Consider the following 72,089-nt stretch of genomic DNA (forward strand, 5'->3'; position numbering starts at 1 on the left):
AGCTATCATGTGGTGGGGGGAGGAGGTGCCACCAAGATGGGAGATTGGTTTCATTCTGGGGAACTGATCAAATAAGACATATTAAGGATAATAAGAGTCATATTTCTCAATGTCATAAGAGGAACAAATAATAGAAAGGGATAAATCTAGAATGAACTTTGTTGTGTTGCATTAGAATTAAAGGCATAGGTGTGAACTCATGAATTTCAAAACGGCAGATGTGGGTACAGAAATAAACACAATTGTAAATGTGTATATGTGTGCATATAATGTATATATATATATATATACACATATTTATATCCATACCTAGGTATACATATTATATATACATGTATATTTGCATCCAGGCTTCCTAGGTGGTGCTAGCTGTAAAGAATGTGCCTGCCTATGCGAGAGACATAAGAGATATGGGTTCGATCCCTGGGTCAGGATGATCCCCTGGAGGAGGGCATGGCAACCCACTCCAGTATCCTTCCCTGGAGAATCCCAAGGTCAGAGGAGCCTGGTGGGCTACAGTCCATAGGGTTGCAAAGAGTCAGACATGACTGAAGTGACTTAGCATGTACAATTTGTATCTACGCACACACACATGTATATATACACACACATATTTACATCTACATTTGTGTATATGTGGGTATGTATGTCCCACTCTGTCCCGTAAGGATCCTGGAGCAAAGAAATCCCAATAGGAATGAACACTTACTAATGCTTAAATCTTGGCTTCTAAAAACCATTGTTCACTTAAAGAAATCAGGGATCCATGGGGAAACAACTGATTCCAGCACTGGGACAGGGGAAAACACAAGCTGAGCTGGGGGATCTTGTTCTGCCGGGAAGCAAGGAAGTGCTGACGGATGATGAAGACCTGGCTGAAAGACACCAGAGCCAGATTGAGTAGGTGCCCACTGGCCAAGGATGGGACAATTCAAGCATCAAAACAGAGTAAAGAGAGTAATAGATGTTTGCCACTGAATAAAACAGGAAATCATACATATATATTAAATAGATGGACAAATGACTAGATTGACACTTCAGTGAGGAACAGATGATTCACAGAACTTGAAAGTACCTCCCTATAAACTGTCACTATAAGCAGGAAAAGAGTTAACTTTACAGAGGAGAAGCTTGACAGATAACAGCTTAGTCAAGGGATCAAAATGCTTGTTGTCAGTAACATAACAAGTTGAGATTTTGAACCACCTGACAAGATGCAATTAAAAGAAAGTAGCATCGCTTCCCGGAGAAGGCAATGGCAACCCACTCCAGTGTTCTTGCCTGGAGAATCTCAGGGACAGGGGAGCCTGGTGGGCTGCCATCTATGGGGTCGCACAGAGTCAGACACGACTGAAGTGACTTAGCAGCAGCAGCAGCATCGCTTCTGTTATTTTGGCTAACAGTCAATAAGAGCTGGTTTTAATTATGAAGAAACACCAGACTGAGCCACGTCTAAAGGACCTTCTACAGAATAACTGCTTATAGTCTTCAAAAGAGCCAAAGCCATAGAAATCAAGGCTGAGGAACTGTCCAGACCAAAGTTCGCAACAAAGGTGTGCCGACTAAATGCAAAGGGAGATTCTGGATAGAATCTTTTGCATAGAATACATTATAAGGACATCTGGAAAAACTTGAATGTGGTCTGAGAATTAGGGGCAACAATGGAACCAGGCAATTTTCTGATGTTGATGATAGTATTGTGTTTATGGAGAAAAGGGGCTTGTTTATAGGAAATACATACCAGTTGGAGGTGATAGGCTATTAGGTCAAAAACTTAGAACTAATGCCCTATTAGGGCATTTTGGTGGCCTTCCAACTATATGTTTGTGATGGCCTCAATTAAAAAAAAAAATGAAAACCAAAAGAGCAACTGTTCCAAGCTGTGTGACAATCTTTAAGAACGAGGTCAGATTTGCACATGCTGGCTACAGTAATCATTTCCCTCCTCCAAGAAAACAGATATTTTCAGTTGCTGAGTATCAAATGTTTATTCTTCAGCTTCCTACTACTAGTAAAATCTATTTCATAATTAGCTCCTCTTAAAACCAGCTTTTATTTCACAGAAATTGTATCCTTTAATAATTCCCTTTAAAACATACAGGGCTAAGGATGCAGGTGTTTCATAGTACAACTCGGACAACCAGGAGAAGTGGACCACCTGAGGGCTGTCCTCCCCACTTGACACCCCATGCAGAAAGCCACAAACAATTCTGGGAACACCTCTGCAAAGCCAGCCAGGTTGTCCAACTCAGTAGAACATCGTACTTGATTCAAATTACACATTCAGTACTGTACTGTACATATCCAGCATCACACATGCTTAAAATAATATAAGTATGCATAATGACATATCAAGTCTCACTTTTAAAGTAATGATAAGCAGGCAACTACACATTCTAAAACTACTAAGTAATCCCTTTTTACCTAAATTGAAAATGTCACATACACATTAGCTGCTTCAGAAGCCTTGGGCATGCAGACAGAAGTGAAGAAAATATTTCAGCTAAGAATAATCACATGTTACATGTACTTAAGAATCTCTACAGCCAAATGAATGCAGAGGAAGACTGTCTTGAAGAGCCAGGGCCAGTTTCCAGGCTGAATGGTTACTAGGAGAGGGGATCATACAGATGTTTTCCTGACACATCTGTGTTTCATCACAGATCCCAGAAGAAAAGTCAGGCAGACCCACTCTGGTTCCCAGGGTGGCCTCAGCCCCCAGGAGCAAGAGCACCTGGTTGTCCTGGTTCAGTAGAGTCTCTCAATTCTGGAAATTCCATCCAGGTCTGGGGAGCTGCTCCAGGCTGATGGGGGCCACTTAAACCTGTAAAGAACAGCGGCATCATGGCTGAAGCTTGGCAGTGACCTCTAAGAACTTCAGCCTTCTGCTGAATGGATCATGGGCTTTACCTTCCAGGACAATGTTTGACAAAGAAAGATGGTTTTCTTAGTTTGTTCAAAATTTTAGCATGATCTCCAAAAATAGGCTGGTTTGTAATTAATAGCACCATGCAAACATACAAATAGAAAAAAGTGTCAAAACGTGAAGTCACTTTTGATTCTGAGCAATGCTTCCTACCACTGGTGTCAACATATCAGCAAAGTAAACCATTTGGAAAGTAAACTGAAGGCAAAGTAAATATTTTTCATAGAATACATTGTAAGGACATCTGGAAAATTTTGGGAAATTGGGAAAATAAGATATCTCTTTGGAGCAAAAATTATGCTTATTTAGGGGGAATACAGGCAAGCTATATTCACTAGACTGCAACTACATAAATGTAACTGAGCAGCAGAAGGGAAAAATGTAGACAGTAGCTCCCAACTCCTAATGCCTGTCAAGTAGTTAGGCAGAAGCATTTTTAAAAGGAAAATTGAGGGTGGAAGAAAGCATCTAAATTGTTGGGGCAGTGGTCAACTGGGGTTAAGTTAGAAAAGAGTGTTGTGTACAAATGTATTAGTATGCTATTGTTACACATCCACACGTCAGAAATGAAATAACTACAGTTTTCAAGCATCTTCCTCTACTGCCTGATTATGAAAGGAATGGTCATCCCTACAGAAAGAAGAGCTAGTCTGTAGTGAAATGCAGATAGACTCTGGCTCTCAGCTGCCCATTTGCTTTGCAGATTTGGTACCCCTGCCATCTTTAAAACATTTTTGTAGGTGTGTTTGTTCTCCTGGCTGGTGCTTTGCTAGAAGCAGATGTGAAAACAGGGATTCCATCCCAGTGAGGTCTGTTTGTTGAGCACACATGAGCTGGGCTTTCTATAAAGCTAGTTGCAAGAGGGTATTTGTTTTGAGAGAACTCAACAGTACTAAGGCAGTCTGTTAAAATCCCTATTGACCGACATAGTCACTGGTCCAGACTGAACAAAACTCTAGCAGAAGATGTATGTAGTCAAATCAAGTCACACTCTCTGTGGTCCAGGAAACAGAGAATCTTGCCCTCCAAGTTGTAGAGAACTGGCCAAGGTGGTTCATGCCTGGGTGCCAGGGAGTTCCAAATTACGGGTCACATCTGTAACAGAAATATAGCATAAATGCTTTAAAAGTTCTTTATGTGCCAAGCCCATCCAACAAAACTTCTTTCCTCTGCCTCTTATAAACACACACACATATACACACACACAGGGAAACACATACCCCTTCCTAACTCTTATGTTTCAAGATTGAGCACCAATTCTACATTTCCCATACAGTTTGACCCAACCTCTATTGCAAACTTGGCTCCTATTGCAAACTTTGAGCTCTACCATATTGTTTATTTTCAATGAATGAGACAAAGCATCAATTCAGTGAAAATGAAACTTTGGCTTTTTACAGAAAATACTAAAATTCTGTCTTAGAGACATCTTCCCTTCTTTTAATATAAAAATTAAAATTATAGGCTTCATGTAAAGAACACTCTTCCCTTCCCAAATCCCCATGTGTCACTGTACCTGTGGGTGCAGGCTTTTTAGCAGTGTTCACTGCTGCCATGAACATGTATTCACTGTTAGGGTCGTGCACACTGGTGGGATACTTCTGCAAGAAAAGTCAGAAACATGGTTTGTCTTCTCCTCTTCCCCATCTCCATTCCTGTGTGTGTGTATGTTACTGATTTCTATTCTTTGTTGAAGCAGTATGTGACAAAGTATTAAATGTGACTTAGGCTCTTGACTTTGGGATTCCCTGTTAGCTCAGTTGGTAAAAAAAAAATCTGCCTGCAATGCAGGAGACCCGTTTGATTTCTGGGTCAGGAAGATTCCCTGGAGAAGGGATAGGCTACCCACTCCAGTATTCTTGGGCTTCCCTTGTAGCTCAGCTGGTAAAGAATCCGCCTGCAATTTGGAAGACCTGGATTCAATCCCTGGGTTGGGAAGATCCCCTGGAGAAGGGAAAGGCTACCCACTCCAGTATTCTGGCCTGGAGAATTCCATGGACTGTGTAGTCCATGGGGTCACAAAGAGTTGGACACAACTGAGCGACTTTCACTTTCAAGGGAAACCATATATGTAAAGGACTTTAAATAAAAGGCTTTCTGCTCAATATCTTTTCTCACTTATGCCTTTACTTTTCCTTCCGCAGTAGACTTAAGACCACAGGACTTATCTTACTCTCTTTCTTCTTTGTCTCTCTTTTCAAATTCCTTTCTGGAAACAAATATACATACTGTGTGACCTGAAGGTGCTAACATCCTTGCATAATACTCAGAATGGTGTAATTTCTTTGAGAACCCATTTTGTGATAGATTAAAAAGAATATTCTCCAGCACAGAGAGATTTTTGTTGTTATCATTCTTTTATCTTTCTGCATAACTTTTCAGTGATTTTCTTTAAAAGCAAGGAGTCCTAATAACTTATCATGTAAAAAAACTGGCAGTTTCTTTCTCAACTACTGATGGCATCTTCCAAGACTTTCTCACTGATTGTTTCTTAATTGACAAGTTAAGGAAAGCTTATAACAGTTTCATCTGCCCTGACTTTGGAAACTTAGAATCAAATTTGCAGTCCATGTGAAATAATATTTTTTTAAAGTCGGAAGCATCTTTTTAAAAAATCTTTTAACCTTCCTTTTCCCTTTTGGTCTTTCCATGGCCCATTTCCCTCAGCATTTTGGAATAATAATAATGACATATCTCTCTGGAAGCCACTGAATTCTTGGAATGAAGTGGCTATAAAGTAAATAAGCTTCTGTTCCAAGTTAGTAGTTTAATTAATAGGCACATCATAAAGAAAAGATATTATCTGTCTGTTAATCAAATTATTCTAGCAAAAGCAATACATACTCTGATGAGTAAAGAACTGCTGATATACCCCAGTAAAGCTAGTGCAAGAAAAGATCGACGTTGCTCACCTTTTTTGTAAGCCAACACATAAGGACACATCCAAAAACGCAGACTATAACAAAAGCTGCACATCCTATGGGTAACCAGAACTTCAGCTGGCAACAAAGCTGTGATTCTGGGTTGAAAAAAAAAAGATTGGATAAGGAAAAACTCTCAAAATCAAATCTCTCCTTTCACTGCTGAATTATAAGTTCATTTACTAAATTTAAAAGAGCTATTTAATCAAATAGTTTTTCTTCAGTACAATCATGAAATGCAGTAAATAGTTAATAAATAACATCATCTCAGTATGATAGCAAGGATCCAAAAATAAAACCAAAAAGACTCTATGTACATGTAAGTCTACAAATGTGGTTAATGGAAAAGACATTGCTGTCTCTGTTCTTGCAAAACAGTAAGAAAAGTAATGTAGAAAACTATTGTTTTCAATCATCTCACTTAATTCCACACACCCCCAACAAAAAAACCCAAACCTTAAACTTTAGGTGAATAGAGGTAATAGCTCTTAAGCCATGGGTTTTGACATTTGTTCTCTTTTTTTTCCTGATTTTCAACAGCATGTCTGTTTTTAAAGACAATATGACCTATTTCTAACTCAGCAGTTTATATGATACTTGTTTGTTTAACTGTTTTCATTAGTGAGAAAAATGTTAAAATGCATATATACTCTTAAGTCTAGAAGATGAAAACAATATCTTACCATAAATATTCAAATATTCTCTGCTTAGAATGTCTACTTGAAAAGGAGGAGGATCAAAAATTGACAATTTGCAGATGTAATAGCTGGCATAAGAACTGTCCAAATTATATAGAAAAAAAGAGACACTATTATTGGATAACTGAAATTTACAGACATTCAGATTCTTGGTGGATACCGTGTCTTCACTTCCCTTAATCTTAGTGAGATCACAGAGTACATTATCCCCTTTCAGCAACTGCATTTTAAATTGTCGAACAGTATCAGGGTATTTGCATAAAATTTGTACACCTCCATTGTGAAATATGAACATCTCAGATGCAGCAGAATCATTGAATTCTCCTGGGCAAAAAAAAAGAAAGCAAAATTTTATGATTTTGTTCCTCTAATCATTATGTTTGAATACAACAGTCATCTTTTCTCTTCATAAAGTCACCATCATTGCAACAAAATGAAAGAACTTCACAACCAAAATATAGACTATGAAGGTAGAACTGTGAATGAGGAAAAAAGCTAACCAGAGACTTGTTTATCATACATAAGTACATAATATTTAATATGTTAAATAATACATTTACATAGTATAAATCAAGCAGAAGTGGTTCCTTCCTTTTGGCAATTTCGTATTGGAGACAGATGACAAATAAATATGCAGTCATGCACCCTAATTTATGCTAGAAATGGAGTACTATTCAAATATAGGTACATGGTCCTAATTTTGATTGAAGAATTCAGATAACGCCACTTGGAGAAAGTGACTTTGAAAATTAAAACTGAAGGATTAGCACTTTAGTCAAACAATGAGAAATTTGGGGAAAGACATAGTTTAGGGAAAAAAAACTTTTTAAAGCACAAAACAGCTTAAACTAAAAATGAATGGTTATGTACAAATATATATTTACACTAATGCTCTAAGAGAGTGAAAGAACAAATGAAAATTATTTTCAAATGATAGAAACATTTCTCTGAACCTCATCCATTGAGAACTGAATCAAAGTCTGGTGATAAAGATAAAGATCCAGATTTTTTATTTACTTCCTCATTTTTAAAAACAAATTTGAAGCTTATAGGAAGCCAAAGTTGCTTTTGTGAGCTACATAGGGGATCACAGAAGAAAGAAGCTGAAATGGTTTTGGACCAGTTGCAGATTCTAAGTTGAAACAACTCTCTGCCTTCCTTTTTCCTTTTTTCTTCTTTCTTTTTAATATGATGAAATTTCATGCTGAAATTGTTTGGAAAAAATTATTAGCATGACAGTTGCTAGTTTAAATTTTGAAATCCCTGGTTTTATTCTTGAGAAAACTATGTAACAAGTACAAAGAATTTTTAAGGAAAAAATTTACCTTTTGCTCCTATTCCAGTGAAATAGATATACTATTTGTGCATTTTTTGCTCTTTACCTTCCAGATATATACTTATTTTATATAGCAAACATATTACTTAATGTTCTTCTATTGGCATTTAATAAAATATTATAAATGTTCTATTTTTTACATAGTCATAATAATTATCTTTTTTAATGCCTATACAAAAGGCTTAATGTCAATCTAGAATAACTTGTTAAAGCATTCCATTCATGTTGACTGGTTGGGGTTATTTCCAGCATTTTGATTTCATGTAAATATTTCAACATGTGGTGAAAATCTTTAAAGACTCTAATGACACTCTACGTGGCTGTGTTGCTTTTGGAGAGAACTGTTCCACTTTTTAACAGGACTAGCATTATGCAGGAGAATTTACTTGCCACAACTCTGCTTATACTAGTGTCTCAATTTTATTTCAGATTTACCACCGTTACTTATTTTTTTTTAATATCTCTAGGCTTTCTATATCTCATATTGTTAGGGAATAGATTTTCAATTTGAGGATTTGATTGTGAAAATATACACAAGTGTTCCATTTTTCAGTTATGGCAGTCCAGATTTTTCAAACTAACTCCCACACCGAAATAACCAAAAATGCTGAATGAAATGCCTAAAATTATTAGTTTAAAAGATTAAATGGATATGGAATTTAGAAAGATGGTAATGATGACCCTGTATGCGAGACAGCAAAAGAGACACAGATGTGTAGAGAGGACTTTTGGACTCTGAGGGAGAGGGAGAGGGTGGGATGATTTGGGAGAATGGCACTGAAACATGTATATTATCTTGTAAGAAACGAATCGCCAGTCTGTGTTCGATGCAGGATACAGGATGCTTGGGGCTGGTGCACGGGGATGACCCAGAGAGATGGTATGGGGAGGGAGGTGGGAGGGGGGTTCATGTTTGGGAACTCATGTACACCCGTGGTGGATTCATGTCAATGTATAGCAAAACCAATACAATATTGTAAAGTAAAATAAAGTAAAAATTAAAAATTAAAAAAAAAAGATTAAATGGTGAAAATAATGAAGAAATTAACTAGATTAAAGAACCAGAATCCAAGGAGAGAAGCAAAGGTTAGAACTTGCTTTTACTTTGAGAGCTTATGCTGTTCTCTCAGATTTATACTTTTGTTTTCATGTCTCAACTTCCAGAGTCTGAAAGTGAGAAATCTGGTAAAAGACATTTTATCCAATTTCTCCTTAGTAAGGTGAAATCCCCAAGGTTTGCGTTGTTGGAATACAGGTAAAGCAGAAGTAAACCAGTTTTCACCCAGATTATGCCCCACCTTCAAATCACTCCAGTGGTCCAGAAAAATCTCAGTAATTGAACTTTGTTTAAGGTGATTGGGATTACTATTCAGTTCAGTTCAGTTCAGTTGCTCAGTCGTGTCAGACTCTTTGAAATCCCATGAACCACAGCGCGCCAGGCCTCCCTATCCATCACCAACTCCTGGAGTCTACCCAAACCCATGTCCATTGAATTGGTGATGCCATACAACCATCTCATCCTCTGTCACCCCCTTCTCCTCCTGCCTTCAATATTTTCCAGCATCAGAGTCTTTTCAAATGAGTCAGCTCTTCGCATCAAGTGGCCAAAGTATTGGAGTTTCACCTTCAACATCAGTCCCTCCAATGAACACCCAGGACTGATCTCCTTTAGGATGGACTGACTGGATCTCCTTGCAGTCCAAGGGACTCTCAAGGGTCTTCTCCAATACCACAGTTCAAAAACATCAATTCTTCAGCATTCAAATTTCTTTATAGCCCAACTCTCACATCTGTACATGACTACTGGAAAAAACATAGCTTTGACTAGACGGACACTTGTTGGCAAAGTAACGTCTCCTTTTTTTAATATGCTGTCTAGGTTGGTCATAACTTCTCTTCCAAGGAGCAGGCATCTTTTAATTTCATGGCTGCAGTCACCAACTGCAGTGATTTTGGAGCCCCCAAAAATAAAGTCTGTCACTGTTTCCACTGTTTCCCCATCTATTTGTCATGAAGTGATGGGACTAGATGCCATGATCTTAGTTTTCTCAATGATGAATTTTAAGCCAACCTTTTCACTTTCCTTTTTCACTTTCATCAAGAGGCTCTTTAGTTGACATATTATAATAAAAATCTTGAAAACAACCAGGGAAAAAGAGACTGACTTTTTTTCTAAAAAGCAACTGTTACACTGACAGGTGGTATCTCAAGATCAACAATAAAAGTTTTGATACAGTGGAATTACATCTTATATCTTTAGAGTACTGAATGAAACTGTCAGCCTAAAACAGATTGTCTAGGGGGACAGAAAAAGTATATGTAACTTGAGACTTTGGTAAATGAAGTACGCATGTTGTGATTTCTTGATGATGACCAAAAGAATAGAAACAGACTATAGAACCCAAATGAATGTCACAAAATTTAGCATGATGCTTCTGTATAAAGGGAAAGAAGAGTTGGAATCAGGAAAGAAATACAGAGCGGAGAGGTGTCTGTGTGCTAACAATATTTAACTTCTGGACCTGTGGTAATTGTGGGAGTAAGGTAGAATGCTTAGTAGTTATTCATTAAGTTGCACATTTTATTTTTTCACTTTTCTGAATAGATGCTTTGTTCTAGGGGGAAAAATGGTTTTAAAGTACAAAAAAGAAAACTAATGCTTGTTTCATTTTTTAAAAAATTGAGGGTAAATATAAGCAAAAGGCAAAGGGGAAAAATTGATCACATGAGAATAGGTGCAATCTACATTAGATTAAAATAAAAGATGATTTGCATGGGGACTTATCTGTCTGAAAGTAAATTATGTTGCACTACTTTTGCTTTGATGCAGAAGATAAAATCAGTGAGCTGGTTCACAGTTTCTTTAGAAATGTTCGCAGCAAATTTCCCAAGGACTTTAGAATGGCAGTGTGTAAACCGCAAAGAAATCTTGGAACAAAAGTGTCTGCAGCCACCCTTGTGCTCACCCAGACACAGATGTGCTTCTATTTCTGAAGATGATTCTGTCAGCACCTTTTTCTCCTTTTATACCCACACTATGACCTATAACCCAAGACAACATGAAATATAATGGTTGGTGGTGCAGAGTGAGAGATGTACAATGCAGTGGTTCCCAAGGAAACCAGAGGAAAATTCTGGCTTTGCCATTAGCAAGTCTCTGTAACAAGAATCCCTCTCTAGACTGTGGTTTCTTCATCTGTGAAATAAGGAAGTGGGACTAGGACATCTTAAAGTCCTTTCCAACACTTACTGTCTATGGATTCAGGATGAGAACATAACCAGATGAGACCATGAACAACCAAGAGAGATTACTTTGCTGTTGGATTCTTCGGAGGAGAAACCATGTTTCCATAATCCTCTCTCTGTCCCAGCATCTTACTGGGCTATTCCAGGAAGTCAAGAGAAATGAAAATTAATGAGACTATCTTCCTGACCTATAAAAGCATTTAGGTATGGCTAGGAAGACTCTTGAGAGTCCTTTGGACTGGAGATCCAACCAGTCCATTCTAAAGGAGATCAGTCCTGGGTTTTCTTTGGAAGGAATGATGCTAAAGCTGAAACTCCAGTACTTTGGCCACCTCATGCGAAGAGGTGACTCATTGGAAAAGACTCTGATGCTGGGAGGGATTGGGGGCAGGAGGGAAAGGGGACGACAGAGGATGAGATGGCTGGATGGCATCACCCACTCAATGGACGTGAGTTTGAGTGAACTCCAGGAGTTGGTGATAGACAGAGAGGCCTGGCGTGCTGCAATTCATGGGGTCGCAAAGAGTTGGACAGAACTGAGCAACTGAACTGAACTGAACTGAGGAACACTACTCAAGTTTTTCTTGAGTGACAGTGCCGAGGGTGTGTGCCTGGGGAGTAACTGCTGCTGCTGCCAAGTCACCTTCAGTCGTGTCTGACTCTGTGCGACCCCATAGACAGCAGCCCTCCAGGCTCCCCTGTCCTGGGATTCTCCAGGCAAGAACACTGGAGTGGATTGCCATTTCCTTCTCCAGTGCATGAAATTTAAAAGTGAAAGTGACGTCTCTCAGTCGTGTCCGACTCCTAGCGACCCCATGGACTGCAGCCTACCAGGCTCCTCCATCCCTGGGATTTGCCAGGCAAGAGCAGTGGAGTGGGTTGCCATCACCTTTTCCATGGGGAGTAACTGGAGATCCCAAATTCTCATATCTACTAGACACATAATTTTATTGGAGTATAATTGCTTTACAATGTTGTGTTAGTTTCTGCTGTGCAATAAAGTGAATCAGCTATATGTATGTATCTATGTATATGTATCTATATATCCCTTCCTTCTTGAACCTCTTGCCCACTCAGCAACCCACTCCCCCCTTGGCCACCTGCTATCTCACCCATCTAGGTTATCACAGAGTGGAAAAAACCATCATCAAAAAAATCTACAAACTATAAATGGAGACAGTGTAAAGACAATGGAACCCTCTGCTAGACACTCTTAATTATTCATTTTAATCAATTTTAATCTATAAATTTCCTAGGTCACCTTTTTATTATTAAACGTGGTGGTAAGAAGCCTGACTTAAGTGTCCACATACCCAATGCTTGGAGGAGGAAATTGCAACCTACTCCAGTATTCTTGCCTGTGAAATTCCATAAATGGGAGAGCATGGTGGGCTACAGTCCATGGGATCTCAAAGATTCGGACATGATTGAGTGACTAAGCATGTAGACACACCCAATTGAACATTTTCAACTACAGGACAGAGGAGGCAATGGCACCCCACTCCAATACTTTTGCCTGGCAAATCCCATGGATGGAGGAGCCTGGTGGGCTGTAGACCATGGGGTCGAGAAGAGTCGGACATGACTGAGCAACTTCACTTTCGCTTTTCACTTTCAGGCATTGGAGAAGGAAATGGCAGCCCACTCGAGTGTTCTTGCCCAGAGAATCCCAGGGACGGGGCAGCCAGGTGGGCTGCCATCTATGGGGTCGCACAGAGTCGGACACAACTGAAGCAACTTAGCAGCAGCAGCAACTACAGGAATCAGATAGGGCATGTAATCAATTGCTTCACAATCACTCTGGATCCTGTAGAACCTCAAATCTCTCATCACAAAATCTCCTCATTCTTTGATGGCATTTGAAAAACAGTATCAAAAGGAGGTCATCCCTATAATCATGACTAAGGCATTTAATGGATACACAGACAATTTAAGGAAAATCTGAATATATTATTTCCTTATAACTATAGAAGCAGCTAGAATCTTTTCTCCACCTTTCCCAGATGTTATCTTCAAGTCTGATATTCAACCAGGAGTACTGGTACAATAGCACCAACTTTTATAGTCAATGTCTGCTTTGATTGGGCATCACATCTCTTTGGTCAGTTCCTCTGCTATGCCAGTGGTGGAAAATTGTGACCATCTTCCTCATCGATGTCTTTCTTCTCACATACCACATTTTAATATAAAATCATCCTCTAAAATAGTCTCTTACACTATCTTTGATATGTTCCTCACTCTCGCTAAATCATCATCTCCATCCCCAGTACGCATAAGTTCTCATATTCACTGTCTGCACATGTTTCAGGCATCCTGTAAACACCTCCTCCTTCACACTTGTTTCCTGTAACATGATTCAACGTCTGCCCAGTATCAGACACAGTCAAACCTAGCAAACATACAAATCATATAGCAAGTCCAATTTTTCCGTGTACAAACAACTGATGACCCAGACAGATTAGATTGTCTGTCTAAGGTCATACAACCTCTTGGGCACATGAAAGATTTGGGGTAAAATCTGAGGTTGAGGTGCCACTAGCAACAACCAGAGAAAGTATAATGGAAGCAGGCAACCACAAGAAGCTTCACAGTGATCACTTCAGATTGAGCCTTAGAGGATCACTGTTGAAATCTGTCTACAAAAAGAAAGTCTAATTTCCTGCACCTCTGTTTTAAATCCAGTAGAATCTACCCATTTCTCCATCTAAACTGCTATTGGTCCAAATCAGCAACATCTCTCTCTCTGGCATGACGAGAGCTTCCAAACTTTCTGTTCTCACTCGTGCACATTCACCATCCATGCTCCTCAGGGAAACCAGAATAATCTTCTTACATACTTAATCCGATAGTGCACTTGCCCTGCTAATAAAGCATCCAGGGCCTCCCCATCTCAGTTAGAAGATAATCTAACTCCTTACACTGGTTTCCATGACTTGCATGATTTACCCTGTCTTGCTAACACTATTTAATACCAGTCACTCACTACACTGCAATCACACTGCTCTTCTTTCTATTCCTCAAACATGAGAAGTTAGACTCCAGGGCTTTGAATTTCTTGTTTCTTTGTCTGGAATGTTCTCTCTTTTTTTCATATGGCTGCTTCTTACTTCTCCAGCCACCACTGACCACTCAATCCAAGTGAAAGTTAAAGTGTTAGTTGCTTAATCATATATGACTCTTTGTGACCCCATGAATTGTAGCCCTCCAGGTTCCACTGTCCATGGAATTTTCCAGGCAAGAATACTAAAGTAGATGGTCATTCCCTTCTCCAGAGGATCTTCTCAAACAAGGGACTGAACCCAGGTCTCCCACATTGCAGGCAAATACTTTACCATCTGAGCTACCAGGGAAGCCCCATTCCAAGTCATGTTCTAGCATATTACCTGAGATAAAGTATCATTATATTATTTGTTTGTTTACTTGTTTATTACCCAATAATGTAAGCTTTAAAATCAGGGATCTTGTTGATTTTATTCAGTGATCCATCGCAAGTATCTACAATAGCACCTGGTATATAGTAAGTCACAACAAATATTTATTGGATGGATGGATGAATGAATATGTAGAGCTCAGTGATATAATAAATCTAGGGAGATAAAGCGTAGAATATAAAATATAAGAACCAAAAAGGCTCTCAGAAATGATCCAGTTATGCCTTTCATTTAAAATTTAAATTTATCAAGCCAAACTGGGGTCAGAAAAGTGAGTATATTACCCAGGATTACACAGCTCATAGCTGGGACATGATCCTAGGGTTGCCTTTCCTCTGCAGACAAGTACATGCAAATACATGATCAAATACAGAAGATACCTGCTCAACTGGGATGTCAGATTCTAATGAATATTACCTGAGTATTAAAGAAGCATGTGCTTTAACTATTATAAATACCTACCAGGTTCATAAGGACTTCTTTGTAGGTGTGCATGCTAACTCGCTTCAGTCGTGTCCAACTCAGTGCAACCCTATGGACTGAGCCTGCAAGGCTTCTCTGTCCATTGGATTCTCCAGACAAGAATACTGGAGTGGGTTGCAACACACTCCTCTAGAGGATCTTCCCAACCCAGGGATCAAACCCGAGTCTCTTAAGACTCCTGCATTGGCAGGTGGATTCTTTACCACTGGTGCCACTGGGGAAGCCCAAAGATTTGTTTAGATGGTTGACTATTCTCTTGGTTCTTTTGTATCTACAGCTCTCTGTAGATATGAAGACAGATTTAAACCTGATTATTTTTTGTATCCTCCAGAGGGCAGAATCATTAAATTTGCCCAATGGATGTCCATGATAGGTGCCTCTGAACCAATAACTGTTCTAATACACCCAGAAATTTCATAACCAGAGCCTGTTAGTGATTTGTAATAGAAAGCGAAGTCACTCAGTCCTGTCCAATTCTTTGTGACCCCATGGACTGTAGCCTACCATGCTGCTCTGTCCGTGAGATTTTCCAGGCAAGAATACTAGAGTGGGTTTCCATTTCCTTCTCCAGAGGATCTTCCCAAGCCAAGGATCGAACCTGGGTCTTCCGTATTATAGGTAGATGCTTTACCGTTTGAACCACCAGGGTAGATATTTGTAATAGAAACACAATGCTATCACACTTAGCACTTAATGCATTGTTAAAAACACAAATAGGATAATGCTCTCTTGAACTCTGGTGATGAGTTTTAAAATCTGGATAATAAGACTTCGTTTTTGTTTTGCTACCATATCTGTTCACTTCTTGTTGCTACTCCTAGATTATCAGTACTCTAGAATATAGATACTATACTTAATCACACTGACCACCATGTCTAAAGGGTTCAGTCTTTCCAACAGAGGTTCATACCTGTTCACTGCTGCTAACTGATTTTTATAACATTATCATTGCTATTAGTAGACTAAGGTTTTAAGAGTAAAATCAAAATCTTTATATTAGATGATTTCTTTAGATCTTCAAACATTTCAAAAGATAAAAGCATTTGCATCTTCTTTTAGGGGCAGCTATTAAGAAAAAGCTCTGAAGAAAAAGTTCACCTGAAAATTGCACTATGGTTCAGAAGTTTATTTGCAAATTGATTCTTTTACTATCTGAACTATTTCATTTCTTCAGTGTCAGATTGTCTTGTTAGAACCCATTCTGCCAGGACTCTTTATAAGCAGTTATATTATGCCTGTTTGAAAGTCTTTTGGCAAAAGCACTTTAAAAACCCACACAGTGCAGCGGGTGCGAGACAGATCAGCATTTTGACTTAACTCTCCTTAACTCAGACTTCTAACCACAAACCTCCACAAAGATCTGAGTGATAGAAAGATAAGAACTCCTGAGTATGCAATTATTGATGGGCTTATTAAAAATATTTTCTGTAATCCAATAATGATGATCTTTAGCTTAGCATAGCACACGAATGTGACATAAGATGTGAAGTTCTAAAAATGGCAATGTTTATGTTAGGGTTTTGTTACATTTGGGCTTTTACTAAGAAATTCTAGCATGTAAAAAATATGCTTTCTACCACTTTTTTAAAACTACTCATAAAAGCACTGTCATTTCTTGTACACCTACCAGCTAAAATTTTAGAATCCTGATTAGCAGATTTTTATATATATATTATTTCTATATTTACCTTATTATTCAAAGGCATCCATAATCTAAAGTAGAGATTAAAATCAGTAGCAATGGTAGGCAAAATAAGCCCAATCCAAAGTCTTAATATTTGCAGAAAAGGAAGTAAAAAAATTTAAGAAAAAAAAAAAGGAGAAAGTTAAAAAGCCAAAAGTACACTGACACAAGTATACATTGTGTGAATTCTTTTTTCTCCAAGGAACTCTGTAGAGGAGGTAAAACAACTTTTGGTGCTCCAAAATGTGTAAATCTTTTAAATGAAAGATTGGTTTTCTTCTAGTAAACACTGATGGAAAAAATCCCAGAGATGTTATAAACTTTGTCGTGATATTTACAAGTAATTAAAGTAAACTCTACTCTCTACTCCAGTAACCTTTATCTCCAGCCCACCATTCCCCTTGGCTTAGTTCCTTCTTTCCGGCTTCCTTTCAACATCTTTCTCAGGATGTGCCTGACACATTCAAGAGTAGCATTTCCAGACTGAATTCAGCATTCACTCACCAAACCCAAACAAGTCCCGTCCCTTAAGGAGTTAGGGCCTCAGTCTTCCTCAGGTCTCCCTCTCTCTGATCTGTCTCTCTGACTGTCCTGATCCAATTAGTCACCGAGTCCAGTTGCTCTCAAATTCAGTTGCTCTTCTGTATTCCTATCACCAATCCAGGACTATTCCACAACTTCCCTCATCTGTGGAAGCATCTTGGCTGGTATTCTCAGCAGCCATCACTCCCTCCAAATCTAGCCTCCATGCCTGCTTCCAACATTGTGTTCCTAAAAAGCATGCCACTCCCCAGGTTGAAAATATCCATTACTTGCTTATGAGGTTAAAAAACCAATTTTCTTGGCATGATACAAAACCCTGTCATGATATCAGGGACCATATAGCTTCAAGCTGCACTATACATTTTGGCCATTCCTTTAACATGGTTACCTCTATCCCCATAAACTAGAATAGCCTATTACCTCTTTATTTGCTTAGAAATCCTTGTTCATCCTTTAAGAACGATTTTAAACTGGTCTCTGAGACCCCCCAGACAAAGACTCCCATCTCTATGTTCTCAATTAATCTTTGTTTACATTGATATGTTTATAATATGCATAAGTTTAGATCATAATTATTTTTGTCTATCTTCCTCATTTAACCAATAGCTTTACAAGTATAAAGATTGTATCATGGTCACTTAAATAATCCCAGGACCTGGAGTATATTAGATAATAATAATGAATGAATGAGCAGATGAATATGAAAAATGAGCATGATTGGTAAATGTCCTTCATTGGGGTGAGGAGGTGAACAAGGAAAACAGAGCAAAAGATCCTATTTACTAGATAATGGAGAACGCTTATTTCCAAGTCCAAAGGCAAAGGCTCAGACTGAATGACACCCAACCAATTCTCTGAAGCCCGATGGTTCTGGAGTTATGCAAATATCTAAGCCTTCCAAAGATTCCAAATAATAATAATAATAATTGCAACTTATAAGCATTGCATGTTTCTCATATATTAAGGTTTTAGATACATTACATGCAATATATCATTTGATGTGTATAACAGTATTTGACATCAGATTTTCTATATTCATCCCTATTTTACAGATGAGGAAACTGAGGTTTGAATAATGGGCCCAAATGAGGTAGAGCCATGATTTGAACCTAGACAATCTGAAACCAGGTTCACCCTTCCTAAAGAGCCCCTTAGTCCAATAATCTAGCCCAACTCCCTAATTTTATAGAAACTGAAGCACAGAAGCTAAAGAGACTTGCTGAGAAAAAGGAAGAAAAAGAACTTCTTAACATTAACCTAGATTTAAAAGTTATTTTCAAGTATTTCTTTTCCTTCAAGATGTATTAAGTATATTGTCCCAAATACTTAAAGCAGTGTTTGTGTTGGTGCCAAGAGAACATTTCATGCAAAGATGGGCTCGATAAAGGACAGAAATGGTATGGACAAAACAGAAGCAGAAGATATTAAGAAGAGATGGCAAGAATACACAGAACTGTACAAAAAGGATCTTCACAACCCAGATAATCACGGTGTAATCACTGATCTAGAGCCGCACATCCTGGAATGTGAAGTCAAGTGGGCCTTAGGAAGTATCACTACGAACAAAGCCAGTGGAGGTGATGGAATTTCAGTTGAGCTGTTTCAAATCCTGAAGAATGATGTTGTGAAAGTGCTGCACTCAATATGCCAGCAAATTGGGAAAACTCAGCAATGACCACAGGACTGGAAAAGGTCAGTTTTCATTCCAATCCCAAAGAAAGGTAATGCCAAAGAATGCTCAAACTACCGCACAACTGCACTCATCTCACATGCTAGAAATGCTCAAAATTCTCCAAGCCAGGCTTCAGCAATACGTGAACCGTGAACTTCCAGATGTTCAAGCTGGTTTTAGGAAAGGCAGAGGAACCAGAGATCAAATTGCCAACATCTGCTGGATCATGGAAAAAAGCAAGAGAGTTCCAGAAAAACATCTATTTCTGCTTTATTGACTATGCCAAAGCCTTTGACTGTGTGGATCACAAAAAACTGTGGAAAATTCTGAAAGAGATGGGAATACCAGACCACTGGACCTGCCTCTTGAGAAACCTGTATGCAGGTCAGGAAGCAACAGTTAGAAGTGGACATGGAACAACAGACTGGTTCCAAATAGGAAAAGGAGGATGTCAAGGCTGTAAATTGTCACCCTGCTTATTTAACTTATATGCAGAATGCATCATGAGAAACTCTGGGCTGGAAGAAGCACAAGCTGGAATCAAGATTGCCAGGAGAAATATCAATAACCTCAGATATGCAGATGACACCACCCTTATGGCAGAAAGTGAAGAGGAACTAAAAAGCCTCTTGATGAAAGTGAAAGAGGAGAGTGAAAAAGTTGGCTTAAAGCTCAACATTCAGAAAACTAAGATCATGGCATCTGGTCCCATCACTTCATGGGAAATAGATGGGGAAACAGTGGAAACAGTGTCAGACTTTATTTTTGGGGGCTCCAAAATCACTGCAAATGGTGACTGCAGTCATGAAATTAAAAGACGCTTACTCCTTGGAAGGAAAGTTATGACCAACCTAGATAGCATATTGAGAAGCAGAGACATTACTTTGCCGACTAAGGTCCATCTAGTCAAGGCTATGGTTTTTCCTGTGGTCATGTATGGATGTGAGAGTTGGACTGTGAAAAAAGCTGAGTGCTGGGGGCCAGCGTGAGGAACTCCGCCCATGGCAAAGGTCATGAGGAAGGAGGCTTAGCATACGCAAAGGCGTGATCAAGCCTCAGGAAACCCCCTGTTCCCGAGCATCTAACCCCAAAACCAGAGTCTGTTTTATGCTCTCACCTACACCTCTGACTTTACGGGGGGCTCTCCCCCATCACCGTTTCTCTCGGAGAAGGAGTAAACATGCAGCTCCAAGTCAATAAAAATTCCTGGGCCTGACAAGAGTGTTTCAGCTTACGGACTCCTCTGAAGGTTATCTAGCCCGCCTGTATAGGTTCATCCGGCCACATGTGATTGTTTACAGCCTCCCAACCTGAGAGGCGCGAGATGTTTTAGACTTACTAAAGGCAAATTCTTTGGGGAAATTGTCAGTATAGTGGGTTGGTTAGGAATTATATTGGTGAAGGGTTTTTTCATTTGTTGTGCCAATAATTACTGCTAATTCCCTGCCCTGGGTGTGACAAGGGTGTCTCAGGTCAAACCTCTCTGCTGACAGACTAGCTTGTGTGACAGGATTATCCATACTCCTGCCACTATACACGTGACTGTTTACTACCTCTCAACCATAAACAGCACAGAGAGTTTTGGAGTATTTTGGAAGTCTTAATTAGCATAGGGCTTTTCTCATTGTTGAGTCAATGATTGCCGCCAGGCCTCCATATCCTTAGGCACCTGGGAATATATTAATCAATGTATCTGGAATATAGAAAAGGAAATATAGTAGTTTTTAAGGTTAGCAATACTAGGCTTTTTGAGTTAATGAATTTTCTCTTTTGTAATAGATCACTGTACTTTGTTATAAATCACTGTGTCCTTGCTATGTAAAAATGCAACTTTATCACTATCTTAAGACTAAATAGATCTTAAGGGGAACATTGGTGAAAGGATTTTCATTTGTTGGGTTGATGTTTGCTGCTAAATCTCCATGTTCCCTGCCCTTATAATGAATATAACTAGCATATAGGAGAAATAAGTATTAACCTTTAAGCATATAGGAGAAATAAGTATTAACCTTTAAGATTAATCATGTTAACCTTGGGTTAAATAAATTCCTTTCTTGATTGTAACTCACTACACCCTCACCCTATAGGAATGTAACTTTATTTGGAGGGTGGTCCTGGTTTAAGAAAAAACACCCTTGGAAGAAATAAGTTTTTGGTTATCAGAAAGAAAGAATCATAAAATGTCAGCAGGTCTCATAGCCAGAAGATGATGTAAAATCCCTAAGACCTTTTTATGTGAAGCACTTGATTTTGATAAAGGTCAGGACTGCTGACCCCCGTGTGACTCTGTATTCATCCCTATGTGTAACAAAAGGTATATAAGCAAACCCAAAAAATAAAGAAATGGGATCAGTTTCCGGAAAGACTGATTCCCCCATGTTGTTTCTTTGTTGCTCCCCGTTTTTCTGGCTGAATTCCCATCTGGAGCATGGATGCTATTCCACGTAAACCAAGTTATTCAGCCTCTTTTTCTCCACTAATTTTCCTACTACACTATCCGTTTCTAATCTCTCTATATATCTGTAATTAAATATGTATTTTTCCAAGGACGCCAACTCTGTCCCCACCTTCGAATCACCCTGGATCCACCGGGGCTGGACCCTGGCAGCTGAGCACTGAAGAACTGATGCTTTTGAACTGTGGTGTTGGAGAAGATTCTTGAGAGTCCCTTGGACTGCAAGGAGATCCAACCAGTCCATCCTAAAGGAGATCAGTCCTGGGTATTCATTGGAAGGACTGATGCTGAGGCTGAAACTCCAATACTTTGGCCACCTCATGCAAAGAGTTGAGTCATTTAAAAGACTCTGATGCTGGGAGGGATTGAGGGCAGGAGGGGAAGGGGACGACAGAGGATGAGATGGCTGGATGGCATCACCGACTCGATGCACATGAGTTTGGGTGAACTCTGGGAGTTGGTGATGGACAGGGAGGCCTGTCGTGCTGCGATTTATGGGGTCGCAAAGAGTCGGACACGACTAAGCGACTGAACTGAACTGAACTAATGTTGGTGCCATATGTTTTATATGATTGAAAAGGTTATTATACACCAAAAAATACATAAAATTATTTATTTTATATGAAATTACATTGTGTTTAATACACTCATTTCCCTAGATGCCTCGAACCATTGTGTGTTGAGCTGCCTTGTGTACTTGAACCTGCAACAAAGTCTGGGTCCTTGCTCTGATGAGGTCTAAATTCTTGATAAGTATTGTAACTTATTTGCCTGTAGAAAAGTAAACAGATATATTCACATCTATAAGAAACTCTCATAGTTAAATAAGTGCAAACAGGAACTCCAAGATTTTGCTTCAGTCCTAAATAGTACAAAATGAACAAAACTTGAATTGAGAATGCAGTAGAGGTTTATTTCTGTTTCTTGTTTTTTATGAATGAATTTTTTTGGCTTTAAGCCCTAGGAGAGTATAATTGTTGGCTGTAAAAAGTTTGACATCTTACATTTGAAGAAGTTTCTTCTAAGTGATCCTCTGTTGCTTGTTGGAAATGCCATGTCTATGGCAATACACTCAGACAAACAAAAGACACTTTCAGAACTAGTGGTTGACTGACTCAAAATTCTTGAGTCCATTACCTTCCTTAAAGACAACTTGATTCTTCTTGGCTTTTCTTCATGCAAAGTAGATCCAGACATCAGTATGTCTGCAAGAGTCAGAGGAGGTTCATATCCCGATTTCTGCCTCTCTCTAAACTTGCCTGTCTACTTCAATCAACCATACAGGCCAGACTAATGGGAAAAAAATCACTTGTTGACTAACAGCTCTCATTTGTGTTACATATTTTCTGCATACTTAAGTTACAAACTCCAAAGTGTAATTTTGAATTTTCCTTAAAAGGTTTTGTATGCCATATTCTTATTTTACTTAGAATGACTAAAATGTGTTATTTAAGAGACTGAATTTATTAGAATAGAAGTAGCACAGAGATGCCATTTATGGAGTAAATGTGGCTTTTTATTCAGACATTGAAGACAGCAAATAATGTGTAAGTGTATGTATATATACATGGATGTATGTGTATATGTATACATATGTTGATATATATACTGGGCTTTGAAATTTTATCTTTTGCATCTTTTATGTATAAAACTCACACTGTTAGGATAGGGAGTCAGCATAAGCTATGGGTTTTGCTCAGTTTACAACTGTGAATACTGAGGCCAATTTTTTTTTTGTCAAGCAAGTCTATGGATACTACAGTGAGCAAAATTTAGATGAGAACTGAAATCCTCCCTACACACTTGTATTTTGTTTCTACTAAGAAACTGGAATATGCTGCTAGCAATTTATAAACCAAAATATTCCATTACATCTGAGGAAGTTGTTAATACCAATTGCAAGTTATGAAAGTCATTTTGTTCACTAATTATGAAACAACAAGGATCTCAAGACCTTCATGAAAATAATAAGCATTTCTAGAAAGAAGGAAAAAAATACAAAGATGTGACTAAACAACCACTGGGAGAAAAAAAATCCCGAAATTTTAAAATAAAGAACTGAAATCTTCAGTTTGAAAAGACTCACTCAGTCTCAAACAATGTTAATGAAAACACTCACAGAATTAGGCATATCCTAGTGGAATTCCTGATTCCAGTATTAAAATAAATAAGATTCTAGAGAAATTTTTTTAAGCTACTTGCAAAATAATGAGAGTCAGACTAGCATGGAACTATTTACCCACAACCCTAGAAGCCAGCAGACAGTGAATGAATATCCACAGACAGATCAGGAGTCTTATTCCCAGGAAAGATATCAGTTATATCAGTTATTCATTAGAGTAAAAGGAAAACATCTTTACCCATGCTGGAATTCAGAGACTTCAAGGTATCTGAAGAAAATAATAGAAGTCTTCTGAACATTGGGTAAGAGCAAGGATGACAAGACAGGAGCAAATGGCAAGACAGATGCTGCCATTGAAAAGAGGTGATGTGAGTATAAGGAGAGAATCCTTCAATCAGAGGAGAAATACTTTTAGAGAAAACTTAGCAATGATCTGCAACTACAAGTTTTCATTTATTTCAACAAAACCCACATATGGGGTGTGCCTGCTAAATCACTTCAGTCATGTCTGACTCTTTGTGAGCCTATGGACTGCAGCCTGCCAGGCTTCTCTGTCATGGGATTCTCCAGGCAAGAATATTGGAGTGGGTTGCCATGTCCTCCTCCAGGGGAATCTTCCTGGTCCAGGGATTGAACTTAAAGTCGCCTGTGTCTCCTATACTTTCAGGCAGATTCTTCACCACTAATGCCACCTGGGAAGCCCCATGTAAGGGGCAAGGGTGTACTAAACAGAAAATAGAAGAGTGAAAAGAGGACGTTGTGAAGTTCTCATGTCACTGCAGGGGGTGGGGGATAAACACGTCAAGCAAGCCTATTGTCATTATTGATTTTATTATGATTTTATCATTTTATTATTAAGTTATGATTTATTATTTACAATAATAAATAGATATTCAATTAATATGCTCTGAATATGACAATGACTTAGTCAACCAAGAAGTGTAGCAGACCTTTCAAATTACAGAGGGAAGACTTCCTCTGTAGTCTGTAAAAGAACCTTCCTCATTTCAACAAAAATAAAAGAAAATACCACAACCAAAGAAAATCAAAATAAACATAATGTTGAAGGAGTAAAATCAATATAGGGCTTCCTTGGTGGCTCAGCAGTAAAGAATCTGCCTGCAATGCAGGAGACACAGCAGACTCAGGTTTGATCCCTGGGTTGGGACGATCCCCTGGAGAAGGAAATGGTAAACCACACCAGTATGTTGCCTGGCAAATCCCATGGACCGAGGAGCCTGGCGGGCTACAGTCCATGGGATCGGAAAGAGTTGGACACGATTGAACAACTGAGCACACACACACTAGATCAACATAGAGTTATTGTACTGAGTGAGAAAATGGCCTGAATTCAACTACTGAAAGAAAAATGGACAATTTGGATTTTTTAAATGTAGCACAAACACTGGAAGGAGGAGGCTCAAAGGTTGGCTCAACTCCTCCCAGTGAACTCTGGGGAGGAGCAGATGCTGGAGACGCCAAAGTGATGTTTTTTCCCTCGGGTGATGGAGTTCAGGAACCATGGCTTCAATGCCTGGGTGACAAAACCAAGGCTCAAAATGAGCCTAAGGGTTCCCCTTCCAGCTTCCACCCAGAACACACCATGAGACATGCACATTTAAACACCACCTCATCTCGGCCATTCACACTTCACTGCTTTCAAAGTTGTCTTTCCAAAACCAGAATTCATCAGATCACCCACAAGTTCTCCATTGCCCATAAGTTCTGGAAAGAACGTCTTCTGTGTAGACAGAAGGTCTCACTTTTCCCAAATGCTTCCACAACAAAGAATCTCCTATTGTTCCAGAATCATTAAAAGAAGATGATTTTGTTAAATTTTACATTAAGATCAATAGAAGACTGAGAATCACCAAGATTTCTTTCCCTCTTAACTCACCAACCAAATAACAAAACTGGTAATTTCTCTTATTTGAGATTCATGTTATTTCTCCACTACTTCAACATGGTACAGAAAGACAGTGGATATTGGAATCAGATGTATTTGAATTCTAATCTTGGTTCTGCCACTAAATACTAGGTAACCAAACATTTAGCCTTTCCTGGTCTGAGATTCTTCAAACATTAACTAAGAATGCCTACCTCTTCATAGGATGAGAAAGCCTACCTAGTTGGGAGGATTAAAAATATGCCAAAGGAAGGGAGCTGCAAGAACTTAGTTGACTTCAGTTTTGGTCTTTACTTTGCATTTAGAGTCTTTAAAACAGTAGTTGCTGAATAAATGTATTGTGATGATACTTTGAATATGATGACCTAAATGGAAAGGAAATCCAAAAAAGAGGATATATGCATACATGTAGCTGATTTGCTTTGCTGTACAGCAGAAACTAATACAACATTGTAAAGCAACTCTACTCCAATAAGAATTAACTGTAAGAAAGGCATAGAGATTGCCTTAAATTAGGAGCATAGATGTTCAAGTTCATTTAATAAGGAATGCCTTACCAATGATAAATCCCTGAACCACCTGAATCAATTATATAAATTAAAGGAGCAAAATACAGCTAGAAAAAACAATTGTCAAGCAATTTACTATCTCCATCTAGCCATTCATGCTCCAATTCTGCCACCAGTCAAATAGGAAAACAGCTTGTCGCGTGGCATGGTTTTCTGTGTGATGAGAGGGAATGTTGATTTGATTCCATCAAAATTTAAGATATATATCATTCTAGAAGTACATTGTATTAATCAGCTTAGTCTGACAACTGGAAATAATTCCACCTAGGCTGGATCGATCCTTCCACAGTGGTAACACCATTGTTAATTTGAATCTCCTGAGCATAATATCATAAGTGCCCAGTTGGGTTTGGCATTTTAGGACACTTTCTAACAGTACAAACAACCCCTTCAGTGACTTGAACCAATGTTCTTGGGAGAAAATCCACAATCCTTCATGTGGCACATAAGGTCTGAATAGTCTAGCCTCTGCTTTCCCTTCCAGCCTCATCTTGCACCATCACCAACTCTTGACCTCTCTGTCCTCAGGCACATCCACCTTCTTCCTGCTTTCTGACTTACTTCATTTCTTCCTGACACAGGGCCTTTGCACTTACTCTTCTCATGATATGAAATGTCCATGATATGAATGTCCCACCATTCTCCCCATTTACTCTTATTTGTCCTGCAAATCTCAGCTCAAGGACCACTTAAAAGACTTGGATGAGCCCCAACCCCCACCTGCACCTCCAATCCACCCAGTCTACACAAGTTTTTTTGTTACATCCCCTGATAGAACTGAGTTCTATCTGTAATTGTCTTTTCATTCACAAAATTATCTGATTTGCCTCTCTCCAGCCTTTCAGTTAGCTTCATGAGAGCAGGGAATGGCTCAGAGATTAAAGCGTCTGCCTCCGATGCGGGAGACCCAGGTTCGATCCCTGGGTCGGGAAGATCCCCTGGAGAAGGAAATGGTAACCCACTCCAGTATTCTTGCCTAGAGAATCCCATGGACAGAGAAGCCTGGTAGGCTACAGTCCACGGGGTCGCAAAGAGTCGGACACGACTGAGCGACTTCACTTTCACTTTCACTTTCATACACACAGAGGCCAGCACAGTACTGCCTACATGGCAAGTTCTTGGTGCTGAATGAATGAATGGATGAGTGAATGAATGAATGAATGAATATCAATCCCCGTGCTCTTCCCTTGCTGCTTGTGCAGCTAAAGGATTTCACTGGGTGTAGAAAAGGCATAGGCCCCAAACTACCCTTGGGACCTATAAATAATTCCCCATTCCTCTTAAGAGCTTTGGAGCCACCTTGAGCCACCACAAGCTCAAATATTTGATCAATACACTTTTTTTTCTTCCTTTGAAGATAAAAATAAAGTCTGCTTTTGGTACCACTGCAAAACTTATCTCTAAATAACAGTATACCAACCAAAGTTCTGCCTGCACTTTTAGTGTTAGTAAAACTTCCCAAAGTAGTATAACTTCACTTTGTGTTTTCCCCATCTCGGGAACATGGCCCAGACTTAAAGATAAAATGAAAATAATTGAAAACATACCCAGTAAGAAGTAGAAGAAACACACATTAATTTCATCGTTGGCAGCATTATTTAAAATATTCAAATAGAGTCTGATATATACCATATAAGAGAAAGAATTGAGGACTTCAGAATGATTTTTTTTTTTAGTGTCTTCAGAGGCTATGGACTGTTTTACGTTGTCCACTGATCCTTGGCGTTTCACAAGGACCTTGACATTAGTGCTAAAAAAAACCCTGTGGCAGCCAGGGCATTTCTGACAAAAGACCACCCAGATAAGATTAAAATGAAACCCCTTCTTTTCAAAGCCCTTCCGTTTTATTTGCTCCCAGCCCAGATGCCAGGCCTACTTAATTTTCATTCTGTTGACACAAGTCATTTTGCCTTTCATCTTCCTCTGAGAACAGTAAGCCACTCTTCTATTTTATCCACTAAAAGTTAACTTCAAGCAGGTAATTTAAAATTTTAATGATCTGATGAGACATTTTTCATCTTAAAACAGTAACATAAACGCTGTTAGCCATGGACTTGGGCTCTTCTGTAATTGTTCTTACTTTCTAAAAAACAAACCAAAACTTTCTATTTGGTGCCTAACTTTTCCACCTTTGATTTTTCTTAATGTTCACTTGAATTATAACTTAATAATGCATATTCAATAAGTCACTCACCTGCTAGAATTTCAACTTGGATGCAGAAGAGAAAGAAATACCAGAGGTCTGACTTCATGTTTGCCAGAAGCACATGCAGTTTTCTCCTTCAGTGTTTAAGCCTGACAGTGAATTCACGTCCTTAACTGTTTTCTATTTGCTGAAAAGGAAGTGGGTTTGGTGGGGGTTGATGTCGTGTCACACTTACCATCAAGGCAAGGAGGTGTCTCTGAAGTGATGTCAATGTCAGTGGCATTATTGCTCAAGGAGGTTAAGTTTAATTCATGGATTATTATGATTTGTTATATTTATTTATTTGGCTGCACAGGATCTTAGTTGCAGCACATAGGATCTAGTTCCCTGACCAGGGATTGAACCTGGGTACCTCCTATATTAGCAGCATGGCTTCTTAGCCACTGGACCACCAGAGAAGCCCCTTACTCCATGGATTATTGATGATTTTGAAGACAAAGGAAAATTTTGCCCTCATTTCAATTCCAAGAAAACAAATGAAAGAGACAGCACCTGCTCTTTTCAGAACCACCCTATTCCCTCTGAATAAATAGTTGTTGTGTATAGCATGATCTAAAATTAACCATATGATAAATAGCATGTATTTTGATGCATTTCTATCTTATGCTATTTGCTCCAGAGATAGAAAGCCTTTGAAGTAGGACAAGAAATACATAAAATTACTACAGAAATTTGGGCTTCCTTGGTGGCTCAATGGTAAAGAATCCTCCTGCAATGCAGGAGACATGGGTTCAGTCTCTGGGTCAAGAAGATTCCCTGGAGGAGGGCATGACAACCCACTCCAGTATTCTTGCCTGGAGAATCCCATGGACAGAGGAGCCTGGTGGGCTACAGTCCGTGGGGTCACAAGGAGTCAGACGTGACTGAAGCTACTAAGCACATGTGCATGCACTACAGAACTTTAAATAATGATATCTGAAGGAGGAGGAACACAGAAATCTAAGAAAGAATATTTTTTATGGCATTCATTGTAGATGGTAACTTTTGAAGTGATGGAGTCAGTTTTAATCGAACTTAAACCTTGTTTTGCAGAATACAGCAGAGTCTGTGCACACATGCTGAGTCGCTTCAGCTGTGTCCGACTCTTTGTGTCCCTGTGGACTGTAGCCTGCCAGAATCCCCAGTCCGTGGGATTCTCCAGGCAAGATTACTGGAGTGGGTTGCCATGCTCTTCTCCAGCGGATCTTCCCAACCCAGGGATCAAACTTGCATCTCTTATGTCTCCTGCATTGTCAGCTGGGTTCTTTATCCCTAGTGCCACCTGGGAAGGCCCAGCAGAGTCTGTAGAGACAAGGGATTCTGAATCTATGGCCTCAGATGAAAGCAAGAAAGCTTAAGACCCTACCCATAGTGTCTCTCTATCTGTGCAAGGAGATAGAGTAGACAACAACAACAGTAATAATAATATAAAGAATTATGTTTATATGTATATAAATGTTTATATGAAATATGCCATGTGCTCTGTCATATCCAGCTCTTTGTGACCCAAGAACTGTAGCCTGCCAAGCTCAGAGGAGCCTGGGATTTTCCAGGCAAGAATTCTGTAATGGATTGCCTTTACTTCTTCCAGGGACCTTCCCGACCCAGGAATCAAACCTGCGTCTCTCTAGTTTCTTGCATTGTAGGTAGACTCTTTACCTGCTGAGTCATCCGGGAAGCCCTTTGTATGAAACAATGCATGTTAATGCAAAACATATACAATTAAATGTAAAATTATATATATCTAATACACATAAAATATGTAAATACAGCTAATATTTATATTTTTCACATATATTTATATAATTTTTTACACATGTATTAATGCATTTAATCCTCTTAACTGTCCTATTAGATGGGGACTACTAATTGTACAGATGAAGAAAACTGAGGCACAGAGTGGTAAAAAACGTGGCCCAAGTCATTTAGTTAGTAAGTGGCAGTGCTAAGATTTGGAGCCTATGGCTCCAGAATCCTCACTCTTAACCAAGAAGGTGAACCCAGTCATGCCAAGGCCTGCCAAGCTTAACACACAGAGGTCTGAACCAGCTTCCAGAATGTTGGATTCAGGCTGGGTTTCTAGGGAGTAACAGGGCAGTAACTCAGTCTACAGAGTTGACACCCAAGTGAGATGCTGGAATCCTCTGGGCAGGGCAACACAGGGGTCAATCCAAATGTCCAGGCTCTGAAGCAGAATCCAGGATAGACCATAAAAAAGCAATTAAGGATACTGGACCAGAGTTAAGGGTTTCTAAAGGTAAGGTAGGAGGCTGTTCCTGTGGTGATTTCCAAGCTGCTAAGGCTTCCCAGATACCTTTTTCAGGGCCCCTGAGCCTCCATAGTGGGTATGAAAGATGCTGTTTGAACCTGATTAGCACCAACTGGGCCACAGGCGTCTTGGGAATCTGCTACCCCTATTTCCTTCCTTTCCTTTCTATCCATCCTTGACAACATTGCAGGCAGATTCTTTACTGTCTGAGCCACAGAGCAAGACCACAACTAAGTTAGAAAAAGTCAGTTACTCTTCCCTGCTGTCTCTGAGGGCAAAGACTCCAGTACAGTGTCAGTGGGACACTTGATGCTGTCAGGGGCAGAAAGGAAAGGAAGGAAATACGGTTTATTGGGGCTTCGCAGGTAGCATAGTGGTAAAGAATCCTCCTGTCAATGCAGAGGACACAAAAGACACAGGTTTGATTCCTGGGTTGGGAGGATCCCCTGGGAAACGGAATGGCAACCCACTCCAGTAATCTTCCCTGGAGGATCCCATGGACCAAGAAGCCTGGCAGGCTACGGTCCACGGGGTCACACAGAGTTGGATAGGACTGAGCAACTAACACTTTCACTTTCGTTTCCAACCTAGTTGTGGCCTTGCTCTGGAACTAAGAATGGAGAGACTTTCCTTCATTTGATAAAAGCTGCTACAAATTCGAGAGTTCAGCTGCAGTTGCGCAGAGGAAAATGGGGGTGGAGGATCTAACAATGAACATTTATTGAGTAGCTGGGGCTTCCCAGGCGGCTCAGTGGTAAAGAATCTGTCTGCCCATACAGCAGATGCAGGAGACATGAGTTCGACCCCTAGGTCGGGAAGATCCCCTGGAGAAGCAAATGGCAACCCACTCCAGTATTCTTGCCTAGAGAATCTCCTGGACAGAGGAGGCTGGCAGGCTATAGTCCATGGGGTCACAAAGAGTCGGACATGATTGAACATATGCACAAATAGTGGGTAAGTGTTCAGTTCATTGGGTTCAAAAGGTTCATTGGGTTTTTGCATAAAAGCTTATGCAAAAGCTTATGCTTTTTCATTTGGGAAACCCCCAAATGAATCTTTAAGCCAATCCAATGCTATGTGCCAGACACTGTGTGCCACATGAATTATCTCACAACGATTCTCTGAAGTGTACCTCATTATTATTCCCATTTCCCAGATGAGGAAACTGAGATTTAGAAAGATTAAATAAGTAGTCCAGGATCACACAGCTGATAAGTGATAGAGTCAGGTCAAACACAGACAACAAAATTCTGAATTCTGTACTCTTAATTACCACAATACACTCACATGCTGGTCTTCATTTATCCGGCCAGAAATTACTGGTAACATGAATTTTTGGCCTCAGATTTTGGTGGAAGAAAGACACCTATGTCCTTGATGAAGTTCCCAAATATCTGAATGCAAAAGAGATTTCCTATAAAATTGAGATGCAATGTTTCTATCTCAAGGGGAGAAAAGTTACCCAAACTATGGTTGGGTTCTGCTTTAGTTCAACTGAATATACATGTTTTCATTTGATAGGAATCGTTTGCTTTTTCCCAACCAAAAGACTTCTCTGTTTCAAGACTCCTGGTTGAAACTGAGCTTGAAGCAAAGCAGGCGCTGCATCAACGATGTAGTTGGTATTCATATCAAAGACCCCTCCAAGGGATCTTTCCCTCACCTCCTCATCTCAAAAATCTCAGTTCAGAAAATAATTACTTGTGGTTTTAATTATTCAGAACTGCTTTTCAAGTGCCTGGAAAACAAACTGGGCAGAAATTTCCATTCACCCCACAGGAAGCACTCTTTGTTTGCTTTTACTTTTTTCACTTTTTCATTCCATGACTTAAGAGGGTTTTGATTTGTGTGTGCAGATGCCTAGCATGCGGGTGGGAATGGAAAGTCTGTTACATTAAATGTGCCGTGTTTATTATTACTTGCCTTGCGGGGACTGGGGTTGGGGAGACTATGTGCTTGCTTGTTTGAAGTTCTGCAGGTGAATACCTTTCTTTTGCTTTGCTTGAAACTTATTGAAAGTAACAATCACAGGTGTAAGAGAGCCCACACACCAAGGCCAGTGAATCCAAACAGTGGGGCTGAAAAGGACCCCCACAGTGTCTCTGCTTCATGTGAACTTGGCTTGCTCATCTGAAATAGAAAAGCGTTGGAAGAGAAGCGTTCTTCCTAATCGAAATTATTTCTCCTCCTGTGTCCGCAGTTGTTGGGCGACACCGTCATACAGTCAGCCGGCAACCTACATGCCAGCCCTCTCTGCTCCACTATTTCACCAACGAGCCCTGTTATTCTACTTTCTTGCTCTCTTCCACATTGTTTTTCTTCCTCTCTTGTCTCCAGCATCTCTCTCTGGATCTTTCTGTCCCACTCTTGCCCAGTTTCAATCTGTCTCCACACTATACCGAGAGTAACCCATCTTTGTAAAATGTAAATCTGATACAGCTGCTTCCCTGATTGTCACTCTCCCCTAGCCTCGTGCCAGCCTTAGATAAGGCCCAAACTCTTTACAAGACCCTTTACAGCAGGGTTCCAGTGCAGCGCCATCTCTTGCCACATGTCTTCTTTCTTTCTCCTGCACTCCGTGCTTCAGCCACACTGAGTGACATATCATTCTCCAAGTTCCCCAGCGAACTCTTCCTCCAACCACCAGGAGCCTCTTCTTGTCCCCACTTCCTTCATTCCCACCCCAGCCTCCCTTCTTCTGCCAAAATCCTACCATACTTCAAGTCTTTGCTAACATGTCCATCAATTTATCAAAGAAGCCTTTCCTGACCCATTTACTCCATAGATAGAGTCCATTGGGTGGCTTTTCTGCATCTGCCTAAATTCCCTCTGTATCCCTCATCCCAAGACTCATTACACTAGTGCAGTGGTCTGTTTGCTTCCCTGCTGGACTGTGAGCAGCATCGGAGCAAGGACTGAAGAAGCATTGTCCTCAGCCATGTCCTCATGGTCTCACACAGTGCCCGGAGCTGACTAGATGCTCCATAACTGTTTACTGAATGAGTGAGAGTTTGAAGAATCTTCGACTATTGAAGAAACTGTATTACCTCAGGAACCATCAGCAATATTGCTTTTAGAATGATTATCTGAGAGCAGAAAGTTATCAAGATGTGTTTGTATTTCACATTGAAATTAACTCAGTAATATAATAATTAATCATCTTGATTTATCTCTTTTAACTGATCGTTTGTCCATCCCTAGTCATCAAACAAATAAACATTCCATTTTAACAGCAAAATAATAGTTTCTCATTTAAAAGTTACTAATTCATCCCTAAAGCCCTGAAAACTAAAAGCATATTTCAGTTAATGGTGAAAAAAAATCAGTGTAAGACGTGACTATGAAAGTGAAAGTGAAAGTCACTCAGCCGTGTCCGACTCTTCGCGACCCCATGGATTATACAGTCCATGGAATTCTCCAGGCCAGACTACTGGATTAGGTAGCCTTTCCCTTCTCCAGGGTATTTTCCCAACCCAGGGATTGAACCCAGGTCTCCCCCATTGCAGGCGGATTCTTTACCAGCTGAGCCACAAGGCAAGCCCAAGATGTGACTATAATGTGACATAATCAATATTTTTGACAACAAAAAAAACCCCACTTAGTCAATTTGGCCTCCATTCTGATAATGGTGCCATTGTCCCAAACATCACAAAGCACTTCTCTAGATTCCATTTCCTCCAGAATCTCCAGCTTATATTTCTCTCAGTCCCACCTTTCACTCTTGGGTGGCCTTCTATAGCTCCTTCCCTTCTGTTTATAAGTGTGCTAGAATCGCTTCAACCATTAACATATATGAACACATTTCTTCTGACCCTACAGCCCCAGCCATTGACTTCTCTGTCTTCTTTCTTAGTAAAAAGACCTCACTCAGACTCACTCAGTCTCTGTCCTTCACTAATTCCTAGATGTTCCTCAACCCACTGTTTGTTGGTTTGTCTCTATTATGTCATTGGAACTGCTCTCCCTAAGCCTACTCATGACCTCCACATTGCCAGCTCCAAACAGCATTCTCCCTGCTTCCTTTCCTTGACCTCTCTGAATCATCTGATGCTATGCTTACTTTGTGTTCATGTTACACTTACTTTATGTTGAAAACGGTACCACCTGGTTCTGATGGAATTATCAGAACTAAAAATATTCTGATATATTCTGTGTTGAATAAGGTCTAGCTCTCAGAAGGAAACTTTTACTTTCCTAATTTCAAACAGGTCATCACAGCCTATCTGTGGTCTGCCTCAAAGTGATTGGTCAGATCATTGATCCTTACTTTTTAACTTCCATCTCTCAGACCCTTTTCTCCTGTGCCAGTCCTTCTAATTCCTCTCTCCTCTTCAATGTTGATGTTGATGTTGATGTTGACAGTTCCCAGAATTTGAGCTTCATCCTCTGCTGTCTTCATTCTAAATACTCCACCTAAGTGACCAAGCAGATAATGTCACTGTTAATTTAAAAATTAAATGGGTTCCCTTTTCTCCACACCCTCTCCACCAATTATTGCTTGTAGACTTTTGGATCGCAGCCATTCTGACTGGTGTGAAATGGTACCTCATTGTGGTCTTGATTTACATTTCTCTGATAATGAGTGATGTTGAGCCTCTTTTAATGTGTTTGTTAGCCATCTGTATGTCTTCTTTGGAGAAATGTCTATTTAGTTCCTTGGCCCATTTTTTGATTGGGTCGTTTATTTTTCTGGAATTGAGATGCATAAGTTGCTTGTATATTTTTGAGATTAGTTGTTTGTCAGTTGCTTCTTTTGCTATTATTTTCTCCCATTCTGAAGGCTGTCTTTTTACCTTGCTTATAGTTTCCTTTGCCGTGCAGAAACTTTTAATTTTAATTAGATCCCATTTGTTTATTTTTGCTTTTATTTCCAGTATTCTGGAAGGTGGATCATAGAGGATCCTGCTATGATTTATGTCAGAGAGTGTTTTGCCTATGTTCTCCTCTAGGAGTTTTATAGTTTCTGGTCTTACATTTAGATCTTTAATCCATTTTGAGTTTATTTTTGTGTATGGTGTTAGAAAGTGTTCTAGTTTCATTCTTTTACCAGTGGTTGACCACTTTTCCCAGCACCACTTGTTAAAGAGATTGTCTTTAATCCATTGTATATTCTTGCCTCCTTTGTCGAAGATAAGGTGTCCATAGGTGTGTGGATTTATCTCTGGGCTTTCTATTTTGTTCCATTGATCTATATTTTTGTCTTTGTGCCAGTGAGAAGGGAACCCTCTTACACTGTTGGTGGGAAAGCAAACTAGTACAGCCACTATGGAGAACAGTGTGGAGATTCCTTAAAAAACTGGAAATTGAACTGCATTATGACCCAGCAATCCCACTGCTGGGCATACACACTGAGGAAACCAGAATTGAAAGAGACACATGTACCCCAATGTTCATCTCAGCACTGTTTATAATAGCCAGGACATGGAAGCAACCTAGATGTCCATCAGCAGACAAGTGGATAAGAAAGCTGTGGTACATATACACAATGGAGTATTACTCAGTCATTAAAAAGAATACATTTGAATCAGTTCTAATGATGTGGATGAAACTGGAGCCGATTATACAGAGTGAAGTAAGCCAGAAAGAAAAACACCAATACAGTATAGTAACACATATATATGGAATTTAGAAAGATGGTAATGATAACCCTGTATGCGAGACAGCAAAAGAGACACAGATGTGTAGAACAGACTTTTGGACTCTGGCGGAGAGGGAGAGGGTGGGATGATTTGGGAGAATGGCATTGAAACATGTATACTATATGTAAGAAACAAATCACCAGTCTAGGTTCGATACAGGATACAGGATGCTTGGGGCTGGTGCACTGGGATGACCCAGAGAGATGATATGGAGAGGGAGATGGGAGGAGGGTTCAGGATTGGGAACTTATGTACACTCGTGGTGGATTCATATCAATGTATGGCAAATCCAATACAGTATTGTAAAGTTAAATTTTTTTTTAAAGAAGAAGAAAAAAAATTAATAAATAAAAATTAAATGGGCTAACATACCAGCACCATTTTTCTTGTGTGACTTTTTTTCTTTGAGTGGCTTGACACAATAGATATTTATTGGCTCCCAGTTCCAGAGGCTAAGAGTCTAAAATCATGGTGTCAGCAAGGCCATGCTCCCTCTGAGGCTCTGAGTAGAACCTTTCTTTGTCTTTTCCTGGCTTCTGGCAGTTGCCTGTATCCTCGGTGTTCTTGACATGCAGTTCTATCACCCCGGTCTCTGCCCCTTATCCTCACATGGCTAGCATTGTTGAAAGGAGTACATAGTCTTTCCTGAAACACTGAAATTCAAAAGATTTGCAAGCTCATGTGTATACAAGGAGGCAGACAAATAAAAGAAATGAATGAAGTCAACCTGGTAGAAGGCAATAGGGAGTGATTGAAACTGGGGCACACAGGAGAGGACATGGGAGAAGCAGCCAACCAGATCCATTGCTACAAGGAAATACAACTCCAGTAGTCATATCTTTTGCTTTTTCCCAAATATCTGTATGAAACTCCAGTCTTTGTAGGAAACGTCCCAATTTTAAAATTTTGCAACTTATTCAAAAAATTTAAAATCCATTATGAGTGAAAACTCTGGGGGCAGGGTGAGGGGGCAAAGAACACGTATCTGAAGATCCAGTTTGGTTTAACTCCTCCTCTAAAGGATAACACTCAGTTCGCACTACAAACCCAGGCATACTAAGTTAGAAGGCTTGTTCTAGACCTGGATGCATCACTTAATAACTGTGTGGCCCTGAGCAACAGGGCTAATCTCTTTGAACGCAAGTTTACTAATTTATAACCTCAGAGAATTCTTGTGAGAAAAAGATAATGGATATAAACACTCTTAAGAACTGTTACATGATACCAAAAACTCTAATTATTATAATTTTTAAATTGCATAACTTTTTCATAAGTGTTTGATATTTTAAAAATATATTTTGACTCATCTTGAATTCTTATACATAGGATCTGGATTGTTGACCCTCTTTCAAAAAAATAAATAGCATAATTGACCTTCTTTGAATGGCTAACTCAGAGTAAGATTTTAATAACCTCTTCCCAGTAATTGATATATTTTTAGAATATTAAAGTATAAGCTTATGAAATTCATTCCATTTCAAAACTGTTCTTTTTTCTTTTTTCTTTGTAAGCACCTTGAGACCTTTCTTTGTAAGCACCAGGGCTTCCCTGGAGGTTCAGCTGGTAAAGAATCTGCCTGCAATGCTCCGGACCTGGGTTGGGAAAATAACCTGGAGAAGGGAAAGGCTACCACCCCAGTATTCTGGCCTGGAGAATTCCATGGACTCTATAGTCCATGTGGTCACGAACAGTCTGACTGGACTGAGTGACTTTCACTTAAGGGCAAAGTCACCTCTTCTCCAGTTTCTATTTAAGACCTAAATACCCTTCACCCACGGGGCTCAGCTAAGCCAGAATACAACATTGGAGCTTGATATTAATAGACACTACAAAGAAGTCAAATTACATTAGTTTTCCTTGTTTGGGCTTTGTGTGAATGGATGACACCTACTGGTATAAACTGAAAATTTGCTTCTTCTTTTTAAGAACTAAAATAAATGTTCACCATTTAAGCCAAAATGAAGAAAAGAAATGAAAAGAAAACTATATCCATTAGAGTTCAACACTTTCAAAATGTAATTACCAGAAGTACAAGTCAAGGATTCCACAGAATCATGAAAAAATGTTTGATAGAGTAAGTGAAAAAAGCAAGATATATGTATTACAGGAGTACAAAGTTAATGTTTAAATTTTTATATAAAAATTTATAAAGAAAAAATAGAAACTATACATTAAAATTTCAAAGGATAGACACTGGAGTGTTAATTTGCTTGTATTACAAATGATTAGTTTTCCTTTGTGTTTTTCCGCACTTTTGCAGATTTCTCCTATGTCCATATATCATTCACATAACAGGAGTAAACAAGCACAGTGTGTGTGTGTGTGTGTGTGTGTGTGTGTGTGTGTGTATAATTGTTTCTTTCCTAAAAGTTTGATGAAATTACTTCATGCATGAGAAAACAGAATACCTAAGACAAAAAGGATGAAAGTGATTAAAAAGCTTAATAAAAAGCTGTAAATTTTGGCCAGGCAAGGCCTCTGATTTGTTTCTTTTTTTAAAATATCCCAAGTGATTTTCCAAATGAAGCTGAGGGTCATTGTCAAATTTTTACAAGTTCTCCCTGTCTAACCTCCCCACTCCTCAAATTCCTTTGGAATTTTGACTCCATACAGGATTGGGTATTCAGACTTCCATGTTCCTCATTCTGAGCTTGGGAGCATCCTATAGCCTAGCAACTCAAAGCTTTCATAAACCATTTTATTTTAAAAGTCAAAAGAAAGTTTGACAGATATAAAACTAATTCCAAATTTCTTATCAATATTCATCTTTATTTCTTAATTTACTATTTAAGTAGACTTAATTTACTATTTAAGTAGGCTTTAAATAGACCTCGGTAACTATAAGAAATTAATTTGTGACAGAGTTTTCCCCATTCTTAAGAGCTGAAATACTTGAGAAGAGGGGCAGAGATATTGCAAAGGCTAGCTGGGTCAACAGAAAATTAAAAGAGCAACAATAACTAAGACAGGCAAATGAGTAGCTGTTTTGGACTCAGGATAAATCAAGAAAAATCAGATGGCAAAAAATGTTTGATGGATAAGGTAAAGTGAATACTTTGATGATTAAAGTAGGTAAAGCAGATGATAAGAGACAGAAAATATGTTAATTCACATTTGTATGGTACAGTTTGCATGCAAGGTAAGTCACTTCACTTGTATCTGACTCTCTGCGACCCTATGGACTGCAGCCTACCAGCCTCCTCTGTCCATGAGATTCTCCAGGCAAAAATACTAGAGTGGGTTGCCATGACCTCATCCAGGGGCTCTTACCAACCCAGGGATTGAACCTGTGTCTCTTATGTCTACTGCATTTGCAGGCGAGTTCTTTACCACTAGTGCCATGTGGGAAGCCCAATATTGATACCTACACAAGCTTTATATGTTAAAAAACAATGACTTGCTCTGAGAATAGTTATTATCATTCCCGTGTTGTAGGAATGGGAACCTGAGTCTCAGAAAAGTCAAATGCTTTCTCCAAATTCTCTAAGCCAAAGTCAAAACCCAACTCATATAACTAATCATATAATTAGATTAGTGTTCTTGTAAGTGTTTAGAAAGAAAGAGAGAAACAAAAGTATAGGCTCTACAGAAGATTATTCTGGAATCTTCATTCTATTTCAGTCTCTCAGACTTTATGTTTTCTGATGCCTAAGGAATGCAGTTATAAATAATCTTGGTCTCAGCCTCATCTCACAAGAGTTAGTCGCTCAGTTGTGTCCAACTCTTTGTGACCCCAGGGGCTGTAGCCTGCCAGATTCCTCTGTCCATGGAATTCTCCAGGCCAGACTACTGGAGGGGGGGTCATTCCCTTCTCAAAGGATCTTCCCAATCCAGGGATCAAATCCAGGTCTCCTGCATTGCAGACAGATTCTTTACTGTCTGAGCCACCAGCCCCCCACAAAACCATTGATTATTTGCCAGATTATAGATTCACTGGCATGTCCAGACGTACTTGACATTAGCTGAGAAGCAATTTGATATAAAAATAAAAGCAAAGTTTTGATGGGTAGTTATAAATCCCTAAAAATTAATTTTACATTTTATTATCAAAACTCCCAACTTAAATTATTACATTGTGTCATGACAGTTACACTAGGTTTATTATCCAGACACTGTGAACCTAGCCTGAACCCTCCCTCAGCCAGAAGATGAGCAGTTTCCTCAAATGGCACACTGAATCAAAATCTTCAGGAAACAGGGGTGAGGACTATGAGGAAGTTGTCAGAGTGATACTAAAGTTCATCCAAAAGAAGAAATGTTTTTAGACTAGACCTGCCATATATTAAAACATACTATTCAGTTCAGTTCAGTTCAGTTCAGTCGTTCAGTCATGTCCGACTCTGCGACCCCATGAATCGCAGCACGCCAGGCCTCCCTGTCCATCACCATCTCCCGGAGTTCACTCAAACTCACTATTAAGTTATAACAATTAGATCATTTTATACTGGCACAGGTACAAAGGTAGACAATTCAATAGAAAAGAGCACATATCCAGAACTAGGCCCTTGTGAATATAAAAATTTGATACATATTTTAAAGCACAAAAAAGTGCTGAAGAGACAAACAAATTATAAATTCATAAAAGTTCTATTTTTATTCTTTAAAAAAACATTAACTTGAGCAAGACTATCTTAGCATGAGGAAAAGAAAACATATGTACACAATGTTAGAAGAAAAGACAGATACAGACGAGATTTTTTTTTAAAGAAAATTCATCTAAGACATGTACCAAAAATATGTTTCAAATGGCCAATTTTCTGGGATTTGGGAAATTGGAACAAATAGAAAACTGAATAGACTTATAACCCTGGAAGAAAATGAAAATGAAACCGGGGACTAGCCTGTACAAAAGGGCTGAACCCCATCTGTTGTACAAGCAAGTTGTTCAATGGCTTTAAAAAAGTAGATAACACTCAAGCTCTGGACCACTAGAGGTAAAGACTGCAGATTTTCAGTTTATTTTGTGAAACTGAGATAATGCTGGTAACAAAACTCAAAAAAGGTTTACAGACCAAATCTCATTTATGAGTATCGATACAAATGCTCCAAGCTAAATACTAAAAAATCTAACCTAGTGGTTTATTAAAGGAATAACTCACCAATTGGGATTTACTCCCTAAATGCAAGAATTTCTTAATATTAAGAAATCTAAATCTCATTAACTAAATGGGGGGACATATGCAATCATCCCAATAGATGCTGAAAAGAACTTCAATGGATTCATGTTTTTATTTTTTTTTATTATTTATAAATTATATTTAATTTTATATCATATTTTTTTATTAAAAAAAAAATTTTTTTTTTAATTTTTACTTTACAATTCTGTATTGGTTTTGGCATAGATTGACATGATTCATGTTTTTAAAAAGAAAAATCTGTTATTAAAGCAAAACTAGAAGGATGTTTCTTAGCCAGATGAAAATTTTCTACCTCATATCACTAAACATCATCTTAGTTACAAAAAAGCTGAAGGAATCCCCTAAAGTTTGGAGGAAAGCAATACGCCCATGTGTTTTCAATATTCAGTAAGACGTTTGAAAGAAACAAGTGCTATATATTTTTTAAAAGAGGAGAAACAATTATCAGATATTTGTTCTGATATAATTGATTACTAAGAAAATCCAAGAGAATAAACTGTAAAGGTGTTATGATTAATAAGAAAGTTTAGTAAGGCAGCCAAGAACAAAATGAACAAAGAAAAACATATAGCTTTCTATATGTTATGAGAAAAAAATGAATGTTTGAAAACTTCAAGGGAAAAATAACAATAAGTACATACAGTCTATACCAAGAAAGCTATGAAACTTACTAAAACATAACAAAACATTTGAATAAATGGAATGGCACACAATCCTTCTGAATGGGAAGACTCAATGTGATAAAAATAGGAATTCCCTCCAAATTAATTTATTGTTGTTGTTTAATCAGTAAGTTGTGTCCAGTTCCCTGTGACCCCATGGACTGCAGCACACCAGGCTTCCCTGTCCTTTGCTATCTCCCAGAGTTTGCTCAAACTCATGTCCACTCAGTCAGTGATGCCATCCAACCAACTCATCCTCTGTCATCTCCTTCTCCTCCTGCCTTAGAGTTTGCTCAAACTCATGTCCACTCAGTCAATGATGCCATCCAACCATCTCATCCTCTGTCATCCCCTTCTCCTCCTGCCTTCAATCTTTCCCAGCATCAGGGTCTTTTCCAATTTGTCGGCTCTTTTGCTAGTAAGCAAAGAGAAGCAAGATACATGAAACCATGACATACTCTTTTGTCCTACCAAGTAGCACAAAATACTTTCAAAAAGTAAATAATTTTTAAAAGATATTAATACTATGTTGAAAGTATTAAATAAAATCCAATGTTCAGTTTTGGTAAGAAAATGGGCACTTTTTCCACAGCTCGTGGAAGTGAGCATTGACACAACCTTCTGAAGGGCAATTTGATAATAAATATCTGGTCTTAAAGTGCATCACACAATCCCATGCTCAACCAGCATCTTTTGAGGAAGCCTCCTCTTCCTTTTTATGAGGCCTTTCCCAACAGGTCAGGACCCTCAGTGGAGCTACAGTGGACTCCAGATCCACATACAGATGTGCATCTACATTATAAATTATGTTCTCATAGCCACGTATCAGTACAGTCAGCCAAATGATTGGATGAAGTTTACTCTTTAATTATTTAGTGTTGGTGGGAAAATCCTGAACAGTAAGGTGGCACAATACATACCTACTTCATCTTTGAAAATCTGCTCTGGAAATAGCCTTGGAAACACATTTATGGCCTGAAAGAAGATAATAGCAAAACAAATAGAAAATGTAACAGAAACTATTCTGTGTATATCCTTCCCAGACTGAGTGAATGAGGCTCTGGAATACAGTTAATGTAGCTTAAAGATTTATAGGAAACAGGAGCGATTTCTAAGCATGCTGTATCTTTCATCACTCCAGTAGCCTTGTTGCTAGTCTATTAAGAAAAAAAAAATTAAAAATTATTTGTTATATATTTCTCTGGATGGCCCATAACTGAATTTTGCATTATTTTACCAAATAAGTGATATTCTTTATAAATGATAGGTGGCATCTATTCTCAAGAAAAAAAGTGCCAGCTCGCAGCCTGTATAGTGTCTTATTTTTCTGCTAACAAACATATTTTCAACTATGCTGATCTACCTATGCCTACAGTGCAACATGGAATTGAATCCATGCCACTTGATGATAAACAAGATGTATAGAACTCAATATAAACAAATATGTTTGCCAGGAATTTCCATTATAAGTGACAGAAACTCAAACTGACTTAAGGCATTGTGGCTTATATGAAAATTATAAGCCATAATGAAACTAAAACTAAGTTCAAGGGAACTTTAGGTACAGCTAGATCCAAGAATCTATCTTTATTTGTATCCCCTTTCTGCTGTTTCCTGTGTTGGCTTCACCATGAAGCAGTTATTCCAAGGAACACTGAGCTTACAAACCTGTGTTTGTAAGCCTTGAAAACCTGACAGCTTATAAAGGGTATATTGTGCTGCCAGAAGCCCTACATCTATGCATGAGGCTGTTATGGAACACAAGAATGTTTCTGACATAATCCCTTTAGCAAAGGAGATGCAGAGCTCTGTTTGGCTAAGCTTAGTCATGTGCCTATTCCAGGAGCCCAGGGACAAGGTCAGCCCCACCCCTCCACCCCACCCACCCCCCCACATAAACTGAGAGTTGGGGAAAAATAGCCCCTAAAGGCTCATCACAAGAGCTTTCCTTGTGACTCAGCTGGTAAAGAATCTGCCTGCAATGTGGGAGACCTGGGTTCGATCCCTGGGTTGGGAAGATGCCCCGGAGAAGGGATAGGCTATTCACTCCAGTATTCTGGCCTGGAGAATTCCATGGACTGTATAGTCCATGGGGTTGCAGAGTTGGACACGAATGAGTGACTTTCAATTTCACTTTCAAAAGCAAATCAAGGTACTGTTAGCAGGAAAGAGGAAAAGGAATGTAGGTCAGACAAGAACAGCTGGAGTCTGCACAGATATAAACAGAAAAATTCTTCCTGCATCTTGATGCTGGGAATAAAGTAAATGCCCAGGACACACTATGAAAACTCACTGTGGTGGGATATATGACAAAACTTTTACACTAAATAATTGACAGTAATTAAGAGAAGCTTTTTCTTAAGTCATTTCATCAGTCAAAATAGAGAAGGAGAAAATGGGGGTGTAGGATTAGCACTCATCCTTTGTTCTAAGGCCTTGAATGGTTTGCCTCATGTGTGTGTATGTGCTCAACCGCTTCAGTCGTGTCTGACTCTGCAACTCTATGGACTATAGCCTATCAGGCTCTTTATCCATGGGATTCTCCAGGCAAGAACACTGCAGTGGGTTGCTGTGCCCTCCTCCAAGGGATCTTCCTGACCTAGGGATTGAACCCATGTCTCCTGCATTGCAGGTGGATTCTTTACCACTGAACCACCAGGGAAGTCCCAGTTACCTCATATGCAATAAGAAACGAAACATGTGGAGTGAGAATGACCTTTTTCACCCTGCTCTGAGCTTTGGGAGGCTGACCCTACAGACCACATCAACTTCCTCAACCTCTGGCTTCCATTTGCTTGCAGCTGGGGGAAACAGGAGGGTGGGAGGAAAGTGAACCTTAGTACTTATTCCCTAGACTACCTCCCTTCAAACCCATAGCTTCTGTCTGGGAGCCCTCCCACAGCTACCCCTAGCTACCCTAGCACTGCTGGGTTCTGGGGAGCACTCCTTCCCCTTGACCTTCAGATCTAGAGGTGGTAATGGCTTCCTGCTGTTGCTTGCCCTGGGATATTTCTCCATCTCTAATGGTTTTCTTTAACCCTGCTTACACCTTCGCAAAGAGTCTCTTTATTAAACTTTCCTCAATTACTCTTGCTTGAGTTCATTGCCTATTTCCTTTGTGTGTCTGTTGGGGGATTTGAGGGGGTGGGGTGATGCCCCCATTGACCTGAAAACCAGTCTTGCAAAGAGATGAATTTAGTAGGTGCCTCGCTACCTATTGTTATTTCAGGGGTGAGACAAGGAAAAAAAAATCTCATACACTCACCACACACACAGGTGTTGATGTACTCATTGACGCGTGAATTTCCTTTAAGTGGAGACAAAGCCTTTCATTACACTATTCTGGAGATGACATACCATGCAAATTGCTCTGAGTTAAAATTGCTTCATTATATCAGATTCTTTCTCCAGAGATAGCATAGCATTAAACGAAGGGAGATAGAACAGTGAGGCAGAAAGTCTGATTAGTATAAACAACATGAAGACTACATATTGGAGAAAGGAGTCAGGAATAAAAAGGCTGTGGGTATACCAGAGATGGACTTTTTCAACTTTTAATTTAGAAAGCTAGCTCTAAAGCTAAGCATCTCTTCTCCATCAGCTAGAATAAACGAGGTTATCCACAGTTAGGAGCTGAATTGTGTCTCCCTTATAAATCATATGTTGAATTACTACCTCCCAACACCTCGGAACATGACTGTATTTGGAGTCAGAGCTTTTAAAGAGGTAGTTAAGGTAAACTGAGGTCAAATGGGTGGGCCTCAATCCAGTATAACCAGCCTCCTTATAAGAAGAGGAGATTAGAGCACAGAGTAAAGAACCTGTGAAGACACAGAGAAAAAAATAGCTGTCTATAAGCCAAGGAGAGAAACCTGGAGCAGACTGCTCCTTCACAGCCTTCAGATCAATCCAATTCTGCCAGCACCTAAATCTTATACTTCTAGCCTCCAGAATTGTGAGAAATTTATATTGCTTAAGCCACTCAATCTATGGCACTTTGTTATGGCAGCCCTAGCAAACCAACACACTCACCTCCAAGACTCCTAAAGTAAAGATTTCTAGGGGAAAAAGTCTCCTCCATCAGACCAAGAAAACCAAATCAATCCATTATGTTCGTATCATGAAGCTGCAACTTATATATATATATATAAATCCTCAGGTGACTTAGCCATTTTCTTGCCTATCTAACCATCAATATATGCCATCAGATCCATCATTTGGGGCAACAGAATTGTCAGTGCATTTTATTTGTCAGCTGTTTTGGGGAATTAGACTATGGTTGGACTACTGCCCATCCTACCAAATGTTGGGATAAACCTCCACTTCTAAGCAAGGATTTGGCATGCTAAGACTTAATGTGTTATCTCTTCTCCCACAATGATATTAGACAAAAATATTCTGGATAAAGATGTGTGGAAATTCAACTGATATGAACAGTAAGAAATAAATGATTAAAATAAGGTAAGATCACTGTATTGCAGAGATCAGTTCCCTACCCAACCACTAGGTGTTGCTCCCCCAACAAAGTATATTTATAGTGCCTTTTCTAAGACTGCTGGGTCTCCTTGAGGCCATACCCTGACCTATCCCTACCCCATTACTTTACAAGATATGCTTGCTAAGGATTAGTAATCTATTTATCAGGGCGTCCCTCGTGGCTCAGCTGGTAAAGAATCCACCTGCAATGCGGGAGACCTGGGTTCAACCCCTGGGTTGGGAAGATTCCCTGGAGAGGGGAGCGGCTACCCACTTCAGTATTCTGGACTGGAGAATTCCATAGACTGTATAGTCCATGGGGTCGCAAAGAGTTGACATGACTGAGTGACTTTCACTTATTTACTTAGTTGGGTTTGGGCCACTGTCCTACATGAACAACAAAAGGTCTAAACAGCAATGGAGAGCAAAGGCAAGAAAGAGCCCCAGGCAATCACTTTTTTTTTCTCTCTCTCTCTCTCTATAGGAATAAATACTGTCAGGATGTGCCCTGCTTCTATTATTAAGAAGTAATAGAATTCTCTTTTGAAATGTGTGCTCAGAAACCCATCGCATTAGAAATGAATGTAAAAACAGCAAGTAGGTTTGGGCTGAGGAAAAAGCAAACTCAAAGAAAATCAAAACCAAATTGCTGAAATTTTAGAGATCTCAGCATCAAAAATGGAATGTCATTTGTGACAGAAGCCCTAATAATGGAGTCATTTGTCCTATACCATCTATTTTAGTTTCAAGCTCCAGAGCTGTTCATTTTTATTTAATTTAGTAAGGCTTCCTCTTCTTAACAATAGTTTATATGAGTGAGTTTTTTTCTTCCTTCCAAATATATAAAATTAGAATTTCTGTTGAATTCTTAAAGGTGATGTTTATTATACCTTGTGCCCAGGAATTTTTCCAGTGGAATAAAACTTGATTTCAAAACGTAAAAACTGGATTTCCTTCACAGAGTCTTATTGGCTCCAAACTCTGGAGAAACAGTGTTCATCCAGAGGGCCTAGGGCCTGGTACAGGGATGAAGAGCTGAGCTTCTGAAGCCAGGTCTTCTGCCTTTGAACTCAAGCTTCCCACCTTAGGTACGCTTCCCAGGTGGCTCAGATGATAGAGAATCTTCTTGCAATGCAGGAGACCTCAGTTTGATCCCTGGATCAGGAAGATACCCTGGAAAAGAGAATGGCTACCCTCTCCAGTGGTTTGCCATTCCCTTCTCCAATGGACCACACTGAATGGACCATCAGAATGTGCTCCACTGGAGAAGGGAATGGCAAACCACTTCAGTATTCTTGCCTTGAGAACCCCATGAACAGTATGAAAAGGCAAAATGATAGGATACTGAAAGAGGAACTCCCCAGGTCAGTAGGTGCCCAATATGCTACTGGAGATCAGTGGAGAAATAACTGCAGAAAGAATGAAGGGATAGAGCCAAAGCAAAAACAATACTCAGTTGTGGATGTGACTGGTGATAGAAGCAAGGTCCAGTGCTGTAAAGAGCAAGATTGCATAGGAACCTGGAATGTCAGGTCCATGAATCAAGGCAAACTGGAAGTGGTCAAACAGGAGATGGCAAGAGTGAACATCGACATTTTAGGAATCAGCGAACTAAGATGGACTGGAATGGGTGAATTTAACTCAGATGACCATTATATCTACTGCTGTGGGCAAGAATCCCTTAGAAGAAATGGGGTAGCCATCATGGTCAACAAAAGAGTCCGAAATGCAGTACTTGGATGCAATCTCAAAAACAACAGAATGATCTCTGTTCATTTCCAAGGCAAACCATTCAATATCATAGTAATCCAAGTCTATGGCCAACCAGTAACGGTGGAGAACCTGAAGTTGAATGGTTCTATGAAGAGCTACGAGACCTTTTAGAACTAACACCCAAAAAAGATGTCCTTTTCATTATACGGGACTAGAATGCAAAGGTAGGAAGTCAAGAAACACCTGGAGTAACAGGCAAATTTGGCCTTGGAATGTGGAATGAAGCAGGACAAAGGCTAATAGAGTTTTGCCAAGAGAACACACTGGTCATAGCAAACACTCTCTTCCAACAACACAAGAGAATACTCTATACATGGACATCACCAAATGGTCAACACCGAAATCAGATTGATTATATTCTTTGCAGTCAAAGATGGAGAAGCTCTATATAGTCAGCAAAAACAAGACTGGGAGCTGACTGTGGCTCAGATCATGAACTCCTTATTACCAAATTCAGACTTAAATTAAAGAAAGTGGGGAAAACCACTAGACCATTCAGGTATGACCTAAATCAAATTCCTTATGATTATACAGTGGAAGTGAGAAATAGATTTAAGGGACTAGATCTGATAGATAGAGTGCCTGCTGAACTATGGATGGAGGTTCGTGACATTGTACAGGAGATGGGGATCAAGACCATCCCCATGGAAAAGATATGCAAAAAAGCAAAATGGCTGTCTGAGGAGGCCTTACAAATAGCTGTGAAAAGAAGAGAAGCAAAAAGCAAAGGAGAAAAGGAAAGATATAAGCATCTGAATGCAGACTTCCAAAGACTAGCAAGGAAAGATAAGATAGCCTTCCTCAGCAATCAATGCAAAGAAATAGAGGAAAACAACAGAATGGGAAAGACTAGCGATCTCTTCAAGAAAATTAGAGATACCAAGGGAACATTTCATGCAAAGATGGGGTTGATAAAGGGCAGAAATGGTATGGACCTAGCAGAAGCAGAAGATATTAAGAAGAGGTGGCAAGAATACACAGAACTGTACAAAAAAGATCTTCATGACCCAGATAATCACAATGCTGTGATCACTCACCTAGAGGCAGACATCCTGGAATGTAAAGTCAAGTGGGCCTTAGGAAGCATCACTATGAACAAAGCTAGTGGAGGTGATGGAATTCCAGTTGAGCTGTTTAAAATCCTAAAAGACGATGCTGTGAAAGTGATGCATTCAGTATGCCAGCAAATTGGGAAAACTCAGCAGTGGCCACAGGACTGGAAAAGTTCAGTTTTCATTCCAATCCCAAAGAAAGGCAATTCCAAAGAATGCCCAAACTACCACACAATTGCACTCATCTCATACACTACTAAAGTAATGCTCAAAATTCTCCAAGCCAGGCTTTGGCAATATGTGAACTGTGAACTTCCTGATGTTCAAGCTGGTTTTAGAAAAGGCAGAGGAACCAGAGATCAAATTGCCAACATCTTCTGGATCATGGAAAAAGCAACAGAACTCCAGAAAATCATCTATTTCTACTTTATGGCAGAAACGCCTCTGATGAAAGTAAAAGAGGAGAGTTGAAAAAGTTGGCTTAAAGCTCAACATTCAGAAAACTAAGATCATGACATCTGGTCCCATCACTTCATGGGAAATAGATGGGGAAACAGTGGAAACAGTGTCAGACTTTATTGTTTTGGGCTCCAAAATCACTGCAGATGGTGATTGCAGCCATGAAATTAAAAGACACTTACTCCTTGGAAGGAAAGTTATGACCAACCTAGATAGCATATTCAAAAGCAGAGATATTACTTTGCCAACAAAGGTCTGTCTAGTCAAGGCTATGGTTTTTTCCAGTGGTCATGTATGGATGTGAAAGTTGGACTGTGAAGAAAGCTGAGTGCCGAAGAATTGATGCTTTTGAACTGTGGTATTGGAGAAGACTCTTGAGAGTCCCTTGGACTGTAGGGAGATCCAAGTAGTCCATTCTAAAGGAGATCAGTCCTGGTGTTCTTTGGAAGGAATGATGCTAAAGCTGAAACTCCAATATTTCGGCCACCTAATGCAAAGAGTTGACTCACTGGAAAAGACTCTGATGCTGGAAGGGATTGGAGGCAGGAGGAGAAGGGGACAACAGAGGATGAGGTGGCTGAATGGCATCACCAACTCGATGGACATGAGTTTGGGTGAACTCCGGGAGTTGGTGATAGACAGGGAGGCCTGGCATGCTGTGATTCATGGGGTCGCAGAGAGTCAGACACAACTGAGTAACTAATACACATGTTCCCAACTTAGTAGCTGTAGGCTCACCAGGCAAGTGCCCGAACTTCTGAGTTCAACCTTCTCATCTGTAAAATGAAAATAATAATGATAATATCTGCCTCGTTAGTTTGTTCTGGTAATTAAATAAATTAACCGAAATAACCTATTTTCACCTATAATGTTTTATTTGCTCAATTTTAGCTGCTGCTGGGGTTTAAAATCACAGAAACAGCTCATGACTTCTCACCTATTCTCCACACTGCTTGGCTCAGCCTCCTATTTCAGTCAAATGGCCAACAGAAGGACCAAGGGTATCTATATGACTCGCATAGTGTTCCCGTGGTTAGCTGGTAAACACGTCAAGCTGTCTGTGGTGACAGTGGTGAGGCTTTGTGAATCCAGCTTTCTTGGTGGGTTTTGTTTTGAAGATGCAAAGATTGCTTAATTACCTCTAAAAAAAACCACTTGAAACTTTCTCTTGGTTGACCTGTAAAATTCAGCCAAAACTAAAGCAATTCCCTTATTATGTGTGCTCTAAGCTGAATATAGAAAGAAGACAACTAAGGTGGAATGTGAGAAAGGTGGAGAGGTGTGAAGAAAACCAAGTGCAGATTTTGATGTTATTTTCAAGTCCAATGTGGAAAGTTTTCTTATATTATCTCATGGGGAAAAGTCTTATATTTTCTTATATTATCTAGTGGGAAAAAGTCCCTTGAAGCTTCCCTCCCAATCAAACTCCATCCATAATGATAGAGGAGAAGGATCCAACCAGTCCATTCTGAAGATCAATCCTGAGATTTCTTTGGAAGGAATGATGCTAAAGCTGAAGCTCCAGTACTTTGGCCACCTCATGCCAAGAGTTGACTCATTGGAAAAGACTCTGATGCTGGGAGGGATTGGGGGCAGGAGGAGAAGGGATGACCGAGGATGAGATGGCTGGATGGCATCACGGACTCGATGGACGTGAGTCTGAGTGCACTCCGGGAGTTGGTGATGGACCGGGAGGCCTGGCGTGCTGCGATTCATGGGGTCGCAAAGAGTCAGACACGACTGAGCGACTGAACTGAACTGAACCTAAATAGTTTCCAAGTTGGCTGTTCAGTTTTACATATTTAACTTCACGTTGAAAGTTTTCCCTAAATATCCCTAGAATTTAATGAAATAATACCAATTCTTTAAGGACATCAATTATCCAAGCCAGATTCATTTTGATGTCCCATTTGTGCCTAAAATAGATACAATAGTGTGCACGGTGACCTGGAAAACCCACCTGTCTTCTCCAGAATGTTTGAGAGCATCATGAGCAATGCTTCTCTCTATGAAGCATAGTCCCTCCCAGTTGGCCAGAACTGGAACCCAGAAATGGTTAAAGTAACCTTAAAGGGATTGAAAACATCCAGGGAAGTTCTTGCGTGTATACGCTTAGTTGCTCAGTCCTATCCAACTCTGTGTGACCCCATGGACTGTAGTCCACCAGGCTCCTCTGTCCATGGGGATTGTCCAGGCAAGAATACCAGAGTGGGGTGCCATTTCCTTCTCTAGGGGATCTTCCCAACCCAGGGATCGACCCCAGATCTCCCGTATTGCGGCCAGATTCTTTACCGTCTGAGCCACGAGGGAAACCACCAGAGAAAGTCCTCTTTTGGAGATATCAGAAGACGCTGAAAGCACAAGATGCCTGATGAAGCACCCCGATTGGTCAGCTGGCAGTACACGCCCGATCAGAGGTGGGCAGTGATTGGAGGATAAGAAGTTTGAAGGGAGATAAGAGAGGAAAATATGAGAGGGAGCAGAGAAAGGACTTGAGGGATAAGAAATAAAAAGGAAGGGGAAGGGAGACACAACAGTCAGAGGAAGAGAGAACTGTGAGAAGGAAAGCAATGTTTCTAGGGAAAGATTTTAACAAGGAAACATTTATTGAGAACAACCCATTCCACCTCTGCAGGCTTAGCTGGCTTCTTAAAGGCTTCAATAAGGTAGCACCTTCAATGAAACGAAGCATTGATCCCCAAATTTCAAACCTTCTTGTAGCCATCATTTTATTTTTGGTTTTATTTTTGCTTTGGGTTTTTGTTTCTGCTTTCATTATTTCCCAGTGCCACTTGGACTGTAATTACCCTGACACTTATATTTTTACAAAATTTGCCCTTTTGTTTATATTTTTATTTAAAAGTTAAAGAAATTTCGTACCAGTAATTAAATGGAAAGATAGTATTATTTGCTGTAAATAAAAGGTGATGAGATAAATAAGACAGAAACAATGCATTAAATTCTAGCTAGAGAGGGGGAGAATTGGAGATTAGCAAATAAATGTTAGGGAAGTGGTGAAGATATAAGGCTACTGAATGAGACTTGTCCTTTGATGTAATCAAAAAGAATGAAAGAGAATTGAAATGGGAAAAAAATTATATTCTCACTTTGTGAGTCAATGTGATTTTATGTCATGTTCAAGTTCTATCTAAACTCATTTTTTCTCATATTCTCCAAAACTAGTGGTATCCATCACACATACTTTGAAAAGCTTAAAAAATGCTATATTTTGTTTTTAGAAGGGACCTTGCTCTTTATAAATTGATACATTTTCTCCTTGACAAGCCACCGGTATCACCAGACTTTAGTTAACCTTCAGTTCAGTTCAGTCGCTCAGTTGTGTCCGACTCTTTGCGACCCCATGAATCGCAGCACCAGGCTTCCCTGTCCATCACCATCTCCTGGAGTTCACTCAAACTCACATCCATCGAGTTGGTGATGCCATCCAGCCATCTCATCTTCTGTTGTCTCCTTTTCCTCCTGCCCCCAATCCCTCCCAACATCAGAGTCTTTTCCAGTGAGTGAACTCTTCACATGAGGTGGCCAAAGTACTGAAGTTTCAGCTTTAGCATCATTCCTTCCAAAGAACACCCAGGGCTGATCTCCTTTAGAATGGACTGGTTGGATCTCCTTGCAGTCCAAGGGACTCTCAAGAGTCTTCTCCATCACCACAGTTCAAAAACATCAATTCTTTGGCGCTCAGCTTTCTTTATAGTCCAACTCTCACATCCATACATGACCACTGGAAAAACCATAGCCTTGACTAGACGGACCTTTGTTGGCAAAGTAATGTCTCTGCTTTTCAATATGCTGTCTAGGTTGGTCATAACTTTTCTTCCAAGGAGTAAGTATGTTTTAATTTCATGGCTGCAATCACCATCTGCAGTGATTTTGGAGCCCAAAACAATAAAGTCTGACACTGGTTCCACCGTTTCCCCATCTAGCCCCTCTTCTAGGAGTTAATCATCTCTGGGAGTTCTAAGAGTATATGATAGGAGGAAATCCAGGATCAGAGCTGGGAGATGTACCACCCCAGAGAAACACTGCGAAATAGTCACTGAGCACTGGGTGACATCCCATCCCTGCATCCACTCTTGCCCTGTCCAATATGGCAGCCTCCAGACCACGTGGTTACTGAGTACTTGAAAATTGCTAGTCCAAATGGACATGCACTATCAGTGTAAAATACAAACCAAATTATTTTAGGACAGTAACCAAAAAAGTTAAAATCTCATTAAAATAATTCTAAAATGAATACATGTTGAATGATAACATTTTGGATGTATTAGGTTAAATAAAATATGTTACAATACTAAACTCACTTGTTTCTTTTTAATTTTTAAATTATTATATTTTGAACCACTTTCAGAAAAGTTGCACAATTGTACAGTGTTCCCAAATATTCTTCACCTAGCTTCCTCTCAACTCAGTATCTTTTGTAACTACAGTACAATTATCAAAAGCAATAAATTAGTGTTGCCATAATACCATAAACTAAACTGCAAACTGTATTCAAATTTCACTTTTTTCCACTGATACCATTTTTTGTTGTTGTCCCAGAATCCAACCCAAGATACAGCATCAAGTTTAGTTCCCTTAGGTCCTCCAGTCTAGGACCATTCCCTGGTCTTCCTTGTCCAGATCCAGAATTTGAACACAGGGATTGAATTCTAGCACCTGGACTTAAAACTGCCACACTTATTAAAGCCACGTGTGTGTGCATGCTAAGTTGCCTCAGTCATGTCCGACTCTTTGTGACCCTATGGACTCTAGCCTGCCAGGCTCCTCTGTCCATGGGATTTCCCACACATGAATACTACCCAGGGACCAAACTCAAGTCTCTGTTGTCTCCTGCATTGGCAGGCAGTTTCTTTACCACTAACACCACCTGGGCAACCTTTTCAAAGCCATGACATCAGTTAATTCATACTCCACAACTCAAGATTTACCAATTGTAAACCCTCTGTTTTAACTTTTTCTCTGCACAACATAGAATGGGAGAATTTACATTTATTTAAGCTTTCATACACTGTGCTACGAATTTAACACATATTATCTCATTAAATGCTCAGAGCAGTTCTATTTTACAAATAAGAAAACTGAGGCTCAAGAAAATAGCAACTGGTAGAGACTGCAGTCACATGTTTGACTACTATCTACCCATTATATTCATGTATGCTTCAAATGGCTCAACTGAATAAGGGTTTCATTTTATCACCTTTTTAATATTTTAATAATTTTGAAAAATTGGTCCTCTACTATAAGGATTCTATCCATCCTCAGTTTTATGATAATTGATAATGAGCCTAATGTTCACAATGAATCTGCCTGTAGTTGAATACAGAATCCATTGTATTCATCAATACCCACTCCAGGGGCTGAACGGTAGAATATCCTTTAATAAAAGAGTAGAACTGATCACCACTTCCTGGGCTTGTGCTGCTTAAGTGGAGACAGGCAGAGTATGGGCCCAGATGGAATATTCCACAGATTTCTGTGACCAGAGCAGAGAGACGTAATTCTTTCTATTTGTTCAACTGGGTTGTCTTTTAAAAAGTTTAGTTAGGTGATTTTTAAATTCCTAAATAATTAAACATACTTGGATAAGTTGTAGCGGTGGCTGATATTATTAGATATTAAAAAGAAAATATTTCTAAGGGTGTTCTAATTTGACGTCCCATCTCAGAGACGTTTTCAATTCCAAAATATAGCCACTAGAAGGTGCTGATGGATCATACTTGACTCTCAAAACCCACAGTTGTATAAATGCTTTTGTTCTTTTGCTGCAACCAAAGAAAAGAAAAAGAATAATTTCCATAGATGTACAGTGCAATTCAGTGCAAGGGTAAGGGCTGTTTTGTTTTGTTTTTAACAGTTTGCAGTACAAGCCCATAGGGCAAACACAATGCAGGTAAATCCCAGCAAGAAGAGATGGATCATCTTGTTGCAGTGATACCTTCACTGGAATTGTTTTCTTAAAAGAATTTTTTATTTTCATTCAAGGAGATGATTGCTTGAAAACCTGTGCATTTTTTGTCATGATTGGCCTTGGAGAGGGGGTAGAGAGGAAGATAGCGGGAGTGCTTCCATACAAAGATTTGAGATTTGTCCTTGAAGGAATGTGACATCCCAGTGAAGGCAAGAAAATCAGCTGAAATTGCCATGCATCCCATCAGACTCATCTTGGTCCTATTTCCACCCTCTCTAACTGTAAATGCATTTCATAGTACTTGCCTGAGCAGCATTAGATTTGTCACCCACAAAGCAAGGTAACTTGAAACAAAATTCATATTCTTACATTCAGGGAAGAAACAAAAGGAGAGGGCAAAGGCTGAGAACAGAACATGACCCCACCACCCATGGGGATATGTCATCTGGTTAAAGACACCCCGAGGAGAAGTACTGGATAAAGGTCAGGTGGAGGAGGTGACAATACCTGATCACTTTCCTCGGGGAGAGGAGAAAGCTGAGCAGAAGCCAGTTCCTCGTGAAAGATTGACCGGTTTCCCAGACATCGTGGTCTTAAGAAATTGATCGCTGGAGTCAAAGGGAATTGAATTCCCAGTTTTGCTTTTTAAAATATCTTGTGTCATAAACAGTTTTTAGTATCCCAAGCAGTTCAGTTTATATTTTTAGTGTATTAACTGTTTAAAAAAATTTAAATATAACTGTTTAGAATGTCTGTAAATAAATGGCTGCAGAGTTTTTAGAGAACCCTGCTTCTGACCTACACTAACACAGAAATACTGCCTTTCCCTCCCTCCATAAATGGTTGTTCTTGATTGTTCCCTTTAAACACTGAAGATCCCCTGGAGAAGGGAATGGCAATCCACTTCAGTATTCTTGCCTGGAGAATTCCACGGACAGAGAGCCTGGTGGGCTACAGTTCGTGGGGTCACAAAGAATCAGACACGATTGAGTGACTAACACACACACACACACTTGGAGAGAAAGGGTTTCTCAGGCAGCACTAGTCCTAAAGAACCTACCTGCCAATGCAGGAGACATGTCAGGAAGACCCCCTGCAGGAGCAAATGACCCCCCACTCCAGTATTCTTGCCTGAGGAATCCCATGGACAGAGGAGCCTGGCAGGCTACAGTCCATAGAGTCAGAAAGAGTCAGACACGACTGAAGCGACTTAGCACACACTTGAAGAGAATGGACAATCACAACACAGGCGTGCCTCAACTCCCTGAGATCATACATTCTGGAAGTTCATTGGCAGGCCATGTTTGGAATTGAGAAAAGTATGAAGGACAGTTAGAGTCCTTAGGCTGCCAATCAGAGCACATGCAATCCCTAGGCTAGACTGTATCAGGAGCAGAGAGAAGCTATCTGCACTGAGCGCTTACTGTACACCACCAACAACAACCATACCTTACTTCCTTTTACTCTCAAAATAACTTTGAGGTAGGTATTAAGATACTATTTTGTAGATGATTGGGATTAGACAGTTTATAATAACCCCCATCAAAATCCCACAGTCAGTAAAGTCAGAGATAAACCAATTGACTTCAAAGCCTGTGCCCTTTCACTTAACACCCTTGTACCTATCACATGCTTTCCGTGTACCAGGCTCTCTTCCAAGTGCGTCACACATCATGTCATTTAAACCCACAATGGGTGTGACAGATAGGTACTGTTATTTCCATTTTAAAGGTGAGGCAACTGAAGTACAGAGAGGCTAAGAAGAGGTAAAGTAGCTACAAGGTAACAGGGCCTGGATTCCAAACCAGGCCTCGGGGCTCCAGAACTCCTGCTGTGAAACAAACCACCACCTAGGGACCTTTAGGAAGTACTCAGGCACTGGCTGAGTTACAAATCCATGGGCCAGAGGCCATGACTGCCAAAAGGGAAAGAAAGGGGTTTCTCTCCCCACACTGGGTTCTCTCCCCATACTGGGTAAGGTAACACTTGTTTAGAGTTTATTATTTGCCAGGCTCCATGTTCAGTGCTTTATATTTATGATATCATTTGGTTTTCATAGTAGTCCTGGGAGAAAAGGATAATTATTCTCATGTTTAGATGGGAATACTTGGGCAAGAAATGTTTCTTAACTTACCCAAGGACATGCAATTAATAACCAGCAGTTCAGTTCAGTCGCTCAGTTGTGTCCAACTCTTTGCAACCCCCATGGACTGTAGCATATCAGGCTTTCCTGTCCATCACCAACTCCCAGAGCTTGCTCAAATTCGTGTTCATCCAGTCAGTGATGCCATCCAACCATCTCATCCTCTGTCATTCCCTTCTTCTGCCCTCAATCTTTCCCAGCATCACAGTCTTTTCAAATGAGTTAGTTCTTCACATCAGGTGGCCAAAGTACTGGAGTTTCAGCTTCAGCATCAGTCCTTCCAATGAATATTCAGGACTGATTTCCTTTTTTAGGATGGACTGGTTGGATCTCATTGCAGTCCAAGGGACTCTCAAGAGTCTTCTCCAACACTACAGTTCAAAAGTATCAATTTTTTGGCACTCAGCTTTCTTTATAGTCCAACTCTCACATCCATACATGACTACTGGAAAAACCATAGCTTTGACTAGACGGACCTTTGTCGGCAAAGTAATGTCCCTGCTTTTTAATATGCTGTCTAGTTTGGTCATAGCTTTTCTAATAATAAATAACAGAGGCAAGACTAAAAATGTAACTTGAAAGGATTTCCATGAAGTGTTGTTGAATAAGAAAATCCAAATCCAAAAAAGTATGCACAATGTACATATATAAAGAATTATTAATATCAACATGGAGAAAATATAGGAGGAAGCATCTTAGGCTGTTAGTCTGGGTTATAGGAGAAGGTGTGATAAGGATGTAAAAAGTATATACATCACACATTTTTCCTATATGTGAAAATTATGCATGTGTGTTTATGTACATATAATTATACAATTTATATAAAAGTTGTAATAAATATAAATAAAGTTAAATAACAACACATATTTGATGAAACTCAATATCCATTTTTAATTAGAGTTCTTAGAACACTTTATTGTTAAGGATGTATCTTTCTAACACTGGAAATGTTAACAGAAGTCCAAGTAAACATTATATTTAGGTTTAAAATTCTGGGTGTATCAAGTTAAAGTCAGGAAAAAGACTAAAAATCCAATTATTATTCTCTATCATTCAACATTGTTTTAGAAGTTCTAGTTCATGCAATAATAATTAATAAGGTGAAAGCATTATAATGGAAGACACAAAATGACATATACAAATGATTCTGTTATAAAAGAAAACAATACATATACATCAACACAATACTGCCTGCACACAACATAAAACCAATCTCAGATGCCACTTTTAAAGTGGCAAAAATTAACATTGGTGCCATTTTATCTCCTTTACTACTTACCACTTACTAGTTTCTACTCCTCCAAATCTTGGTGCCATTATGTTTCTCTAAGTCTTAAAATTACCCACTTCTTCCTCTCCTCCTTAGCAGAAGAAAGTGACCTCCCTACACACACACACACACACACACACACACACACACATACACACACACACACATACTAATTCATACTTAAATGAGAATGACCACTAAAATTCTATTGTATTGCCTTTGCTTCTTTGTCAAAGACCAGTTAACTATATTTATATGGGTCTATTTCTGGGCTTTCTATTCTGTCCTGCTGATCTATTTGTGTATTATTTCACTAACACCACAGTGTTTTCATTACAGTAGCTTTATAATGTCTTGAGGTCAGGTCATCTTGGTCTTCCAACTCTGTTCTTCAATGTTCAGTTGGCTATTATAGGTCTTTAGACTCTCCACATAAATTTTAAAATCAGTTTGTCTACATCCACAAAATAACTTTCTCAGACACTGATTGGAATTGCATTGAATCTCTATATCAAATTGGGAAGAACTGGTTTTTTTTTTTAATTGAAGTATAGTTGCTGTATGATATTATGTAAGTTACAGGTATACAACATAATGAGTCTCAATTTTTAAAGATTATACTCCATTCATAGCTGTTATAAAATATTGGCTATATTGAAGACTATACTGAGTCTTTCTATATATGAATATGAAATACCTCTTCATTTATTTTGTTCTTCTTTGGTGTTTTCATCATATAGTTTTGTAGTTTTCTTCATATAGATCTCACACATATTTTATTAGTTCTATATTACACATTTCATTTTGGAGGTACTAACTTAAGTATTAATGTGTTCCTCTGCAATATGAATTTTTCCAGTACTTCTCATTATTTTCTCCCCTTAGGTGGGACAGGATGGTGGAGAAGGGAGAGGTTTGGACTATGTGGAAGGCCAGAGCAGACTGAGGTTGGGTATTTCTTTTCGCTCAGGTAGGTTATATTGTGATAAATTTCCAGTAGATTAGGCTCTAGTAAAATACTTTCTTCTGAGAACAGAAGAATAGGATGCTCTTGCATATTTCAAAATGATTCCTTTTCCTCTTGTTCTGGAAGCACAAGAAGATTTTTCTCTAGGTTTAACTGTGAGACCTGGTAGAACTTTTGGAAGTAAAACTCAATGAAGGCCCAGCACAGCCAATTTTCTTTTTAAATCTTTCCGAGATTTCTCTCATCATGTTTGAACGTTTCTCTTCCGAGTTTAGTTTTTCAGAGCAGAGATCCTGAGGAAGACAGTCTGATGTTACTCAAAGAACAACAGGCAGGAATCAGGAAATCTGTCTTCTGGTCGTAATTACATTACCTTGAGCAAGATGGTTAACTTTTGTGGATCTTTACTCCTATCATCACATAAATAGAGAGTAGGAAATAGTTTTTAGTTCAACAAGAACAAAAGAGAGTGTCATTCAGAACAAAAGAACCACTGCTATGAGTTAAAGTCCAATATTGTAAAAATACATAACTTTTTAAAAAGTGATATTTATTTTACTAAACTGAAGACAAGGAAAAAGAACACTCTAGACTCTCCAAAACTTTTGTAGGCTTTCCTGCAGAAGACTGACCAGCTTTTATCATCATGAATAAGATAATCAAAAAATAATTGAAATCAATAGAACATTAAAAATGATGTCATTCAAACTATGGATCTGTTCTTTTTCATTTCTTTTTTGGTCAAAGTACATTTTTTAAAGCCCATGGGTCACTGACTATTTATAGAACTTACTTAAAGAACTTCGGAAGTTCAAGCGTACACACAGTGCAGTAAGAATCATGTATGAATTTTGGGCAGGTCTTCAAAATGTTTTGCAATCAGATAGTCTGCATGCTTCTCTGGAGGTTACTAGGCTCAGCCTGCCTCTGAAACTTTGGCAGATGTGAACTGAGCTGGACAAAAACTCCAAGCTGGATCTCAGTAGCTGTTCCAAGGCTAATAACAGCTCCATTTCAAGAATTCCTTCTTACTGATCAACCAAATGCTCAGCAAATTTAACTCAGTCTTTCCAATTTTAACTACTAAAAATATTTAAGGCTCATGCCCTTCACATCACAACTTCTCTGTTTCTGAGGAAGGATGATGTTAAGACTCAAAGCAATCTCAAATCCTTCAAGCATTTTCTAGTTCTTCCCCACCTCAGCATTTTTCTAGTTCATAAGAGACAAAAAAATTTGAGGAGATAAGCTTATTAGATCAATTAAAAAGAGGGCAAGGAAAAGATGGGATTAGAAAAGAGCAGACATACAGTTAACATGAAGCCAGCTTGCTCTCTTGTGCTTGTGCTCATTGGTGTCTGACTCTTGGCAACTCCATGGACTGTAGCCCACAAGGCTCCTCTGTCCATGGGATTCTCCAGCAAGAATACTGGAGTGGGTTGCCATTTCCTCCTCCAGGGGATCTTCCCCATCCAGGGATCAAACCTGCGTCCCCTGTGGCTCTTGCATTGGCAGGCAAATTCTTTACCACTGAGCTACCTGGGAAGCCCAATGTGATCACAATCAGAACCCTAAAAACCTAGTACAAAAAATAAAATTGCCAATGTACTTCCACCTGATTTTCCCAGGTTCTCAAATTTCAAAAAGTAAATTTTCAAAATAAAAAGTGGAGGACCTTGTTCACTTTTCACCTTTCCAAGTCATGGCATTTAGTGAATAAAATTTGAAAAACAATAAAGTTCCTAGTATAAACTAACATGACAAATTCATTGAAAGGACACACCTGAAACCAAAAAACTAGGAAGTAAACAGTTTTCAGATAATGACAATTCTTTGAATGGAATCAAAAGTGTACTATATCAATCACATTTTTCTCATTTTACTACAGACGAGTGAAAGTTTATCAAAGAAAAATACTCCTCCTACTAGGTCTGGCATCTGAAAACCTCCCAACTTCTCCATCATGAGAGTGAAATTAAAAAGAAGAGCCCAAGATGCAGCAGGCACAGGATGGTTTCACAGTGTTGCCAAGGGAACATCTGGCATGTGAAACTATACAGAGTTCTTAATTTGAACTTCCATCAGAAAGTGACTGTATTATCCAAAAGAAGAAAACCACTAACCTTCACCATGCTTTAGATACAACAGTTGATCTTGTATCCTGCAACCTTGCTGACTTTGTACATTAGTGCTAAAAGTTTTTTGGTGAACTATTGAGGTTGTTCTATGTATATGATCATTTCATACACAAATGAGAGAGTTGTATTTCTTATTTTCCAACCTGGGGGCTTCTATTTCTTTTTCGTGCTTAATTTCCCTAGCTAAAACCTTCACTACAGTGTTGATTAGAAGTGGCAAAAAGAGACAGCCCTGTCTTATTCCCCTTCTCAGAGGAAAAGCTTTCAGTTTTTCACTAGTAAGTATGATGTTAGCTGGGCTTCCCCGGTGGCTCAGAGGTAAAGAATCTGCCTTCAGGAGACACAGGAGAGCGGATTCGATCCCTGGGTCAGGAATACCCCTGGAGGAGGGAATGGCAACCCACTCCAGTATTCTTGCCTGGAGAATCCCATGGACAGAGGAACCTGGCAGGCTACAGTCCATAGCGTTGCAAAAAATCAGACACTCACACAGAGAGATGCTAGTCAAAAAAGGACAAACTTCTAGTTATAAGATAAATGAATTCTAATATACAATAGGGTGTTTATAGTTAATAAATATGGTACTATAATACTTGAAAGGTGCTAAGAGAACAGATCTTACCACAAAAAAAGAAATGGTGATTATACAAGATGATGGTGGTAGATGCCAGATACAAGCTTATTTTCAGAAAATAAGATTCTTACACAACTGATAGACGCAAGATACAAGCTAGACAAGATACCTTGGAGCACCAAAAAATGACCAGCATGACCTGACAGCTAATTCTTAAGGGGAAAAACTTAAGTTTAATTTTAAATTATTCACAGATCATAGCTATGCTTGAGCTAACTGTACAGGAAAATAACATTTATAAAGTTTCAGTCCATAACCACAGTTTAGTTGTTTTCAATTAATCTTTGTGGCAGACATTGCTAATTGTCCCCCAGCATCTTGCCCTTTTTTCTTTTTTCATAATAGAAATATTTACCTGGATACATAACTCCACCACCAAAGCTGACATCTCTCAGCCACCTTTTCACCTAGATGTATCATGTGACCAGATTTTGACCAATAGGAAATGAGAGAAAGTGATGTGCAATTTATAGGTCGTACCCTTAAAAATACAGGGATGTCTTCTTCCCCCTTCTTATTCCTGTTTGTTGGAATGTAAAAATCATGGTGGAAGTTAGAGAATCCTTCACAGATCACAATATGGAAGTCATGAGTTGAGCATAACAGAGAATCCCCACCATCCCTTGGTCTTCTTGAATTGTTTCATTCAGACCGTTAAGTAAGAGAGAAATGAATTTCCATCTTATTTGACCCACTGCTATTTTGGCCTTTGTTACAGAAGCCAAATTAATATCCTAAGTTTTACAATCTTTGCCTAAAATTTCAGGTTTAAAATAAAAAAACTCAAGAGATTGCTAGACATATTTTTATCTAACTCGCTGCAGCTTTCAATTTTAATCACAATTTTGGTATTACAAAACAAATGAACAAAAAGACCAGATAAATAATATCTTTTACAGAACATTATCTTAATAAGGCTCCTCTTCAGCCATTTATTTCTCTCTTTTCACTGTCTCTTGAACACAATTCAGTCAAGTTCTTTCTCCTTCTCCACCAAAATCACTTGGTGAGTGATTGGGATCAACAATGACTTCCACATAATGAGATTCTGTGCTTAATTCTCAACATCAGAATATCAGTACATATTTCCCTCTTTGAAAGACTTCACTTAGTTTACAGAACAGCTCACCCTCCTGGACTTCCCCCAGTCTCACCAGCTGCTTTGTGTCAGTCTCATCTTCATCGCTCTTACCTCATATTATTAGAGTGCTCCTCAGTCCTCAGAAATCTCTTTTCTATCTACATTCACTTCCTTGGTGATCTTATCCAATCTCATACCTTTGTTGTTGTTCAGTCGTTAAGTCATGTCTGACTCTTTGTAACCCCATGAACTGTAGCACACCAGGCTTCCCTGTCCTTCACTATCTCCTGGAGTTTGCTCAAACTCATGTCTGTTGAGTCAATAATGCCATCCAATCATCTCGTCCTCTGTTATCCCCTTCTCCACTTGCCCTCGATCTTTCTCAGCATCAAGGTCTTTTCCAATGAGTCAACTCTTTGCTTCAGGTGGCCAAAAGACTGGAGCTTCAGCTTCAGTTTTTCCAGTGAATATTCAGGGTTGATTTCCTTTAGGATGGACTGGTTTGATCTCTTCGTAGTCCAAGGGACTCTCAAGAGTTCTCCAACACCACAGTTCAAAAGCGTCAATCCTTCAGCACTCAGCCTTCTTTATAGTCCAACTCTCACATTCATACATGACTACTGGAAAAACCACAGCTTTCACTATGTGGACCTTTGTAGGCAAAATTATGTCTCTGCTTTTTAATACACTGTCTAGGTTTGCCATAGCTATTCTTCCAAGGAGCAAGCATCTTTTAATTTCGTGGCTGCAGTCACCATCCATAGTGATTTTGAAGCCCAAGAAAATGAAATCCCACAGTTTCCAAATTTTCCCCATCTATTTGCCATGAAGTGACAGGACCAGATGCCATGATCTTAGCTTTTTGAATGTTGAGTTTTAAACCATCTTTTTCACTCTCCTCTTTCACATTCATCAAAATGCTCTTGAGATCCTCTTCACTTTCTGCCATTAAAGTGGTATTATCTGCATATCTGAAGTTTTTTATATTTCTCCTGACAATCTTGATTCCAGCTAGTGCTTCACCCAGCCCAACAGTTCATGTGATGTACTCTGCATATAAGTTAAGTAAGCAGGATGACAATATACAGCCTTGACATACTTCTTTCCCAATTTTGAACCAATCCATTGTTTCATGTCAAGTTCTAACTGTTGCTTCTTGTCCTGCATACAGGTTTCTCAGGAGGCAGGTGATGTGGTGTGGTAGTCCTGTTTCATTAAGTATATTCCACAGTTTGTTGTGATCCACACAGTCAAAGTTAAACTTATAACTTTAAAACCATATAGATATTGCAACTCCTAAACTCTCTTTCTAGCCTATAAACCCTACGACGTCAGGAATTCTTGTCTGCTTCTTTGCTGGTGCTTCTTCAGAGCTTAGAACTGGACCCGGTTCATATCAGTGCAGCAAATACATAGTTGTTGCGTGAATAAATGAATAGCTAGAAACTTCTTTGCTTTATCAAAGATCTCTTTAAAGCACTTAATATTTATTTTCACATTGAAAGTCTTAGTAGAGGGCCAAGAAAATGCTACCTTAACTCAGCATACTGAGCATATGCAGAATAAAGTTCAACTATGAATTTTCTGGTGGCACAGCCAGGCTCTTTCACCCTCACTGTTCTTGGCCAGCTATATAGAGGTTGTAATGCTGGGCTGGAAGAAGCACAAGCTGGAATCAAGATTGCCGGGAGAAATATCAATAACCTCAGATATGCAGATGACACCACCCTTATGGCAGAAAGTGAAGAGGAACTCAAAAGCCTCTTGATGAGAGTGAAAGAGGAGAGCAAAAATGTTGGCTTAAAGCTCAACATTCAGAAAATGAAGATCATGGCATCTGGTCCCATCACTTCATGGGAAATAGATGGGGAAACAGTGGAAACAGTGTCAGACTTTATTTGGGGGGGCTCCAAAATCACTGCAGATGGTGATTGCAGCCATGAAATTAAAAGATGCTTACTCCTTGGAAGGAAAGTTATGACCAACCTAGATAGCATATTCAAAAGCAGAGACATTACTTTGCCAACAAAGGTCCATCTAGTTAAGGCTATGGTTTTTCCAGTGGTCATGTATGGATGCGAGAGTTGTGAAGAAAGCTGAGCACCGAAGAACTGATGTTTTTGAACTGTGGTATTGGAGAAGACTCTTGAGAGTCCCTTGGACTGCAAGGAGATCAAACCAGTCCATTCTGAAGGAGATCAACCCTGGGATTTCTTTGGAAGGAATGATGCTGAAGCTGAAACTCCAGTACTTTGGCCACCTCATGTGAAGAGTTGACTCATTGGAAAAGAGTCTGATGCTGGGAGGGATTGGGGACAGGAGGAGAAGTGGACGATGGATGGTGAGATGGCTGGATGGCATCACTGACTCGATGGACATGAGTTTGGGTGAACTCCGGGAGTTGGTGATGGACAGGGAGGCCTGGCATGCTGCGATTCATGGGGTCGCAAAGAGTCAGACACGACTGAGCAACTGAACTGAACTGAACTGAACTGAACTGAACTGAATGACAATGTCCTCAGTCGGCCTTAAGAATTTATAGCACTGCAGAACATGAGCTGATATGACAAAGTCAATAATAGGCTTAAAGAAAATGAGCTCTCATTAGTATTCAGCTCTTCATGTCTGTGAATGCTAGTCCCCAGTACAAACTCTTCTAGGGTCATAAACAATGCTCAAAGACCAGCACTTTCAAATGGTGCTTACAGGATCTTCTTGGCTTCTGTGTATATTTAACAACCAATTACACTCAGTGGGATTCTTGGGCAATCAGAAAAGAGCACATGTGTCTAATTAGAAATATTATCAGTTATATGCAGGCTCACTTAGTCCTAATATGACCTGTGTTTATCCAAAACTGAATTAGGAACTGCAATTAGCTTTCTCTTAAAAAAATCATCCTATTGGTGTTGCTGTTATTCAGTCCCTAAGTTGTGTCCAAGTCTTTGTGACCCCATGAACTGCAGCATGCAAGGCTTCCCTGTCCTTCACCATCTCCCGGAGTTTGTTCAAACTCAGGTTCATTGAGTTGGTGATGCCATCCAACCATCTCATCCCCTATTGCCTCCTTCTCTTCCTGCCCTCTATCTTTCCCTGCATCAGGGTCTTTTCCAATGAGTCATCTCTTCACATCAGGCGGCCAAAGTATTGGAGCTTGAGCCTTAGCACCAGTCCTTCCAATGAATATTCTAGGTTGATTTCCTTTCGGATTGACTGGTTTGATCTTTTTGCTGTCCAAGGGACGCTCAAGAGTCTTCTCCAGCACCATAATTCGAAAGCATCAATTCTGCACATGTTTAACTTCCTGGATGTTTGTTGAATGTCCTCTGAGTGAGCATCTCAAGGTGGTTGTCTCTATGTATGTCTTTCTGTGTGTGAGTGTGTATCTGAGACTACATATCTGTCTATGGTCTGAAAATACTCTGTGCAGATCTCAGGAGGAAAAAGAAGAGCTGACTATTACCTGAAAATCAGTTGCTAAACAGGACATTCAGGAGAGAAAATACTTTCCATCTAGGAACCTAGATGGGCTTCCCTGATAGCTCAGTTGGTAAAGAATCTGCCTGTAATGCAGGAGACCCCGATTTGATTCCTGGGTTGGGAAAATCTCCTGGAGAAGGCATAGGGTACCCACGTCAGTATTCTGGCCTGGCGAATTCCATGGACTGTATAGTCCAAGGGTTGTAAAGAGTCAGACATGACTGAGTGACTTTCACTTAATTTCACTTCAAGAACCTAGATGGGAACCTAACTTCTCTTCAGAGAATTGAGCAAACTATTATAAGAGCTAGGTAGTAAATATTTTAAGGGTTCAGCTACATAAATGTCTGTCACATAGTCTTTGGTTTTTGGTTTTGTTTTTTAAAACCCTTTACAAATGTATAAACCTTTTTTTAGGTCATGCGTCATTCAAACATAGGCTGCAGGCTGGATTTGACTCATAGACTATAGTTTGCCAGCCCCTTGTCTAGCCTGTCATATTAGCTTCATTCCCCTTGCAAGTCACTGCTTTAGAAGAGGACGTGTGACCCAATTCTAGCCAATGAGATATATGGGAAAATCTGTGAGATGCCTCCTCATCTCTCTGGCCCCCCAGAAACTACTGCAGCCCTCTTGCCATGTGGATCAACACAAGAAGGGACCAGAGCCAGAAGGGTCACAGGGAAGTGAACCAGACCCTTAATTGTATCCTGCCTAAAGCCCATCCTGCCTCTGGACTTACTGCTATGCAGAATAATGACTTCCATCACCACTGAGCTCATCTGAATCAGTATTTTCAGCTACTATAACCCAAAGTCCAAATTCTAATTGATCCAGATGGTAATGCATCCAGAGCAGATGAGAGGAGGAAAAAGAATAGTTGGGAAGATAAGATGGCAGAAGATGTTTTCTCAGTTCCCTGAATACCCTGTCCTTCCCTTGATCCTCTTCAACTCCCTCTCTGATTTCAAATATAAAGATGTCTGAATGAGTATTAAAAACTAGTTTAGTTTTAAAAACCCTAGGATTTTAGAGAAAAAAGAGACATTAGGGATAATCTACCATAATTCCTTCATTCAGTGAATGAGAACATGGAGCTCAGAGAGAAGGAATTCACCCCTAATTACACAGCTACTTGGCAGTAGGGATGAAATTAGACATGGGTCTTAAATCCAGGTCTACATACTGAAACAAGTAACCCAAAGTCTACACACCAGGATACAGGGTCTTCCAACGGTGCTTATCATGAAAACCTAGAAATCAAGATTTCCCTTTGAACATAAAGAAATTTTGTTATATCCAGGCATATAATCGTTATATCTGTGTATTAGTCAGTGTTCTTCAGATAAATATAAGCAATAGGCTGAGAGAGAAAGATTCTGAGGCTGAAGCTCCAATCCTTTGGCCACCTGATGCATAGCCAATTCATTAGAAAAGATCTTGATGCTGGGAAAGACTGAAGGCAGGAGGAGAAGGGGATGACAGAGGATGAGATGGTTGGATGGCATCACCAGCTTGGTGGACATGAGTTTGAGCAAGCTCTGGGAGATGATGAAGGACAGGGAAGCCTGGCGTGCTGGAATCCATGGAGTCACAAAGGGTCAGACACGACTGAGCGACTGAACAACAACAACGGTATGGAGGCTGACAAGTCCCAAGATCTGCCATTCGCAAGCTGGAGATGCATAAGAGCCAGTGTGCGATTCCAGCCCAAATATGGGCAGGCTTGAGACTCAGGAAGAACCAGTATTTCATTTCCAGTCTGAAGGTGGGAAAAAAGCCAACAATTGAGTTCAAAGGCAATTAAGCAGAAGCAGTTACTTCTTCTTCATGGGAGAGTCAGCCTTTTATTCAGGTCTTCAATTGATTGAATGAGGCCCACCCACATTAGAGAGGGAAATATGCTTTACTCAGATTACCAATTTCTGTGTTTTTTTTCCTCTTTCTCCTCTTTTTTCTTTTTTTTTTTTTTTAGCCAAATCACACAACATATGATCTTAGTTCCCAAACCAGGGATTGAACCCCTGCTTCCTACACAGGAAGTGCAGAGTCTTAATCACGGGGCCACCAGCGAAGTCCTGAGCCTACCAATTTAAAAAGTTAGTTACTCCCAGAAACACCCTTACATACACCCAAAGTAATGTTTGACCAAATAACTAAGCACCGCATGGCCCAGTCAAATTGACGCAAAATTAACCATCACAATCTGTAAGCACTGGATTTCTGAGTCTGGGTAAAAGGGAGGCAGAGTTGTACATACAGCCCCCAACACATCTATCTTTGACAAGTGTCCCTGGCTTCGAAGCTGTGGAGAACTGTGGTGTCAGGAAAAGAAGAAGTACCAAGGCCTCCTGTCTGAGCCCATTCTTTTGGATTTGCAGCTAAGAGTGGATAAACTACAGCTAAAATAACCTCATGTACACTAGAACTTGAAATGTCAATCCTGACATTTAAGAATAAAATGGAAAAAAGAATAAAAGGTATGAGTATCTTAGAGAAATTTACTCAAATAGAGAGGATTTTGGAAAGGCAGAGAGTATGATAAGAATAGCTTTGTCTCTGTGGTTTTTCTAGAAAGCCAGGGGTCCTCCAGTTTTGATAAGAAGGTCCATTTATCATTCTTTCAGTCTTGTGCTCATGAGTGCAGTGTTGCAGGGAGGGAAAAAAGCCATAATAGAAAGCAGTAGAGGAAGGGGCTCTCCCTTACTGATTGGAATTTTGGTCAGCGACAGAGCTCTCTGTAGTTGTTAATATAAAGATCTTGGGGCCCCATTAAGAAAAGATTAAAAGCTTATGATTGGGGTTAATTAGCATTGACACCTAACACCCTGTAAATGTTCAAAAATCAAAATAACAGGAAGAAAAAATAAGAAGGTGCTCTATAGAAGCCACATAGAGTAAAAAGTTTACAAAAAATTGGAAGCAATGTCAGCAGTTTCTAATGGGAAGTGAAAGACAGATGAAGAACTTTATTTAAAGAAATCAAGAGAGGCCCCATGAAAATGAAGATTCTATTCATGGCCTTCAGTAAAATTTCCTCTGAACCTTTTGAGTGATGAAAAGGAATTATTTTTAGGTAAAGTACATTTGCAATTTTATTGCTTGGGCTGCATATTTGGTGGATTTTCAGGCTATCAGATAAATTTCACAGCATAGAGAGTCCAATCAGAGGCAGGAAGGAGACTTGGCCATTGTTGGAGGATGTAATTCTATGGCTTGTGCCAGAACTGGTGTTCGGGAGAACACCCGCTAAGACCACAAGTGCCACACAGCTGACAGCAATATCCTGTTTTTAAAAAATTAAAGAGAGGTTGGTTAATTACCATACTTTGGAGATCAAATCTGGTTACACCCTTCTAGACTGACAATCTTCTTCCTACTGAAATAAATGCACCTGGAAACTTCCCCAAAATATGCTTGTGACCCTATCCCACCTGAGAATTCATCTCTTCATCTTCTAAGGGTATCTGATTTTCAAGGCCCTAGAAATGGCCTCTTGTTTGCCTGACCTCCTTCAGAACCATGGCAAAGGGTCAAAGATTGGAAGTAGCATATCTGGAACAGGGCTAGAAATTAAATGATCCTTTGAATATTCATTAGAAGGACTGCAGTTGAAACTCCAATACTTTGGCTACCTGATGCGAAAAGCTGAGTCATTGGAAAAGACCCTGGTGCTGGGAAAGACTGAGGGCAAGAGAAGGAAGGCAACAGAGGATGAGATGGTTGGATGGCATCACTGACTCAACGGACATGAGTTTGAGCAAACTCTAGGACACATTGACGGACAGGCTCCCCTGGCATGCTGCAGTCCGTGGGGCAGCAAATGGTCCAACACAACATAGTGATGGAGCAACAACAATAAATTAAATGAAAGAGACAGAAGTAAAAATGTCCAATGTCTGCTTACTGTCCAGGAACTGAGTATTATCAGCTGAGCAGAGTTAGCTTCTAAAGATTCCCTCCTCCGGAGCAATCTGGCCAATACCTTGACTGGCACATGCCTCCTGAACCCACAGGAGTGGGCCACAGGCCCTAAGTAAAGAGAAGAGAATGGTGGGGCGCATCACAGAAGAAATCTTGGCTGATGGTTTTTAATCCAGATTGTTCCATACTATATAGACATACTATATATTTAACCTCAAGGAATAAGGAGGTTTTTTTTTTCCCCCTTTCTTTTTTTCAACAAGAATTAAGTGCTGTGGTGTTTGGAGACATAATTGTATAAATTGTGAGGAAAGAAAAAAACTCTTGTGTTCAGACTGTTTAAAATACTTTATGAACAAGGCCAAAGACATTACTACGTAGAAACCTCACACACAGAAACTTGAGACACAAAGAAATGAATCAAACTATGAAGCTGTAAGTTTGAGACCTGATTGGGCGGTAAGGCTGGCCTTCTGACTCCAGAGGATTCATCCTCTCCAGTTACCATGTCTTCAGAACTGAGACAGAGGCCAGGAGAGGGAGAAAAGAATACAGGACAAAGAGACACTTGTTTCTTTTTTTTTTCCTACAGTTTTTTAAATTTCCTAGACACTAGGAAAGTGTCAGACATTTTGTAAATAATAACGGATAATGTGCACATTTGTAAGCAATCTTGTGCTAATGATATCCTACATTTTTTTAAAACCCTTAAAATAGCTGCTGATCTATCAAGTTTTTTTTCCCCAAGATAAAAAGTACAGAGAAAATAAAGTTCTAGTCCTCTTTGTTTTGCTAAAAAAAGTGTTGGTCCCAAATCCCAGGATATCAAGGTAGCCAGGGAGAGACGGTCTGACGAGGAAAGATACATAGAGGAGGCT

At 39.5% G+C, this 72,089-nt stretch overlaps 1 protein-coding gene across 1 annotated transcript; it reads right to left on the bottom strand.

Moving 5' to 3' along the window:
* Window positions 1-1,962: 1,962 nt before the first annotated feature.
* Window positions 1,963-28,274, bottom strand: ICOS (inducible T cell costimulator). Its single transcript, XM_040228728.1, has 5 exons — window positions 28,187-28,274; window positions 6,531-6,869; window positions 5,839-5,945; window positions 4,443-4,527; window positions 1,963-4,021 (listed from the first exon to the last, which is right to left on the bottom strand). Exons 1-5 carry the CDS (start codon window positions 28,242-28,244, stop codon window positions 3,981-3,983), a joined length of 630 nt encoding a protein of 209 aa, XP_040084662.1. The 5' UTR covers window positions 28,245-28,274; the 3' UTR covers window positions 1,963-3,980.
* Between the last annotated feature and the right edge of the window lie 43,815 nt (window positions 28,275-72,089).

The sequence above is a fragment of the Oryx dammah genome, unplaced genomic scaffold, assembly GCF_014754425.2.
Source record: "Oryx dammah isolate SB20612 unplaced genomic scaffold, SCBI_Odam_1.1 HiC_scaffold_27, whole genome shotgun sequence".
In the NCBI taxonomy this organism is placed as follows: domain Eukaryota; kingdom Metazoa; phylum Chordata; class Mammalia; order Artiodactyla; family Bovidae; genus Oryx; species Oryx dammah.

Bases quoted from the DNA above. Each gene is read 5' to 3' on its own strand.
- ICOS (XM_040228728.1), bottom strand. From the start codon at position 28,244: ATGAAGTCAGACCTCTGGTATTTCTTTCTCTTCTGCATCCAAGTTGAA. The intron at 4,528-5,838 runs GTGAGCAACGTC...CTTTTCTTGCAG, and splicing joins TGTGTTGGCTTACAAAAAAG to AAGTATCCCACCAGTGTGCA. The intron at 4,022-4,442 runs GTACAGTGACAC...TTTCTGTTACAG, and splicing joins TAAAAAGCCTGCACCCACAG to ATGTGACCCGTAATTTGGAA.